General features: G+C 45.4%; 4 protein-coding genes across 5 annotated transcripts; 3 read left to right on the forward strand and 1 right to left on the reverse strand.

Moving 5' to 3' along the window:
* Nucleotides 1–724: 724 nt before the first annotated feature.
* LOC123181666 (uncharacterized) lies at nucleotides 725–3,475 on the reverse strand. 2 transcript variants are annotated; one of them, XM_044593987.1, is made up of 7 exons: nucleotides 3,178–3,475; nucleotides 2,656–2,744; nucleotides 2,483–2,558; nucleotides 2,017–2,066; nucleotides 1,676–1,930; nucleotides 1,407–1,445; nucleotides 725–1,112 (listed from the first exon to the last, which is right to left on the reverse strand). In XM_044593987.1, exons 1-7 carry the CDS (start codon nucleotides 3,320–3,322, stop codon nucleotides 924–926), a joined length of 843 nt encoding a protein of 280 aa, XP_044449922.1. In that variant the 5' UTR covers nucleotides 3,323–3,475; the 3' UTR covers nucleotides 725–923. The 2 variants fall into 2 exon arrangements, with proteins under 2 accessions (XP_044449922.1, XP_044449921.1); XM_044593986.1 differs by having other exon boundaries at nucleotides 1,610–1,930.
* Nucleotides 3,476–6,675: 3,200 nt separating this feature from the next.
* On the forward strand, nucleotides 6,676–10,538 carry LOC123181665 (uncharacterized). The gene is made up of 7 exons (XM_044593985.1): nucleotides 6,676–7,148; nucleotides 7,706–7,846; nucleotides 7,964–8,329; nucleotides 8,735–8,977; nucleotides 9,612–9,704; nucleotides 9,817–10,017; nucleotides 10,104–10,538. The coding sequence occupies exons 1-7, from the start codon at nucleotides 6,816–6,818 to the stop codon at nucleotides 10,314–10,316; spliced, it is 1,590 nt and encodes a 529-aa protein (XP_044449920.1). The 5' UTR covers nucleotides 6,676–6,815; the 3' UTR covers nucleotides 10,317–10,538.
* Nucleotides 10,539–10,907: 369 nt separating this feature from the next.
* Nucleotides 10,908–12,943, forward strand: LOC123168985 (12-oxophytodienoate reductase 1). The gene is made up of 4 exons (XM_044586849.1): nucleotides 10,908–11,037; nucleotides 11,405–11,676; nucleotides 11,753–11,926; nucleotides 12,207–12,943. The coding sequence occupies exons 1-4, from the start codon at nucleotides 10,970–10,972 to the stop codon at nucleotides 12,791–12,793; spliced, it is 1,101 nt and encodes a 366-aa protein (XP_044442784.1). The 5' UTR covers nucleotides 10,908–10,969; the 3' UTR covers nucleotides 12,794–12,943.
* Nucleotides 12,944–25,654: 12,711 nt separating this feature from the next.
* On the forward strand, nucleotides 25,655–30,320 carry LOC123181667 (WD repeat-containing protein WRAP73). The gene is made up of 6 exons (XM_044593988.1): nucleotides 25,655–25,825; nucleotides 26,966–27,454; nucleotides 28,075–28,296; nucleotides 28,425–28,509; nucleotides 29,320–29,430; nucleotides 29,709–30,320. Exons 1-6 carry the CDS (start codon nucleotides 25,709–25,711, stop codon nucleotides 30,095–30,097), a joined length of 1,413 nt encoding a protein of 470 aa, XP_044449923.1. The 5' UTR covers nucleotides 25,655–25,708; the 3' UTR covers nucleotides 30,098–30,320.
* The last annotated feature ends 41,588 nt before the right edge of the window (nucleotides 30,321–71,908 follow it).

Genomic DNA, 71,908 nt, shown 5'->3' on the forward strand with positions numbered 1-71,908 from the left:
GCGCGCTCCTCCTCGGGCCGGAGGCGAGCGGGGGAGGCGGCGGGGCCGGAGGCGCGCTCCTCCTCGCCCTGCGACCATCGAGGGAGGGGGCGGTGGTGAGCTCGGGCCGGCGGAGGCGAGCGGGGAAGGCAGAGGGGCCGGAGGCTAGCGCGGGGGAGGCGGTGGGGCCGGAGGCGAGCGCGGGGGAGGCGGTGGGGCCGGAGGCGAGCGCGGGGGAGGCGGTGGGGCCGGAAGCGAGCGCGAGCCGGCGGAGCAGGTGGGGCGGGCCAAGGCGGAGGAGGCGGGGCGGCGAGGAAGTGGAGCGGGGCGGAGGAGGCGGGGCTGAAGATTCTTTTAATGCACATGCACGCGGTGGGCCTAGCAGCAAAAGAAGGAGAGAGAGAGAGAGAAAAGAGACTGACTAGTGGGGTTTTGCCATGCAAAAAGTGACGCCGGCGGTCCCAAGTGCGCCCCGGCGGGCTGGGTTTCGCCTGTGGTCGCCGGGGCTAAATTTTCCTAAATCCGGCGCAAAACAGCATGTTGGGGGCCTGACTGGGGCCTTTTTTTCACGCCGGTGCTAAAAAAGGTGCTTCGGGAGGCATCTTGGGGGGCCTAGTGGAGATGCTCTAACATGTAAAAATGGTTTTAGCTCCTACAACATCATCTTTTGTTTACATGAAGAACATTTCAAACTTATATGTGTGATTGCAAGATAAGCCACACATCACTTGTTGTACCGAGTAGAGACATCAAGCTTCAAAATTTTCACCATCTACATGGAACATAACGTAGATCAGATAAAGTGTCTCAGCAAAAATAGCTGGCCTGGCCGTTGTTGTTGAGAATATCATGCAGAAAGCTATGACTATTGCTCTAGTGAAAGATTCGGCTAGTGGAAAAAATAGCAAAAACTTGGCTACAAATAACTAGAGTCAATGCCACTGCTATCTGTTTGATTTCCGACTTCGACGGCGGCAGTCAAAGCACTCCGAGCATGGATAGTAGGCCTTCACTCCACTTGTCCGATCCGGTTGTAATTTAGCTGGTGAAATCTTAAGTTCCTCTATGAGCACCTGACGCAGCTTTTCATTCTCGTCTCGTAATTCTTCGATAACTCTTTGGTGCTTCAGCACCTGGACAAGCAAGAAATGCAGAACTAGTTAGTAGTGAGCTATGAAATGAAAGACGGAAACTGTAAACCATTCCGTACAAGAAAATGATTTGCAACAATAACCGCCCTGGCAATACTGTCAGTTGAGCCGCGAGTAAAATTGTACTCGTTAAATAGGTAAGGCACATCATTTTAAGGCCACACTGGGTGCAAATGAGTAAAACCCATCTGACAGAAAGGACAAGGATAGAACTACCGAGCCATAGAGTAAAGTCAAGAAGTATGCATGAGGAGCATTAGATGTGATTGAACTCACCAACTGAAGTACATTATCCGTCCCATGCAAATTTACAGCCTGTAAAAATAATAAAGAAAAAGAGAGTGTTTATAATGTCCATTACACAACAATGTATGCACAAGCAAATTGAGCAGCAGAAGACATAGCTGCAAAATATAATAGTGCATCAATATGTATGATACATGTTAGCAAGAACATAGAGGTGAGATTTTAGCGCATACTGCATCCCTGATGTCCGTTTTTGTATCATTCTGGAACAGGGGACTCTGCAGAAAGTTGGCAATGACCTTTTCAGTTCGACCTCCTGTTATCATCTCTTGCTGCATCCCATTCTGGCCACGCAATTCATGAATCGGCTGTACTTGTGATATTTCATTGCTTGAAGTATGCTGGAAATTGCTTTTGAATGCCTTAGCCTCTAGATCCATGGACATACCATTGGGTCTTTGTCCACTGGTAGGCAACGAACCAGAGGTAAGATCTGATGTAGCTGTCTCCCCACTGGAATCCCTCAGCTTTGAAGTTAACTTGGACAAAACTTCCTAGAAAAAGTTGTTCTGTTAATGTTTATACAACAAGAAAGGAAACATAAAAAGAAATCAGGACAAATTAAAGTTAAGGTCTGTACTGCAATCGATGATTGAATTCCATGAATTGCTCGTGGTTTCAAGGCAATTCCTGAAAATTGAAGAGATACTTTATTGATTTAGCTTCAAGACCACGGCAAACAAGATGACATGCTTGTGCAGAAAGGCAGTTCACAATGTAACATTAATGGTTCTAAACTAATTTGCGGGGCACATGATGTATGTAAAGGAACACGGTAAGAATCATAAGTTGTGGTAAAAAGAAAACATTGAGCAGGAAGCACTGCAGGAATTTAAGAAATTGCCTAATCTTAGTCTTAGTCTGATTTCTATGCAGGCAACTAGACTCACTATTATGTGGCCATCAAGAGAAGAACAGATATACTGAGCGTGTAAGAGATTAAAGATGTTTTTACTTGATGAGCCACTATAATTGAAAATAACCACGACCTATAGATCAACAGAAAGTTTACATGGCTAAATAGATGGAATGGCTGCAATGTGTACCTATCCCAAAACCATGTCCTATACCAACTCCGCATCCAATGCCCGCTTCAATGTTCTTTAACCCTGCTTTCCTTAGCTAGAGCACAAGGAATTAAAACGCAAAATCAGATCCAGAAAATCACTAAATACAAAATCAATTTAATCGTGCATACGCTCATGGGAGAGTGACTTACAGCAGAATTAACATGTCTCGTGACACCAGAAAAAGAATCGGTTGCACCTCTTGTGGCACTCATAACTTGCTGAAGGCCCGGTATCATACCTGACCACCAGAACAACAGCCATTTGCTTAAACAACAGCCACTCACTGAAATTTAGTCGATTTCTTCTTGGCACGGAGCACAGTCAGTACAGCATGGATGTGCACGGTGCCACTGTCAGCAAGCTTGAACTAAGTAGCTGACACTACTTCCCTGTGCTTCCCAATCATCAAATTTTGATCTTGGTCTGGTGTGTGCCTTAATCGCTTTATTAAATTAAATGCCTTAATCGCTTTAAAATACAATCGTGCACGGTTACAACTACATACGGCAGCACGGCACTAACTGTTCGACAGGGTGCCCCGTTTCATCACCCATTTCAGCTGTTCGACAAAATGCCGAACCCGCCGACTCGTGACGGACTCGATCGATGTCCATCCTGATTATCCTAAGAATAGAAGGAACAGCAGCGCGTGGAAGGTTAATTCTTATTACCTAGGTAGATTGGGCGGCCGACGCCGATTCCGACGCCGCAGCCGACGCCGGCGCCGGTGAAGACCTGAAGAACCTTCACGCTGAAGGGGTTCTCCATCTGGAAAGCGGGTGCGGGCGGAAGCCTCCGTTCCCGCCGACTCGCCATCGGCGTCGGCCTCCGTCGACGGGAGAGGGAGGGGGTTGGTCGCGGACAACTACCTTTCAAGCTGCGTCGTCGCCGTCACAGCTATTGCAATGAAGAAACACAGGAGTGAGGTAGCACCGGCGGCTGGCCGTCGAGGAGTTGGGCCTACTCGTGGAAAGCACGGCGGCTGGGCTAAACTGAAGGGGCCTACACGGTTGTAATCCGTACGGGCCATGTGCGAGCAAGCCCATCACCCCTTGCAATTTCCAAACCCCAACTTCACACTTTAAAAGAAAAATCTTTGTTTTCGAACCTCTGTCCTTTTCTAGAACCGTTCAAAATGAGGAAAAATATAGGAAGTTTTTCTTTGCGGGGACTAGGAATTTTCTTTTTCCGGAAACTGTCGATCTATTCATCTCCAATCATGGCAGTACAACAAACACCAAAAATAATAAAAACTACATCCATATTAATAGACCACCTAGCAACGACTACAAGCATTGAAGACATTTCATCTTTTATTTGGTATAGTACTACCACTCGTTTCTTTTGTTTCAAATGGCACTAATATTAATCGCCGCCGTCATCGCCACTCCCTTGCCGGAGCTGGCACAAATTGTTGTAGTAAACAGTCAGGAAGTCGTCGTGCTAAGGCCCCATAGGACCAACGCACCAGAACAATAACCGTCCCGATGAAGAGAAGTTTATATTGGAATAATACAATCTGAATACGCATGAACAAAGACAAACAAAGACCGGATCCGAGCGGATCCACTAAAAACAACCACCGACCGAATCCCGCGAGATCCGCCGGAGACACACCTCCACACGCCCTCCGAGGATGCTAGACACAGCATCGGGACGGGGACTAGGTGGGGAGAACCTTATTCCATCTTCAAGAAGTCGTCGTCATCTCGTCTTCTTGAGCAGGACATAAACCCTAAAAAAACTTGAAGAAGCACGTGAAAACGGAGCCCTCCCGCCGGCAAGGGACAGGATCCACCGCACATCCATGGCCCTAAGGACACAGGAGATGTGGAAGATCGGCGGCACCGCCGCCGACGGGAGGTAGAAACCCTAGCCGCCTTTTCTTGGAGGAGGGACTAGGAATGTTAGATGATAGGATCTACATAGAAAAAAAATATTAGTGCCATTTGAAACAAAAGAATTGATATCTTACATTCCTTTGAAATATATATGGATTGGGATGCTTCATATAAAATTTGGAGAAAACCTAACATTAGGTCCCACCTCATATTTTCCTCTATTCGCGTCTATAATTCCTGCGCTTTTCTGCATGACATCCAAATGATAGTTTTGAAGTTTTTCCATATAAATTCAGAATAGACAAAATCTTTAATTCACGTGTTTTTTTTCTTTTCTATTCCTACATTTTAAGGTCCTACGTTTCTAACAGCACATATATACTACTATGTGTCCCACATATATCCTACTATATGTCCCATTGGGTACTGCTCTGCGATCTGTGTGTGGGTGTTTTATGAGCTAGTCCGAATAATGTTATAATATGTACTTTCTCAGTTCAAATATTTAGGGTCTAATATGTTTTTTGAAGTTGTCTTTCACCATTGATAATATTATTAAAATATGAGTTGCATGATATATATAAAACATACCGTTACAAACTCTTTTCACATACGAATTCAACGGTATATTGTTTTTACCAAAAAAAAAGTGTTATTAACTTGTTCTCAGGGTACATTATATAGTAGCAGAGGAATGAGCTCAAAGGGAGCATCGTCAAACCACTCTCTGGAAGAGCCTCTCCTAGCGAACTCATAGGCAACAACATTATGCTCTCTAAAACAATGCTGAAAAGGAATTAAGGGAATTCACATGCTAAGTGGTAGCAGTCGCTGAAGATTGCTATTTCCCTCCCTCCTTCGTAATCTCAATAACTTATACACTGTCAGAGTTGATAACTAATTCGCTACAACCTGTCGTCTGTGCGAAAGAAAGACCAAAGTGAAGCGCCACGCAGCTTCAGTTGTTAAAACATCGACACATATATAAATCTTGTTGTTTGTCGCCACGATAAAAATTCCCCGAAGAATCACAAAGTACTGCCCCAACAACAACCGTGAGGAGATCATGACCAAAGGGGGCATCGGATGTTTTATTTTAACATGTCGCCTGGGCAGTTTCTCCCATCCTCCCGACCTCAACATTGCTTTTGGAACTAACACAACTTTATAGTTTGCAGTTAGAGCACGTACAAATAAGACTATCTAACTTGCATCATGCATTTTTCTCACCGTGAACGAACTTACATCTCTCCCACCACAAATACCACGGTGTCGCTGCTATTAAATTAAGTACTTCCTCTGTTTCTTTTTAGTCTGCATATAAGATTTGGTCAAAGCCAAGCTTTGTAAAGTTTGACTAATTTTATAAAAAATATAAACATTCACAATATGAAATCAATATTATCAGATGCACCACGAAACGTATTTTCATACTCTATAGTTTTAGTATTGTAGATGTTCATACTTTTTTATATAAATTTGGTCAAACTTTGTGTAGTTTCACTTTGACCAAATCTTATATGCAAAGTAAAAAGAAACGGAGGGAGTATGTCATGTTGCCAGAGTAAGAAGAAGTGTTGTTCTGGGAGTTGCAGAAGAAAATCTGGGACCGACTGACCTCCACGATTAGTTTTGTAGGCCTGGCGTGTCGGTGGTTCGTTTTGGCAGTAGTAATGGTCGTTCGCTGGCCTTAAAATCTCGGTGTAATTTTTATTATGCTTGAGATGGTTTGTACGTTCGTTGAACTTTCATAATACATTTAATGAAATACTCCTTCGGTTTTTATTTAGACCGTATATTAGCTTTGGTCAAAGTCAAGCTTTATAAATTTTGACAAAGTTTACAAACAAAAATATTAACATATACGATAACAAATTAATACCATTAGATGTATTACTGAATGTACTTTCATATCATATAGATTTGTTATGCTAAATGTTTATAATATTTTTTATAAATTTGGCTAAATTTATGAAGTTTGATTTCAGTCAAATTTAATATGCAGACTAAATAAAAACAGAGGGAGTATATATATGGCAAAGCTACGACGGACGGTGGATCCATGCATGTGCATGGTAGGGAAAACCAGTCTCGTGAGTGCAAAGAACGTTGTCATTTTCACGAGGTCCGTTATAGCTGTGTCCTAGTCCGGACCCACTGCTCAGCGGGCCACAACAAGCTTGAGTTCTCGCCCTCCGCCGGCGGCGGTGCATGGATCAAACCTCGGGCGGTCCAAAATTCCCGTGCATCCGGTCTCCCTTTGTACGCTGGTGGCGGTGGAAAGAAAAAGGGAAGAAAAGAAAACGCTCGTCACGACGCGGCCATTCACGAGGCACAAGACCAAGCAAGCAAACAAACCACTGAGCCGAAAACTCGGCAGAGCAGCAAATGGCCTGACGCTCACGGAGCTCCAGTCACGGGCGCATAGATAAGTGGTGCCCCACCGCGGCCACCGCGGCACGCGGGCGATGGCGGCGTCGGCGCCCAGGCCGCGGCAGCGACGCCTCGCCGTGCCTATCCTCCTCGCCCTCCTCCACCTTTTCCTGGCTCCGCCGCGATGCCAGGCCGCGGCAATGGACCTTCTGCCGCGCCGGCTAGCGTGGTCGCTCATGGGCGACACCGTACACAGCGCCGTCGACCTCCTCCCGACCTTCGTCGCCTTCGCGGCGCCCGGCGGCCCCGCGGCCGCCTGGCGCGGCGCGTGCTTCGCGGAGAACGAGGCGGTCCTCAGCCTCACGCCTGGTCCCCGTGGAAGCAACAGCACGGCCGCCGGCCTTGGCGGCGCCGTCCTACGCCTCAAGGTGCCCTTACATTGACCTCCAAATTGCCTTTTGAATTTTTTTTGCGGGTTCAAATTGCCTTTTGATTAACTTCGACTTTGATGTTGCAAAAAAAAAAACAAGTTCTGTTTGATTTCACCGTACATGCATCTCAGCATCTTAATTTCGCATAGGATTCCCAGTATTTTGTTCTCATTGGTAAAAATATTAGCTAGGAAATTGTCTTCATGTGAATGTGATCCAGACCAGACATACGACAAAGGCTAAAAATAGAAAAGAAAGTTGATTCCCACGAAAACTAAAAGCAATAATTCTATAAGAAGACAGAAAAACTCGCACGTTAGGGAATGCTAATAGGATACCCACGGGTTATATCATTCGTTAGTGGCAAGTTGCAACCATTCCAATCAATAACAACGCCAAATTGCGAGCGAAAACCTTCATGCGAATCTGTCAATGTAATGGACGATTAGAGGCATGCATGATTCCTACTGTATGTTTTTGTTTTCATTTACTGAACCATAGTCCCTCATATAACGAGTTTTGCCTGACGAAATATTTCTTGTGGGTCTATATAGACTGCTTCGGCTCAGAGCTGGACATGCATGGACCTGTATGTATTTGCAACGCCGTACAGGATAGGATGGGATTACTACACCAGAGCACATCAACACACCTTCGAGATCAAATCATGGGAGGAAGCAGGAGAAATGGAATATGTACGTTCCGTCCCTCTACGTAGGTTGTTTTCAGATTTCTCCTCCTTCACATGGCCACTTGTTAGTTTTGCTTTACTAATTCTAACAATCGGCATCTCTGGATCGATCTGTGATTAGGTGAAGCTGCATGGGGTCGCCATTTTTCTCATGCCATCCGGAATGCTCGGCACACTGTTATCTCTGATCGATGTGATTCCGCTGTTTTCGAACACCATTTGGGGACAGGATGCGAATTTGGCATTTCTTCAGAAGCACATGGGGGCTTCATTTAACAAGCGTTCTCAGCCTTGGGCTGCCAACATACATAAAGAGGATGTGCACTCTGGTGATTTCTTGGCTCTTTCCAAGATTCGAGGGCGATGGGGTGGGTTTCAGACCTTGGAGAAATGGGTGACTGGTGCATTTGCTGGGCATACTGCGGTTTGCTTGAAAGATGAGAACGGCACACTATGGGTTGCAGAATCAGGTTACGAAAATAAAAAGGTACCACATGCAATCTCTTGTTTGAAAAACTAGTCACTAGATGTGATTACAAGATAAATTTAAAAGAGATAAAAAATTAGGAAAATAATACGACATGACCAAATACTTACTGCAAGATATGAACAAATTTTCTCGTTTTCATCATTTCCGTTTTTTGCAATAAGAGCATAGGCGAAAAGTCATATGCTATCCACTGGAACAAAGAACTACTTTTTCCTTTCGGTATATTTGCTATTTGTCATTTGGTTGCAGTAAGGTGCCTGTTATATATGATTTTTTTTATAATCCTAGGCCTCAGCAAGTTTGAGGTTGGTTCCTTTCAAAAAAGAAAGTTTGACGTTGGGTCAAATCTATGAATTGTTTTGTGAACATTGATAACGTTGGCTTTATGTGGTACAATTATAGGGTGAAGAAGTCATTGCTATAGTTCCATGGGATGAATGGTGGGGAGTGGCACTCAAAGATGACTCGAATCCACAGGTAGCATTGCTGCCCTTGCACCCTGACGTGAGGTCCAGATTCAATGAAAGTGCTGCATGGGAATTCGCCCGAAGCATGTATGGAAAACCCTATGGCTATCATAATATGATATTTAGTTGGATTGATACAATGTCGGAAAATTATCCCCCACCTCTTGATGCTAACCTGGTATAATCTCCATTGCTCCCTAGTCCTTTCGTATAATTGTTTCAATTTTTAAGTTTCTTATTAAGTTGAATTTTTTTTCTGCCTTTTGGAGCTTCATGCTGTTATCTTCATTCATGTGGGTACTTTGCACTAACAATTTCTCGAGGGACTTCACGATGTATAAGAGTAACTCTAAAAAGTAGGTATATTGAGTCTTGAAAGTGTATGTGCATTCTATGTTGATTCCAGTTTTATTATGCATAACAGTAATGCAGAATTAGATAATAAAAATTTCTAATCTTTTGAGTAAACTTTGCGGTGCTGTAAGCTACGGATGCACAGGTCCTCCTAAACTTGTTCAGGCTAGGCTGAAATTACCTTCATGACTTTAATTAAGTCAATAATTATCTGTATTTGTTTTTATATATTTATTATACTTTCCCTATTCTACTTGCTGATAATAGCTCTTTAGAACGCTTGATTCCATACGTCGTCTTCTGTCATGTTGGTTACATCTGTTCATACCCGTGGTTGTCTTTGTTTCGTACTCTGCCTAATAATTACTAATAAAGATGGTTGTGTGCATCACAATGATGCAGAAGCAAGGGGTTTTAACCTCCTTTAAAAAAAATCTTATATAGTATTCTGTTTTCAGGTAATGGCGGCTATGTCGATGTGGACCAGATTACAACCACACTATGCTTCAAACATGTGGAACGAGGCTCTTAATAAGCGACTTGGGACTGAGGTTGTTATAACCAACTGCCCTGCAATAAATTTCACTTCATATTGGAACAGAGGACTGAGAAATTGACAGTAAGTACTATATGATGATGATGTGCTCAATTCCGTTCGTGTAGCAACTTGACTTGCATGGCATCATCAGCGAGACGGAGCGACGGGGCATGTCTTTCAACCAGCTGCTGACCATACCGGAGCAGGACGAGTGGGAGTACAGCGACGGCAAGTCGACGACCTGCGTCGCCTTCATCCTCGCGATGTACAAGGCGGCTGGGGTGTTCGCTCCCTTCACGGAGTCCATCCAGGTCACGGAGTTCACCGTGAGTGCCGTGCCGGCCGCTTCAGTCAAGCTGCCTGCCATTTTATCTGCTCGGCTGATCAAGTGCTTTGCCTCTTCCTCCCCTAGATCCGGGACGCGTACATGCTGAGGATCTTCGAGGACAACCGGACGAGGCTGCCGGGGTGGTGCAACGGCGACGCGGACGGGCTGCCCTTCTGCCAGATCCTCGGGGAGTACAAGATGGAGCTCCCGGAGTACAACACCATCCAGCCCTACGCCAACATGAACGAGAACTGCCCCTCCTCGCCGCCCACCTACGACAGGCCGCTGCGCTGTTGATCATGGATCCATCATTCTTCCGTCGAAAGGAAAGATGATTTTACAGTATTGTGCCCTGTGCAATCAATTAGGACGTAAATAGACCACGTACGCTTTTACTCCACATCGTACGCTCTCATCCAGCAACATGTAAAGAAGTACTACTGTAATATGTTATACACCTGCCCTAATTGTGATGGTTTTCTTTATAATCTTTAACACGGATGGATGGTAGTTATATGATGACCTAACCCAAAATGTGATGTTTTGTTTGTAATTTTCTCCGCCCGGACTTGGGCGCTGCTGGTAGCCAGAGGCACGCAAAGCAGCCACCTCCATTCGTCTCCTTCCCCGTGAATCCGGCTCTCCTGCGTGGGTAGGTGCGTCATCGGCGTCATCTTGCACTGAGGATTTATGTAAGGGACGAGACAAAGTGCGCTTAGCAGCCGTCCGGGGCCCAGGCGCAGAAAGGAGCTTTCACCTAGCTTAATTAACACCCGGCCGGGTCCCTCCATGCACCATCGCATCGTATTCTTATCTTAATATATGTACCTCGTATGATCGCATCCGCTCTATAAAAACGAGTACCTCCACAGCACCCCCTCACTCACTCGAAACCAACCTGCCAATCACACATCACTCACTCGGCCACAGGAACCAGCATCCATCGATCCATGGAGTCCACGCCGGCGCCCCCTCTCCTCACGCCGCACAAGATGGGCCAGTTCGACCTCTCGCACAGGCATTGCAAACGACCAGCACAATTTCCATTCATGCCATCGTAGCTCAAGTTCTTTTTCTTGTTATTCTTTTTTTTTTGCGGGTCTTTTTCTTGTTATTCTGATGATAGGTCGATCATGCACATGCGTCTGGTTTTTTTTCCTGAAAATTTCATTGAGCTTCGACGAGGATTACCAAATTGTCTGTGTCTGCAAATTTCAGGCCAAATTTCCTAAATTGACTTTTTTTTATTTTGTTTTACCAAATCTGCCTGAAATAATATTGATATGTCAGCAAAAAAGAAGATTCGTCAACCGTGATAGGGACATGGTTTGGTGCACCCGGCCGAAAGTCGTGCAGCCTTGTTCATCCATGCCGCGTTCGTGCAGGGTTGTGCTGGCGCCACTGACGAGGCAACGGTCCTACGGCAACGTGCCGCAGCCGCACGCGGGGGTGTACTATGCGCAACGGGCGACCAAGGGTGGGCTACTCATTGCGGAGGCGACGGGAGTGTCAGACACGGCACAGGGGTACAAGGACGCCCCTGGCGTGTGGACGAAGGAGCAGATCGACGCGTGGAAACCCGTGGTCGACGCCGTGCACGCCAAGGGCGCGCTCTTCTTCTGCCAGATATGGCATGCCGGACGCGTCTCAAATTACAGTAATGACTCTGCCACCTCCTGTTTGGTTCTAGTAGTACGTTCGATTTTTTGTGTTGATTGTTCGAAAATATGTAGAGTTACAGCCCAATGGGCAGGCGCCGATATCGAGCACCGACAAGCAGGTGAGTCCTCAGATGAGCGCTGACGGCCGTCTCGAGGAGTTCTCGCCGCCGAGGAGGCTCGCAAAGGACGAGATACCCAATGTCGTCGATGACTTCAGAGAAGCCGCAAGGAACGCCATCGCAGCTGGTAGGTGTTACTCACCGATACTACTTTACTTTATCGGCCACTCATGTACTACTACTTACTCCATCCGTTTCTAAATATTTGTTTTTTAGATTTCAAATGGACTACCACATACGGATGTATATAGACATATTTTAAAGTGTAGATTCATTCATTTTGCTTCGTATGTAGTCACTTGTTGAAATCTCTAGAAAGACAAATATTTAGGAACGGATGGAGTACTAAAGTTCATCGATCATACTCTGTCAAAGCAACCATTGATGATATGTGTGCATGAATGTAGGGTTCGACGGTGTTGAGATCCACGGCGCCTACAGCTACATCATCGAGCAGTTCCTCAAGGATAGCGCCAATGACCGTACCGACGAGTACGGCGGCAGCCTCGAGAATCGATGCCGCTTCGCACTAGAGGTGGTGGACGCCGTCGTCAGGGAGGTGGGCGGCCATTGCGTGGGCATCCGTCTATCTCCCTTCACTGACTACATGGATTGCCATGACTCGGACCCTCAGGCTCTCGCCCTCCACCTTGTCAAGAAGCTCAATGACTATGGCATCCTCTACTGCCACATGATTGAGCCAAGGATGGCGCACGGCGATGGCCGGCGCCAGGTCCCGCACCGCCTGCTACCCTTCAAGGAGGCCTTCAACGGCACCTTCATCGCCAACGGGGGGTACGACCGGGAGGAAGGGAACAAGGTGGTCGGCGAGGGGTACACTGACCTCGTCGCTTATGGGCGGCTGTTCCTGGCAAACCCAGACCTACCAAGGAGGTTCGAGCTCAGTGCGCCGCTCAATGACTATGACAGGATGACATTCTATACCTCTGACCCTGTCGTGGGCTACACCGATTATCCATTCCTCGACAAATAAATCAGCTTCCTGCAAAGCTCGAATGATCGAAGAAACAAAAGAAAAAAAAGATCGACATCAATTATCTACTGTAGTTTTTCTGAAATTTGGTTGTGCCAAAAATAAAATAAAATGACTAATCTATGATGCTCGATTACCATCTTATTTCAATAAAAGAGTGACAAGAGAATTAAGACTTCATTTGTATGCGCGTATTTCATTTCGCTGAGAAGGGTGCTCATAGAAGTGGCACATAATCCATGAGTTAAAACTTGTGAAAGATTGTGGATGTCGCCTAGAGGGGGGGGTGAATAGGCGCTTTAAAATAATTACGGTTTAGGCTTGAACAAATGCGGAATAAACCTAGCGGTTAATTTGTCAAGCACAAAACCTACAACAACTAGGCTCACCTATGTGCACCAACAACTTATGCTAAGCAAGATAAACTACTAGGTGATAGCAAGATATATGACAAGAAGCAATATGGCTATCACAAAATAAAGTGCATAAGTAAAGAGCTCGGATAAGAGATAACCGAGGCACGCGGAGACGACGATGTATCACGAAGTTCACACCCTTGCGGATGCTAATCTCCGTTTGGAGCGGTGTGGAGGCACAATGCTCCCCAAGAAGCCACTAGGGCCACCGTAATCTCCTCACGCCCTCGCACAATGCAAGATGCCGTGATTCCACTAAGGGACCCTTGAGGGCGGTCACCGAACCCGTACAAATGGCAACCCTTAGGGGCGGTCACCGAACCCGTACACTTTGGCAACCCTTGGGGGCGGTCACCGGAACCCGTCAAATTGCTCGGGGCGATCTCCACAACCTAATTGAAGACCCCGACGCTTGTCCGGAGCTTTACACCACAATGATTGAGCTCCGAACACCACCAACCGTCTAGGGCGCCCAAGCACCCAAGAGGAACAAGCTCAAGGGCACCAAGCACCCAAGAGTAATAAGCTTCTCAACTTGTAACTTCCACGTATCACCGTGGAGAACTCAAACCGATGCACCAAATGCAATGGCAAGGGCACACGGAGTGCCCAAGTCCTTCTCTCTCAAATCCCACCGAAGCAACTAATGCTAGGGAGGAAAATGAGAGGAAGAACAAGAAGGAGAACACCAAGAACTCCAAGATCTAGATCCAAGGGGTTCCCCTCACATAGAGGAGAAAGTGATTGGTGGAAATGTGGATCTAGATCTCCTCTCTCTTTTCCCTCAAAAACTAGCAAGAATCCATGGAGGGATTGAGAGTTAGCAAGCTCGAAGAAGGTCAACAATGGGGGAAGAATTGTTGGGAATCGTAGCATAATTTAAAATTTTCCTACGCTCACCAAGATGCATCTATGGAGTATACTAGCAACGAGGGGAAAGGAGTGCATCTACATACCCTTGTAGATCGCGAGCGGAAGCGTTCCAATGAACGTGGATGACGGAGTCGTACTCGCCGTGATCCAAATCACCGATGACCGAGTGTCGAACGGACGGCACCTCCGCGTTCAACACACGTACGGTGCAGCGGCGTCTCCTCCTTCTTGATCCAGCAAGGGGGAAGGAAAGGTTGATGGAGATCCAGCAGCACGACGGCGTGGTGGTGGATGTAGCGGGTCTCGGCAGGGCTTTGCCAAGCTTCTGCGAGAGAGAGAGAGAGGTGTTGCAGGGGAGGAGGGAGGCGCCCAAGGCTGTTGTGTGCTGCCCTCCCTCCCCCCCTTTATATAGGCCCCCTGGGGGGGCGCCGGCCCCAAGAGATGAGATCTCAAGGGGGGGCGGCGGCCACAAGGGGGGAAGGGGTTGCCTTGCCCCCCAAGGCAAGGGGGAACTCCCCCCCAGGGTTCCCAACCCTAGGCGCATGGGGGGGAGGCCCAAGGGGGGCGCCCCAGCCCACTAAGGGCTGGTTCCCTTCCACTTTCAGCCCACGGGGCCCTCCGGGATAGGTGGCCCCACCCGGTGGACCCCCGGGACCCTTCCGGTGGTCCCGGTACAATACCGGTAACCCCCGAAACTTTCCCGGTGGCCGAAACTGGACTTCCTATATATAATTCTTCACCTCCGGACCATTCCGGAACCTCTCGTGACGTCCGGGATCTCATCCGGGACTCCGAACAACTTTCGGGTTTCCGCATACATATATCTCTACAACCCTAGCGTCACCGGACCTTAAGTGTGTAGACCCTACGGGTTCGGGAGACATGCAGACATGACCGAGACGCCTCTCCGGTCAATAACCAACAGCGGGATCTGGATACCCATGTTGGCTCCCACATGTTTCACGATGATCTCATCAGATGAACCACGATGTCGAGGATTCAGTCAATCCCGTATGCAATTCCCTTTGTCAAACGGTATGTTACTTGCCCGAGATTCGATCGTCGGTATCCCAATACCTTGTTTAATCTCGTTACCGGCAAGTCTCTTTACTCGTACCGCAATGCATGATCCCGTGACTAACGCCTTAGTCACATTGAGCTCATTATGATGATGCATTACCGAGTGGGCCCAGAGATACCTCTCCGTCACACGGAGTGACAAATCCCAGTCTCGATCCATGCCAACCCAACAGACACTTTCGGAGATACCCGTAGTGCACCTTTATAGTCACCCAGTTACGTTGTGACGTTTGGCACACCCAAAGCACTCCTACGGTATCCGGGAGTTGCACGATCTCATGGTCTAAGGAAAAGATACTTGACATTGGAAAAGCTCTAGCAAACGAAACTACACGATCTTTTATGATGTGCTTAGAATTGGGTCTTGTCCATCACATCATTCTCCTAATGATGTGATCCCGTTATCAATGACATCCAATGTCCATAGCCAGGAAACCATGACTATCTGTTGATCAACGAGCTAGTCAACTAGAGGCTTACTAGGGACACTTTGTGGTCTATGTATTCACACATGTATTACGATTTCCAGACAATACAATTATAGCATGAATAATAGACAATTATCATGAACAAAGAAATATAATAATAACCATTTATTATTGCCTCTAGGGCATATTTCCAACAGTCTCCCACTTGCACTAGAGTCAATAATCTAGTTACATTGTGATGAATCGAACACCCATTGCGTCCTGGTGTTGATCATGTTTTGCCCTAGGGAGAGGTTTAGTCAACGGATCTGCTACATTCAGGTCTGTGTGTACTTTACAAATATCTATGTCTCCATTTTTGAACACTTTCACGAATGGAGTTGAAGCAACGCTTGATATGCCTGGTCTTCCTGTGAAACCTGGGCTCCTTCGCAAGGGCAATAGCTCCAGTGTTGTCACAGAAGAGAGTCATTGGGCCCGACGCATTGGGAATCACCCCTAGGTCGGTAATGAACTCCTTCATCCAGACTGCTTCCTGTGCTGCCTCCGAGGCTGCCATGTACTCCGCTTCACATGTAGATCCCGCCACGACGCTTTGCTTGCAACTGCACCAACTTACTGCTCCTCCATTCAAAATATACACGTATCCGGTCTGTGACTTCGAGTCATCCAGATCTGTGTCGAAGCTAGCGTCGACGTAACCCTTTACGACGAGCTCTTCGTCACCTCCATAAACGAGAAACATATCCTTAGTCCTCTTCAGGTACTTCAGGATATTCTTGACCGCTGTCCAGTGTTCCTTGCCGGGATTACTTTGGTACCTTCCTACCAAACTTACGGCAAGGTTTACATCAGGTCTGGTACACAGCATGGCATACATAATAGACCCTATGGCCGAGGCATAGGGGATGTCACTCATCTCTTCTATATCTTCTGCCGTGGTCGGGCATTGAGCCGTGCTCAACTGCACACCTTGCAATACAGGCAAGAACCCCTTCTTGGACTGATCCATATTGAACTTCTTCAATATCTTGTCAAGGTATGTACTCTGTGAAAGACCAATGAGGCGTCTCGATCTATCTCTATAGATCTTGATGCCTAATATATAAGCAGCTTCTCCAAGGTCCTTCATTGAAAAACACTTATTCAAATAGGCCTTTATACTTTCCAAGAATTCTATATCATTTCCCATCAATAGTATGTCATCCACATATAATATGAGAAATGCTACAGAGCTCCCACTCACTTTCTTGTAAACACAGGCTTCTCCATAAGTCTGTGTAAACCCAAACGCTTTGATCATCTCATCAAAGCGAATGTTTCAACTCCGAGATGCTTGCACCAGCCCATAGATTGAGCGCTGGAGCTTGCATACTTTGTTAGCATTCTTAGGATCGACAAAACCTTCCGATCTGACCTTAAGTGTGTAGACCCTACGGGTTCGGGAGACATGCAGACATGACCGAGACGCCTCTCCGGTCAATAACCAACAGCGGGATCTGGATACCCATGTTGGCTCCCACATGTTTCACGATGATCTCATCGGATGAACCACGATGTCGAGGATTCAGTCAATCCCGTATGCAATTCCCTTTGTCAAACGGTATGTTACTTGCCCGAGATTCGATCGTCGGTATCCCAATACCTTGTTCAATCTCGTTACCGGCAAGTCTCTTTACTCGTACCGCAATGCATGATCCCGTGACTAACGCCTTAGTCACATTGAGCTCATTATGATGATGCATTACCGAGTGGGCCCAGAGATACCTCTCCGTCACACGGAGTGACAAATCCCAGTCTCGATCCGTGCCAACCCAACAGACACTTTCGGAGATACCCGTAGTGCACCTTTATAGTCACCCAGTTACGTTGTGACGTTTGGCACACCCAAAGCACTCCTACGGTATCCGGGAGTTGCACGATCTCATGGTCTAAGGAAAAGATACTTGACATTGGAAAAGCTCTAGCAAACGAAACTACACGATCTTTTATGATGTGCTTAGAATTGGGTCTTGTCCATCACATCATTCTCCTAATGATGTGATCCCGTTATCAATGACATCCAATGTCCATAGCCAGGAAACCATGACTATCTGTTGATCAACGAGCTAGTCAACTAGAGGCTTACTAGGGACACTTTGTGGTCTATGTATTCACACATGTATTACGATTTCCGGACAATACAATTATAGCATGAATAATAGACAATTATCATGAACAAAGAAATATAATAATAACCATTTATTATTGCCTCTAGGGCATATTTACAACAAGAATACGAGCTCAAAGGATAAGGTTCATTGGGGAAGAAGACCTCCTTATATAGTGGGGGGAACAAGCCAACCGTTACCCCCACTTCAGCCCCGCTTGCCCCTATAAGTGGTACTACCGCTCCCCCTCGCGGTACTGCCGCTGGGCCCAGAGCGGTACTACCGCGGTGGCAGGGCGGTACTACCGCATACGAGCGGTACAACGGCCCCCACTGCCGTGGCCAGTACCGTAAAACCCGACACGAAAAAAGACCCCTCGAATTGAGGCGGTACTAGCACGAGACCGCAGCAGTACTACGGCTGGGGGCTACCAGCGGTACTACCGCTCTGGAGCGGTACTACCGCTCTGGAGCGGTACTACCGCTTGGGTACAAGCGGTACTACCGCTCCGGCCCGCGGTACTACCGCTAGGAAACCAAAACTGCCATAACTTCTGCATATGAGCTCCGAATTGAGCAAACTCAAGCTTGTTGGATTGAGGAAGACAAGTAGCATCAAAACAGGGGAGGTATGACAACAAATAGAGGAGTGAAACCTCCAACCGAGAAGAACCGGCATAACCTCCAACATCGAAAACATCATAGAAGATGCGAGTGAACTCCGTTTTCGATGAACTCGAGCTTGTCATCAAGATGACCATAAGCTCCAAAACTCACAAAGAGAAGAACCAAACAAGAACCAATAAAGATGATGCAAGGATGCAATGGTTTGAGCTCTCTATGAACGATACGATCAAGCTACTCATCGAGAGCCCCCCTTGATAGTACGACAATCATCCTATAACCCGGTCTCCCACCTACCATCATGAGACCGGTAAAATAGAAAACCTATCAAGGGCAAACCTTTGCCTTGCACATGGTCCACTTGAGCTAGATGATGACGATCTTGACTCCCTCAAGTTGGACCACCTTTCTTGGTTGCGTTGGCTCGATGAAGACTAGTTGATTGCTCCCCCATGCTCCACTATGGGTGAGCCACTCTTCCGCACATCTTCACAAGTCCATTGTCACCACAATGGACGGCAAGCTTCAAGCATTTGATCTCTTCATGATGCTTCACTTGAACTTGCACACCGCAACATCTTCACAAGTCCATTGTCACCACAATGGACGGCAAGCTTCAAGCATTTGATCTCTTCATGATGCTTCACTTGAACTTGCACACCGCAACCTAACCCCACAAAGAACTCTCACGAAGATCATGGGTTAGTACACAAAGCGTAATTGCCAATGCTCACCACACCATGGGATCGCTTGATCCCTCTCGGTACATCTTCTACACTTTGTGAGTTGATCAAGTTGATTCACTCTTGACTTAGTCTTGACCAACCATGAATCTTTTCAACTCTCTTCATTTGGATGATGTCTTGAAGATATACATGAATGATCACACAATCTTCTTCTCCAAGACATGCTTGCAATAAGCTCAACTCTCACATGACCAATCTTTGGATAATTCCTTAATAACACCTTGGTCACCACATAAACTCCTTGAAACCAACACATGAACTTCAAGAAATGCCTATGGAAAAATCCTTCAAATATAACTCAAGGCAACCATTAGTCCATAGAGATTGTCATCAATTACCAAAACCAAACATGGGGGCACCGCATGTTCTTTCAATCTCCCCCATTTTGGTAATTGATGACAATCACTTTCAAGAGAGTTTATATAAGGAATTATGCATCACCATGTAATGCAACAACCAATAATGCATGCGTATGAGATGCAAATGCTTAGGAACAAAACCAAAGTAAGGAGAAAACTCTGAAGACTTCTCCACAAAACTCTTTGAAACTTCTCCCCCATTGGCATCGATTGCCAAAATGGGCGAAAAGCTTAGAAGGCCAATATAAAAAGTGTTCCTCCATAAATTGTGTATTTCTCAACAAGAGAGTGGAATGCAATACACATGTCCAACGGTAAATACATGGAGGAAGACAAACTATATTGAGGCCCAAAGATTGCACAAGATTGATATGCCACAAAGACATAACAAAGAGAGAAACAAGCAATCACGCAATCAAAAGATACCAATTGAAGCAAGCAATCAACGGATATCAATTGAGCCAACTAGACCAATGATCCTACATGCCACATGAATGAAATAAATTATGATATGAGCAAAGGAGTGTTCTAGAGAAACTAGAGAAGCTCCCCATGATTTGGGCACAATTTAGTTTTGTAATTGGATACAACGAGGGCAAAATAGGATCGTCACTCCCCCAAGATCAATAGAACCTCACGACAAGTGCAAGATAGCAACATAGTGTTCTAAAGACACTAGTGAAGCTCTCCATGATTTGTGCACTCCTTACAATATTTGCATTAGGATACCAAGTGCACAAAATCGGATCATCACTCCCCGAAAATCAATCGAAACTCACAACAAGTGCAAGTGAGCATGTAGGAAACAAAGCCTAGCACTTGCAACAAACAAATGGTTGAGCAACATATAAAAGAGGCAACTTAAGAGTAGGCTCAACCAAAATGATGTGTGTGAGTCATGGCAAAGTACTTGAGAAGACTAATGTACGAATGAGCATTAAGCATCAACATAGTCTTGGATAGTGGAGATACAAGGTGCATGACATGTCCTCCCCACACACACCAAACTAGCAAAAGGGTTCACAAGCATACTAAAAATGCAAAATAAATAACCAACACTTGTGGCAACCCATGGTGAAGATAAAAGATGAAAGCCTCATCAAGACGAGGGATACCAATTAAGATGGCAAAAGCCTCGTAGAGATAAGCATGAGGAAAATAATCTTCACCACACAGGAGTGCATCAAGATGCAACGAGATAAGACATGCACTCAAGGCAAAAGCTTTCACGGAGCCACCAAAGAAATAACAAGAAAGACAAGGTGGACGTGAAAGAAAGGATATCATCTAGAGATGTAATTTCCCTCAAGTGTATAAGGTTCTAGGTAGACGAGATCATGATGATATATATCTACAAAGAAGGATGTACACCCGAAATAGTTACAACACGAAGGAACAAGATATCCAAAAGGAAGTCATAGATATACCAATAAGATATTTGCTTGGAAGCATAGCACATGTCTAGATATGGTCTTATTGTACATAAATGAATTCCTACCACACAATCATCAAAGACATCACAACTAGCAACAAGAGATCATTGTCGGGATGCTTTGAGAAACGAAACAAGTATCACAAGAGAGAATGAATAACATGCCATGATGCAACCTACACAAGGTTGATACAAGAAATGTGTGCGTGAAGTATATGAAGATATTTGTTACCGAGTTAACATTGGAAGGATGTAGTAGATACCAATTGAAGGTACAAAGTAGTTCATTGATCATCCTAGCTTGACTCCAAAAAGCACATGGTGACAACACCTTCCTTGTGAGTGAGCCGAGCATCCAATGCATCTCCAATTGTTCCTAGAACAACAACACAAACAAAATGGTACCCAAACTCATTGGGACCAAAGAGTTAGAAACACCAACAATACATAGGACAAACTCCACATAATTATGTGCATATAGATATGGAAATGAAATTCATGCACATCTCATCCAATTTGAGACTTGGTGGAGTTTTCCCTATATATTGGGTAAAAGAGAGAAAGCATGCCAAGGAAACTACATGAAGTTAATATGCATGCTCAAGACTTTCAAGAACCGATACCAAAATACAAGGAAATATCAAGTGAAAAGAATACCAAATGGAGAAATCATCACTTGGAAGATATCAATAAAAGATACATCAAGGAATGAGATATCCATTGGAACCCACGAAATGATATCAAACTCCCAAAAGAGAGGATGGTTCCAAACAAACCAAGCTCTCTACAAAGTTTCATGATGGCACAAGTACCAAAAAGAAACGGCTTGCCGTCCACCAACACACACTTAAAATGGATCACAAGTTTAGTGTTTTATAGAAAATAGGATAGCTCCCCCACGAGTTGTGCATTATAGAGAATTTGCATTTGAATACAAAATGCACAAGGTAGGATCACCACGTTCACTATATCAAGGAAAACACTAGACAAGATCAAGAAAACAACAAGATCCTCAAGTGGCACGGAATGCAATGGGAGTTGACACAAACTTGGCAAGAGATAAGGCAAATAAAAAGCAAACGCCAACGTGAAGATGATCAATAATTTCTACCACACATAAGTGAGTACCAATTGTCAAAAGACAAGAAGTATTTGGAAATAATTCCCGTTGGTAGATGGCAATGATATCCAACATCATCTTCACACCAAACACAAGCAAATTGCAACTTGTAGAGCTAACATGCCACCTAGGAATAAGATAATTTACAATATCAACTCTAGGTGACAATATCTCAAATGTACACATTTTCTAGGCTGGTAATATACACATAGCATATTACTCCCCCATAATGTGATACCAATTAAGGATAAACAAGAGGCAAATAAAAGGATCCAACAAGAGATAATTAATGGACTATTTAGAATTTGAATTTCTCATGAGAAGACATACCACATAGCGACTAGATAATCTTGAAATATCAATACTAGATGGTATTACTCATGTACACACATTTATAGGATTGTGAGGTGCACAAAGCACATCACTCCCCCATAATGGGATATTTCATTAATCTCTCACAAGAGCCAACTAAGATACAAACAAGATGCACAACGGCTCAACGAACGACACACATGTACATGAAGTGCAAACCAACATACCTATACTTGATTACTCAAGATAAGCAATTTGGAGACACAATCATATACAACCACATGCAAGGAACAAAACCAAAACATGCAACGGGGGCAAGTAACTTTCAATGTGAGCAATTTAAGTACAAGTTACCGCAAGGAGGCACATTGGATATAAGATATAAACTTGATGATTCAATTGACTTGGCTTGAGACAATAAGAATGATGAAGTCCCCTTAATTCTTCATAATGTAGCCAAGTCTCCAATGACCTCCAACAACACCTATTGATCAAGTTTGAGCTAGTTAGTCCCCAACCAAGTTGGGTCCTAAGAGGTTAGTCACAATAGGCTTGGCTACCCAAATGGTTCTTTGCTTCAAACCACTTTGAGTACCAACAAACTTGGCAACCACATTGCCAACCTTATCCTTCCCAAGAGAATAGACATCATCAATAATAATTGGGTTGGATAAGTTACCACTAGTGCATGAAGAAGCGACGTGACCTTTTTCACGACATAGGTAGCAACGCCTACTCTTTACTTTCTTCTCACTTGATTTCTCAACTTGAGAAGCATTAGCTTGAGTTTTCTTGGGAAGAGGCCTTTCTTCAACTTGAGGTTGAGAATGAGAGTGAACTTGTGGCCGCTTCCCTTGTTGCTTATCACTAATGGCCTTCTTCTTCAATGGGCAAGATCTAACATGATGCCCTTCTACTTTGCACTTGAAGCAAACAATCTTGGCCGAATTCTTGACTTGTTCTTGGCCCTTATTTTTGTTCATCTTGGACTTCTTCTTCTTGTTGGAGTTGAATCCAAGTCCACCTTTGTCATTGGGGGATTTTTGCACTCTCAAGATGTTGTTGAGTGTAAATTTCCCTTCATGACTCTTTTCCAAGTCTTTCTTCAAAGAGGTGACTTGCACCATCAATCGTGAACACCATCGAAACCCATCGTCGGGGTCTCCAAGGTGACACTTCCAAGGAGGAAACGATGTTGAGGACACCGCCATCACTCAATCTGGCATTGCTTGATCTTACGTTTTCACACGAAGATCTCACGCTATTGGGTAGGAAGGGCAAACGACTCCACAACGATACCTCCAAGGAGCAAGACGATAGCCGTGGATGCCATTACCGCCAGCAACGACAGAGTCGATGCATGATTTTGAGCCGGAGCCGAGCCTTCCACCACAAATCCCAGGATCCGAGGCCACCGGCGCCACGTAGCACCACGAGCCCAAGCAAAACACCACCAGAAACACATTGGTCGAAGCCGCGCAGGAACTTGGCAAGCACACGCAACCTGACTGGTCCGCACCGCCGCTCACAGCCCTTGGGCGAGCCAAGCCGGATCTGGCCCTCCTCTACCTCCGTTCGCAGAGCTATGCGATCCCCTGCAGCACAGTGCACATGAAAGGCCAAGGGAGAGCCGGACATAGCCGGTCTGCACCACCGCGCGCAGGAACTGGGAGGGATCCAAGCCAAACTGTGCAGCTCGCACCGCCGCGCGCAAGAACAAGACCGTGTTGGATCGGGTCTGCCCGAGCCTTTGGTGGAACACAACAAACTAGACGGCGCCATAGCTCCAGGAGCCGGGCGTGGACGCGCTTGAAGGAGAGAGACCACCGGCCATCCCGACACCACCGCTGCAACCACCACACAGCAACCGCAGCTGAAACCAGGCGCGTAATGCAGCCACATTCCTCCAGCGCCTGAGGCCTTCTCGCGCCAAGCCCTCCAGCCACAAGAGAGGCCAGAGCCCGCCCGCCCGCAGCGCCCCCCGCACCCCCGCGGATGCCAGCCTAAGCCAGTCGCACCGTGCCCTTGCGCCAGGCCCATCCGCTCGCACGCGCCATGCCCGACGCGCCACGCTAGCTTGCCGTGCCCGTTACGCACCACGGTGCCATCTCGCCCACCGGCACCGGTTCGCCACGCCCGCCGCGCACCATGGCGCCATCTTGTCGTGTCCGTCGCGTCCACCGGCACCGGCTCACCGCGCCCCCGCGCCTCTCCTCGGTCGAGTGGCCCCGCGCTACCCAGACCTCGCCAGAGGGGAAAAAAGAAATGCCCCGCCAGCGCCTGCTAGAGGCGGCGAGGGGAGGGAGGAGATCGGGGACGAGGAGTTCCTGGCGGCTAGGGTTTCACCCGGGTCACCCGCGGGAGGGGGACGACACGGACGCTCGGGGTTGGTACTTCACTCCATTGCTATTGTCATCACCAATCTCTCTAATTTTACTGTACTTTACAACAAGTAATTCCAGCCGACGTATCGTGCGTTGCGTAGTCTGTAGAAAGAATTCCTTATTTAACATCGTATCTAAATTTTATGCCCTATTTGACATTGACATTTCTTCTCTATCTAATAACGAGTCTAAATTTTATGCCTTTTATAACACTTCTGTCCATTTTAAACCTAAGTGACATCTGAAAAGACCCTTTTGCCCTGGTATGGTATATTTGTGTGCGCGCGTATGTGATGTTGCGTGTGTATGCGCGCGCGTATACATGTGTGCTACTGCTGCGTGTGTGTTCGCTACTGCGGGTGTACGTGCAGGCGTCCGCATTGGCTTACTGTGTGTGCTGCGTGGGTGTGTGTGCGCTGATGCACGTGCCAGTGTGCTGTGTGTGCGCGCGCTGCTGCTGCTGCGTGTGTGCTGTTGCGTGTGACTGTGCTGCGTGCGTGTGCTGCTGCCTGTGAGTGTGCTGCGTGTGTACGTGCTACTGCCCTCGCACTGAAGCTGCGTGTGTGCTACTGCCGCGCATACACACATACTACCACATAAAGAGCAAAAGAGGTTTTTTAGGTGTCATTTAGACTTAAAATAGATAAAAGTATTATGAAAGGCATAAAATTTAGATTCGTTGTTATATAGGGAAGAAAAAGTTTTTCAGTATTATATTTTGGAACGAATGAAGTATTAAATAAGGAATTGTTTCTGGTCTGTACTACAGCACACTACGCTACGCGCACTTCCGACTTTACGTCTCCACCCTCCGAACGAATTCAAATCCCAAACACGAACCCTTCAAAAGCCTCTAGGAAAATCGACATTCCAACGCAGCCCCAACCCCCACCTCGCCTGAGCAGGTCGCCGGCGACCGACAGGCTTCAGCCCCCCCCCCCCCCCCCCCCCCCCCTCCCGCGACCCGGGGGAGGCGCTGAGCGAGCAAGGGGATGGAGTTCACGGAGGCGTACAAGCAGACGGGCCCGTGCTGCTTCTCTCCCGACGCCCGCTTCCTCGCCGTCGCCTGCGACTACCGCCTCGTGGTCCGCGACGTCGTCACCCTCAAGGTATACACACTGCCATTTGCCCGGCCCGTTTCGCCCTCTTAGAATTGGGTTGCGAGTCTGGGGTTCATCCCTTTGGGGTAGTTGCTGGCGAATCTGGGATTTGAGGTTCGTGCCAACTGGCGTGCTTCAGATTTGAGCGCCTTGATGCGTGGAAGGCGCCCAATTTCGACTGATCCGCATCTTAGTTAAGTTCTGACTGAAATCAGATCGACCTGCCATAGCATATGAATCGACATAGCACTTCAAAGTCGTATCTAAACTCTCGCTTTAACAAACATTTAGGTCAGGTCTGTACTTGCTATAACTAAGTAATGTGATTCGACCTGATTACTGCTGAGTAGCCACTTGTCTTGCTGTGGTCATGAATGGTTCAACATTTACTTTTTGCGGGGATTCAACATTGGCTTCTGTCTCCTACATCATCCGTAGTGTACAAGACTTCACATTATTTAAGGGGTCAATTTGGGGCTGTGACCCGAGAAATCATGGTACCAAGTGGTATGGGAGTGGATAATACGAGGTTTTGTTTTTCATGTGCAGGTTTAGATGGATGCATCTGGTCTGCACATATGAATTCTAGCTGTTGTATTAGCTTAGAATGCACCTTTTTATCTGTGTTATCATTATTATTGGTCTAATGTATTGTGCAACCTCTAGATTACTCTTTACTATCTTTTTGGGTTCATGGAAGTTCCATGAGCTCTTCACGTTTCATATCTCTTATGTGAATGCCGCTTGCTGTATTATTGCGTTATCATTTCAACTTTGAAGAATGGTTATGTATGTATGATATCTTGCATGTTGCATCCATCACCCAAGAAATGGTATTAATTCCTTACAACTTTCTACTCCCTCTGTTCCTAAATATTTATCTTTCTAGAGATTTCAACAAGTGACTACATACGGAGCAAAATGAGTGAATCTACATTCTAAAATATGTCTATATACATCCGTATGTGGTAGTCCATTTGATATCTCTAAAAAGACAAATATTTAGGAACAGAGGGAGTAATTTACTGCAGGCATGCCCATAAGAGTTACATGAACTTTAAGTTTACGTGATCTCCTTGTCATTATAAGAATGTTAGTCACATCTAGAAACTAAAAATTGTAAACACGTGCTTTAACTTGCTTGTGCAGGTGGTGCAGTTGTTTTCATGTGTGGACAAGATAAACTTTTTGGAGTGGGCACCGGATTCAGAATATATTCTATGTGGACTTTACAAGCGGCCAATGGTGCAGGCTTGGTCGCTGAGCCAGCCTGACTGGACCTGTAAGATTGATGAAGGATCTGCAGGGATTGCTTATGCTCGCTGGAGTCCTGACAGTCGTCATATACTCACTACATCAGAGTTTCAACTTCGTTTGACTGTATGGTCTCTTGTAAATACTGCCTGTGTTCATGTACAGTGGCCAAAGCATGCAGCCAGAGGTGTTTCTTTCACTAAGGATGGGAAGTTTGCTGCGATCTGCACCAGGCGGGACTGCAAAGATTACATAAATTTGCTCTCATGTCATTCCTGGGAGATAATGGGTGTATTCGCTGTTGACACACTAGACTTAGCAGGTGTGGAGTGGTCGCCTGATGACAGTGCTATTGTGGCCTGGGATTCACTTCTTGAATACAAGGTGCATGTGCTATCTCTTCAGAAACTTCCTGGTGATTTATGTGTTGTGGCTTGTGACTGTAGCCAATTCTTATGCATATCTCTATGCAGCAGTTTTAGTTACCCCCTTTGCTATATTATGCTACTCTTCCATAATTATCTTCATTTACAGCATCTCATGATCTTACTTCACACCTTTCTAGCTTGCTAAAGACAGCTTAGTTTTTGAGATTGAGATGACGTTGCTTGAGTTACCTTGTTCGTTGCATGGTTGACAGGCCACACCGTGTTATCTTTTTCGAAGGGCAGCACAGCTTTTACCTTATTTTGGTTTATTACTCTTGTTGCCAAACTGGTACTTGATGACATAACTGAATTTGGTTCATGCCATGTACCTATATGTTTAATTTGGGTTTTAATGATTGATCATTTGGAACACTGGGTTACGGTTTCCCTCAAAACATATTGGGCCATGGCTTAAAAAATAATCCCTTGCATGATTCTTCAAAAGCTCACCCTCACATTTTTATAGCTTAACCAATCTTTTATTCAACTCTTAAAGTTCTTTTTTGTTTCCTAGACGAAAAATTAGGTGAGATAGTGAAATGTAAACTGACCATTCAAAGAACATGTCTTGTGCAGGTTCTAATATATTCACCGGATGGGCGATGCCTGTTCAAGTATTCAGCATATGAAAGTGGGTTAGGTGTCAAAACTGTTGGTTGGTCACCATGCGGGCAGTTTTTAGCAGTGGGCAGCTATGATCAATCAGTGCGAATATTGAACCATTTGACATGGAAAACCTTTGCCGAGTTCACTCATGCAGCCTCGATTCGAAGTCCCTATAATGCTGCTGTATTTAAGGTAAATCTGTCTATTCCTATCATCAATTCCCATCTTAGCAGATTTACTGTTGTTTTGGTGTTTGAACTCAGCATATTTACACTTTTATTGTCCATGCCATTTGATTATAACAACAAAATATGTCACAGGAAGTGGATGACCCATTTCAGCTTGATATGTCAGAGTTATGTCTAAGCGAAGGCTTGTCTCGTAACATGCGAGACAATGGCACTGGTAAGATTACGCAAATGGATTTGTACTCATCATTGCTTGTTTCCCTATGTTCACCCATTCATCATACCTTTTTCTTAGCATTTCTTGCTTGGCAGTTCCCTTATAAACTGAAATAGGTTGTGCACGGTCTATGGAATTAACCAAAGAAATCATCAAGATGTTACCCTGTCTAACAAAATTGAACAAGAGCATATTCTGGGACATCCTTTTTTGTGTGTACATAGTCTTATCAGACTTGTAAGCTTAACCTTACTGATTTTGGCAGTTAATGTGATACTCCCTCTGTCCGGAAAAACTTGTCCCAAGCTTGTCCCCCTCAAATGGATGTATCTAGCACTAACTTGGTGCTAGATACATCCATTTAAGGGACAAGTTTTTTCGGACGGAGGGAGTACGTCTGAACTCTGAACATGTATTTACTTTACTTTAGTTATTATGTCTTGAGTCTTGACATTAGTAACATTGTACCCTATAGTGTGGGTCACCTTGGTATGTTTCCTTTCATAGTCAGCAAAATAAGTGTCAGTTCTATTTATGTTGACTTTTTCTTTGAGTGTTGACTTGGTGTAGAGAATACATTACTTTGCAACACCACATATAAGTAAAAACTTGATCGATTGTAGCTTAAGGCCATCTCGGTGTTAAGATGGGCGGTCTCCTCTAGTATTTTCTAGATTTGTGGAGACTATGTACACAATAGCTCAAGAACATACATAACCAAATTGACACGTTGTATGCTGCCTTTTGTGTACTTTTGTCAATTATCTCATTGTATTGTTCTGTAATGAATTTTCCTATTTTGTTTATCAGAAAATGGCTCAGAAGGAGGTTCTAGAGTAAAATATGCGGTGATGGATGTTCCAATCACCGTGCCAGCACAAAAACCAGCTAGTGACAAGCCCAACCCCAAACAAGGAATCGGTTAGCTGTTTTTACTTGTCTTTTCCTACTCCAATTCATGCCTCTTGCAAGGCCATTTTAAGTAATATCAGTACAGATGTGATGAATAACACTTACCAACAGTCCCTTAGGTGATTTGTCTTGCTGATTCTCAAAATTCTAGCAGAAAATTGTTGAAGAATCAGTGTGTTGTATTATGGAGAAACCCCCATTGCTAAGATTGCAATTGCATCCAGAGTTTCTTTCTGTGCCGAAACCTTGAAACACCTCTCACCTTTCAAGTTACAAACGTTGTGCAGGTATGCTGTCGTGGAGCAGCGATAGCCACTATTTCTTCACCCGGAATGACAACATGCCCACTGTTCTTTGGATATGGGACATCTGTCGCCTGGAGCTCGCAGCCGTTCTTGTGCAGAAAGATCCGATCCGCGCTGCTGCCTGGGACCCTACATGCCCGCGCCTCGTCTTGTGCACGGAGAGCCCGCACCTGTACATGTGGACGCTATCCGGTGCTTGCTGCGTCAACATTCCCTTGCCGAACTTCCGGATAGTTGACTTGAAATGGAACTCAGCAGGAAGCTGCCTCCTCCTGAAGGACCGTGATTCGTTCTGCTGTGCCGCAATCGTATCCGCTCTGCCAGAGGAAGAACCTGATGAGCAAACCGACGAGACCTCCGAAGACGAATGACGTCCTGTGTCTTGCTTGCTGTCAGTTTGAATCGTAGCCATTATCAGTGAAGTTATTATGTTGTAACATAGCAGTAGATCGATTTGGGTACAGCGACTGTTCTGATCTGGAAGGATGAGGAACACGGAAGGTGTTTGTTTCTTCTGTTATACAACTGCTGTTGGATTCCTTGAAGTTGGATAGATTTTGTAGAGTGCACAAAATCAAATGGAGGATTCTGGTCTGTCCATGTGCAATTCTTTTTTCTCCTTGTGCTGAAATGGTAAGCAGTTTGCGAGCAAGATAAGCTGTATGCTGTGAGTGAACAGCAAAGGAATCCATTCGTTTTCAAGCTGGAAAAACAAATATGGCTTGCTTCGACGGGCGCGGCGACTGATCCAGCAAGTGGCTAACTTTGTCCGGCTGTTAATGAAATGGGAAAATTATCTTTCTTATTATGTAAACTAGCAGCGTGACGTGCAGACTAGTAGTGTGCCAACCATGACAAAAGCGACGCGTAGAGGCATTTGGATGGGTCTTCGCATCGCGTGAACCCGGGATGTCGACCGTGTGGCGCGTGCGACTACACTGATCGGAGGATCTTCCTCGTGCCATCAACACATGTGTCAAGCACTCAAGCGTCCACAAATCCTATCGAGGCAACAAAATTATTTATGCATTCAGAAGAATATTGTCTGATTAATTATGAGAAACCCGGATAAATCATAAATTCAGGCGTCCACAAACCTGATATATCAGAATAAGAACAATAACAAGAAGAACAACAACAAGAAGAAGAATATAACCCATACACGTCAAGCCTTACCCACCTTTGGCATGCATTTGGTGATAGGCAACTCTGATTTTGACGATGAGCTTCGAAGACGAGACAAGCAAAAGTTGCGCCAATCCACCCACCACAACCTATCCGCTTGTCGCATGATCATCGTCGCCGATCGGATGATGCCAAAGCTCTGACTCCACCGTGATACAAAGAATAGAGTACGAGAATCCACGTCGCGGAGCCAACCATGTAGCCCTTGTCGTGACCCAAACGTCATAGGTCATCATCTTTGCCACACAAGTCGTCACACCACCAGTCAACATTATCTGTCGATTTCTTGCCGGTTTGTGATGACGCATGAGTCCAATCCATATGGAATGTTAAAAGGGATGGAGGTCTTCAAGGACGACGCTCCAATGAGGTAACGATGTCAGACACAACATCATCGTTAGATCCGACAAATCTGGATCCTAGGTTTCCACCCGAAGACCAAACATCTGGTTTTGGGTGGAGGATGTAGGTCTCCACAACAACGCCTCCAAATGAGGAGAACAACGCCCATGAGCGCCAGCACATATGGTCAACAAAATGCCGCACAGAGCAACACAACCCACAACTACACACAACCCAAACACTGTCTCTTACACCCCGTTGGTCCGCACACCCCCAACGCTGCAAAATGCACCAACTTCACATGGGAGCCGCTACAAACCTCGTCACCAGCCGCCGGTGAGTCAAATCTATCCGAGCACACCCAAATCTGTCAGGGCGCGGTGCGAGTAGGGGTATGCCACTGGCACAAAAGCAATGCACATCCATCGAAGTGTGTAGAGCGGGACCACCATCAACATACCGAAGTCCACAAAGGCCGCCAACGCTGCAACGAGAAAGACATACAAATGCGTCATAACATTGGAGTAGCAGCGCATAGAGAGTTGTCAAAGGTGGTAGTGTTGTATAAACCCCATGAGGTCGAGCCTCCCCACAACGAGCGCACACGCCAACGCATGACACACGAGGAAGCTGCCTCGCCACCGCCATCGACTATGCGAGCTTAGCCCATCCTCTGACGGCAATAAGGAGGGGGGAAGGGTTAAGGTTCCTATAAACAGCCCATGGAGCAACGCGGTCATGTCATGAACAATCACAACAAGTCTAACCATGTGTGATTTTGAAGAGGCACTAGCTAGTTGTCCGCGCGTTGCAACCGGGACATTCATATTCTAGTGGTTCAACATCGATCATGCCCCCACATATACCTTACACTCCATATTCTAGAGTTTGATAAGATTTGATTTGAGTGTGGATAGAAAACTCAAGGATTTTTTTTTGATTTAGTTGAGGTTTGAAGGAGGGGGTGATGTTGGGGAACATAGTATTTCAAAAAAATTCCTACGATCACGCAAGATCTATCTAGGAGAAGCATAGCAACGAGCGGGGAGAGTGTGTCCACATACCCTCGTAGACCGAAAGCGGAAGTGTTTAGTAACGCGGTTGATGTAGTCGAACGTCTTCGCGGTTCAACCGATCCAAGTACCGAATGCACGGCACCTCCGTGATCTGCACACGTTCAACTCGGTGACGTCCCTCGAACTCTAGATCTAGCTGAGGCCGAGGGAGAGTTCCATCAGCATGACGGCGTGGTGACGGTGATGATGAAGTTACCGGCGCAGGGCTTCGCCTAAGCACTACGACGATATGACCAAGGTGTAAAACTGTGGAGGGGGGCACCGCACACGGCTAAAGATCAACTTGTGTGTCTATGGGGTGCCCCCTCCCCCGTATATAAAGGAGGGAGGAGGGGAGGGCCGGCCGGCCCCTAGGGCGTGCCCCAAGAGGGGAATCCTACTAGGACTCCAAGTCCTAGTAGGAATCCACCAAGAGGGAGAGAGGGGGAAGGAAGGAAGACGGGGAAGGGAAGGAAAGGGGGGCGCCGCCACCTTCCCCTAGTCCAATTCGGACCCAAGGGGGGGGCAGCCCCTCCTGGCCCTTCCTCTCTTCCCACTAAGGCCCATAGAGGCCCATTAGTTCTCCCGGGGGTTCCGGTAACCCCTTCCGGCACTCCGGTTTTATCCGAAACTCTCCGGAACACTTCCGGTGTCCGAACAACATGGTCCAACATATCAATCTTTATGTCTCGACCATTTTGAGACTCCTCGTCATGTCCGTGATCTCATCCGGGACTCCGAACAACCTTCGGTACATCAAATCACATAAACTCATAATATCAATCGTCATCGAACGTTAAGCGTGCGGACCCTACGGGTTCGAGAACTATGTAGACATGACCGAGACACATCTCCGGTCAATAACCAATAGCGGAACCTGGATGCTCATATTGGTTCCTACATTACGAAGATCTTTATCGGTCAAACCGCATAACGACATACATTGTTCCCTTTGTCATCGGTATGTTACTTGCCCGAGATTCGATCGTCGGTATCACCATACCTAGTTCAATCTCGTTACCGGCAAGTCTCTTTACTCGTTCCGTAATGCATCATCCCGCAACTAACTCATTAGTCACATTGCTTGCAAGGCTTATTGTGATGTGCATTACCGAGAGGGCCCGGAGATACCTCTCCGACAATCGGAGTGACAAATCCTAATCTCGATCTATGCCAACTCAACAAACACCATCGGAGACACCTGTAGAGCATCTTTATAATCACCCAGTTATGTTGTGATGTTTGATAGCACACTAAGTGTTCCTCCGGTATTCGGGAGTTGCATAATCTCATAGTCAGAGGAACATGTATAAGTCATGAAGAAAGCAATAGCAATAAACTAAACGATCATAGTGCTAAGCTAGCGGATGGGTCTTGTCCATCACATCATTCTCTAATGATGTGATCCCATTCATCAAATGACAACACATGTCTATGGCTAGGAAACATAACCATCTTTGATAAACAAGCTAGTCAAGTAGAGGCATACTAGGGACACTCTGTTTGTCTATGTATTCACACATGTATTAAGTTTCCGGTTAATACAATTCTAGCATGAATAATAAACATTTATCATGATATAAGGAAATATAAATAACAACTATATTATTGCCTCTAGGGCATATTTCCTTCAGTCTCCCACTTGCACTAGAGTCAATAATCTAGATTACATAGTAATGATTCTAACACCCATGGAGTCTTGGTGCTGATCATGTTTTGCTCGTGAGAGAGGCTTAGTCAATGGGTTTGCAACATTCAGACCCATGTGTATCTTGCAAATCTCTATGTCCCCTTCCAACACTTGATGGCGGATGGAATTGAAGCGTCTCTTGATGTGCTTGGTCTTCTTGTGAAATCTGGATTCCTTTGCCAAGGCAATTGCACCAGTATTGTCACAAAAGATTTTCATTGGACCCGATGCACTAGTGAAAGGATCGAGAAGAGGTGTCTCGAGGGGGTGAATAGACTCTTAGCAAAGAAAAATAGCAGTTTTTTAATTTCTTCAAGTTAAGGTAGAGTTTTAGCACAAGTTTAAACATTCGCAATACATATCAAGCAAGCATGACAAGAGTATATGAGCAGCAGAAAGTAAAGCATGCAATTTGCAAGAATGTAAAGGGATGGGATTGGAGTGTGCAAACGCAATTGCAGACACGGAGATTTTTGGCATGGTTCCGATAGGTGGTGCTATCGTACATCCACGTTGATGGAGACTTCAACCCATGAAGGGTAACGGTTGCGCAAGTCCACAGAGGGCTCCACCCACGAAGGGTCCACGAAGAAGCAACCTTGTCTATCCCACCATGGCCATCACCCACGAAGGACTTGCCTCACTAGGGTAGATCTTCACGAAGTAGGCGATCTCCTTGCCCATACAAACTCCTTGGTTCAACTCCACAATCTTGACGGAGGCTCCCAAGTGACACCTAACCAATCTAGGAGACACCACTCTCCAAAAGGTAATAGATGGTGTGTTGATGGTGAACTCCTTGCTCCTGTGCTTCAAATGATAGTCTCCCCAACACTCAACTCTCTCTCACGGATTTGGATGTGGTGGAAAGATGATTTGAGTGGAAAGCAACTTGGAGAATGCTAGAGATCAAGATTTATGTGGTTGGAATGGAATATCTTGATCTCAACACATGAGTAGGTGGTTCTCTCTCAGAAAATGTATGCTGGAAGTGTAGGCACGTTCCGATGGCTCTCCTCACGAATGAAGGAAGGGTGGAGGGGTATATATAGCCTCCACACAAAATCTAACTGTTACACACAATTCACCAAACTCGGTGGGACCGAATCAGAAAACTCGGTCAGACCGATTCTGTTCATAATGTGACCGTTAGGCTTTTCGGTGGGACCGATGTGCTAGGGTTAGGGCATAACGTAATCTCGGTGAGACCAATTACACAAACTCGGTGGGACCGACTTTGGTAATAAGCTAACCAGAGAGTTGGTCAGGCAAACTCGGTGGGACCGATTCGCTCATTTCGGTGAGACCAAAACGTTACGAAGGGGAAACAGAGAGTTTGCATTGCGAACTCGGTGGGACCGATCGCTCATCTCGGTTGGACTGAAATGTTACGAAGGGAAACAGAGAGTTTGCAATCCCATCTCGGTGAGACCGAGATCCCTATTGGTGAAACCGAAGTGACTAGGGTTTCTGGCAGTGGCTATGTCAAATAAACTCGGTGGCGCCGGATAGATCAAATCGGTAGGGCCGAGTTTGACATTTGGTTTGGGACATATGTGGATATGAGAAAGTGGTTGAGGGTTTGTGAAGCATATCACTAAGCATTTTGAGCAAGCAAGCCATTAAGCAACACCTCATCCCCTTTTAATAGTATTGGCTTTCCTAAGGACTCAATGTGATCTTGGATCACTAAAATGAAAATGTAGAGTCTTGAGCTTTTTAGCTTTTGCCAATCTTCTGTCCTTAGCATCTTGAAGGGGTTCCACATCCTCTTGTCCGCGCCACTCCACTGTTGAACTTATCTGAAATATACTAGATAAAAATATTAGTCCAACAAGATATATGTTGACATTAGTTACCAAAACCACCCAGGGAGCACTTGTGCTTTCAATCTCCCCCTTTTTGGTAATTGATGACAACATACATCAAAGCTTTAGATAAAGATATAAAGAGTAGCAAGTAAAGCTTTGGAAAGACATGTAACATGCATTGGCTCCCCCTACATGTATGCAATCATGTAAATATAGAATATAAGAGCATGTGAATGCATAAGCATGACAGAGCAAGCAATGAGTTACATGAATCTTGGCTATATGCATCAGAGCAAATGATGTGAATATAGGAATTGTACCTTCATGTTCATGAGTCCTTCTTGCAAACAATATGTACATCAGCGAGAGATCATCATGCACATGAATGTGATGCATATACTTACCTTGTGGTCTTGAGCTGGCTTAGGAAGAGATGAACCTGAGTGAACAATGTTAGATAACACAAATACATCTACTAGGCAGAGCAAAAACGGCAAACCACAAGAGTACCAAGACTGGATAACATGTAGAGAGTGAGTACTAGGTACTCCTATTGGATATAGACATGTCCCCAAGGGTAAAGATATGCAATGAATTCAAAGATTTCCTTCCCTTAGAAGTCATTCTCCCCCTGAATCTTATATTGGATAATGGGAGAAGGTGGAGAAAAGAAAATCGGAGCAAAACAAGTCAGAGCACACAAACATAACACAAATTAACATGTCTTTCCCCTCTAAAGACATGTGAGTTCTCTCCTCTTGAAAACCAAGCATCTGTGGTCTCTCTCTCCGTTTGATGTGATTAGGCATTCTCCCCCTTTGAAGTACTCTCCCCCTTTTTGAAGTAATTAAGCTTTGATGTGATCTCTCTCTCCCCCTTTGACATCAATTTCCAAGAAGGGATCTTCTGGATTATGAGTCAGAATAGGTTTGGTCCTTGAGTCACAGAGCAAAGCAACATATTGAATGTGATGCTGGTAGAGGACAAGAATCATTGAGTGGAGCTGGAACAAATATGCAGGATGCAAATGGCAAAGTGTCTTCTCAGCACTGAAATCGGTAACAGCGAGTTGTTTACTTCGGTAGCACCGAAATGGTTCGACTTGACCGAAAGTGGCAATCCGGTGTGTGACGCCCCCGTTTCAATCGTACACTAATCATGCACGCAAATGTGTACGATCAAGATCAGGGACTCACGGGAAGATGTCACAACACAACTCTACAACATAAACAAGTCATACAAGCATCATAATACAAGCCAGGGGCCTCGAGGGCTCGAATACAATTGATCGATCATAGATGAGTCAGCGGAAGCAACAATATCTGAGTACAGACATAAGTTAAACAAGTTTGCCTTAAGAAGGCTAGCACAAAAGTAGCAACGATCGAAAAGGCAAGGCCTCCTGCCTGGGACCTCCTAACTACTCCTCGAAGCCGAACTCCATGTAGAATCATCCTCGGGATCTCTAGCTCCTGGACTCCAGCATCTGGTTGCGACAACCAGGTATAGAAAGGGGAAAAGAGGGAGAAAAGCAACCGTGAGTACTCATCCAAAGTACTCGCAAGCAAGGAGCTACACAACATATGCATGGGTATATGTGTAAAGGGCCATATCGGTGGACTGAACTGCAGAATGCCAGAATAAGAGGGGGATAGCTAATCCTGTCGAAGACTACGCTTCTGGCCACCTCCATCTTGCAGCATGTAGAAGAGAGTAGATGGTAAGTTCACCAAGTAGCATCGCATAGCATAATCCTACCCGGCGATCCCCTCCTCGTCGCCCTGTTAGAGAGCGATCACCGGGTTGTATCTGGCACTTGGAAGGGTGTGTTTTATTAAGTATCCAGTTCTAGTTGTCATAAGGTCAAGGTACAACTCCGGGTCGTCCTTTTACCGAGGGACACGGCTATTCGAATAGATAAACTTCCCTGCAGGGGTGCACCACATAACCCAACACGCTCGATCCCATTTGGCCGGACACACTTTTCTGGGTCATGCCCGGCCGCGGAAGATCAACACGTCGCAGCCCCACCTAGGCTCAACAGAGAGGTCAACACGCCGGTCTAAATCCTATGCGCGCAGGGGTCTGGGCCCATCGCCCATTGCACACCTGCACGTTGCGTACGCGGCCGGAAGCAGACCTAGCCTAGCAGGCGTTCCAGTCCAATCCGGCGCGCGCCGCTCCGTCGCTGACGTCAAGAAGAGCTTCGGCTGATACCACGACGTCGAGTGCCCATAACTGTTCCCGCGTAGTTGGTTAGTGCGTATAGACCAAATGGCCAGACTCAGATCAAATACCAAGATCTCGTTAAGCGTGTTAAGTATCCGCGAACGCCGACCAGGGCCAGGCCCACCTCTCTCCTAGGTGGTCTCAACCTGCCCTGTCGCTCCGCCACAAAGTAACAGTCGGGGGCCGTCAGGAACCCAGGCCCACCTCTACCGGGATGGAGCCACCTGTCCTTTCAGCCCCCTCATCAGAATCACTTGCGGGTACTCAACGAGCCGACCCGACTTTAGTCACCACATGTGTCATGTATGTAAAGTATATAATATATACCCGTGATCACCTCCCGAAGTGATCACGGCCCAGTAGTATAGCATGGCAGACGGACAAGAGTGTAGGGCCACTGATGGAACACTAGCATCCTATACTAAGCAGTAGGATAGCAGGTAAGGGTAACAACTGTAGCAACAATGACAGGCTATGCATCAGTATAGGATTAACCGAAAGCAGTAACATGCTACACTACTCTAATGCAAGCAGTATAGAGAAGAATAGGCGATATCTGGTGATCAAGGGGGGGGGCTTGCCTGGAAGCTCAGCCGAGAAGGAGGGGTTGTCAACACCGTAGTCGTACTGGGTAGTAGCGGCGTCGGTCTCGGTGTCTAACGAGAGAAGAGGGGGAAGAAACAATAAATATAATGCAAACATAAGCATGACGGTGCATGACAAGACAAAGCGTGATGCTAGGTGTGCCCAAACGCGGTAGTAGGTGATACCGGCGAAGGGGGGAAACATCCGGGAAAGTATTCCCGGTGTTTCGCGTTTTCGGACAGATGAACCGGAGGGGGAAAGTTGCGAGTTCGATATGTTAGGGATGTGTGGCAGACGAACGGGCTGCGTATCCGGATTCGTCTCGTCGTTCTGAGCAACTTTCATGTACAAAGTATTTTCATCCGAGCTACGGTTTATTTTATATTAATTTTAAAAGATTTAAATCATTATTAGGATTAGCAGAATTAATTAAATCAAAAGGCATTTATGACGTCATCATGACATCAGCGTGATGCAAGCGGTCAAAGTTGACCGTTGACCAGTCAACTAAATGGGTGGGTCCCGCATGTCATAGGCTGTTATCTAATTGACAGTAGTTAGATTTATTAGCAGGTTAATTAGGTTTAATTAACTAGATTAATTAAGTTAATTAATTAATATTTAGTTATTATTATTATTATTATTATTTTAAATTCCTTTTTTTAACGTTCAGGGGCTGGGCCCCTCGTGTCATTGGCCCTAGGGGCCATAGTGGGTTCGGGCGCTGGGTGCGGGCGTGGTGCCCGTGCCCGAGACCGAACGGGGCTGGCCCCGGACGCAGCCCGCGGCGTGGGCGCCGGCAGCCAGAACGCCGGCCAGTGGGGGGGGGCGATCCGCGGTGGACGGGGCGAGGCCAGGGACGGCGACGGGGCGGCGGTGCCGGAGCTAGTGACAGAGGCGGGCGACGGCGGGCGAGCCACGGCAATCAGTGGCGAGGCGCGGGGAGCAAGGGCGACGGAGCGTGCAGAGGAGGGCGAGGCCGTGGCGAGGCGGGGCAGTCGCCGGTGGGGGACGCCGGGGCCCTAGCCGTGGAGGGCGCGCCGGCGGGGAATGCGGTTGCCGCGGGCGAGCGGCTTGGCGAAGGCCGGCGCTGGCCAGGGGCAGCGCGCGCGGGCCGTCGTCAAGCAGGGGTGCGCGGGCGCGGCCAGGGCGGCCGACGCGTGCGGGCGTCGGTGAGCGAGGCCATGGCCGATGCGGTGAGCACGTTCGGGCCCCGGTCGGCGAGTGTGCACGGCGACGGAGGGGAAGAGGTGGAGGGGGGAGAGGCCCGGGGCCTCACCGGGGTTCGCAGGGTCAAGGGCCGCGGTGCTCGAGGTGGGGGGACGGGGACGACGTGGACGGAGTGGAGGCAGACCGGTGGGGAGGAGGAAGCAGGCCGGCGAGGGAGAGGACGGGGCGGACGACGGCGAGCTCCGCGCGGCGGTGGCGTCAGGGCCGAGCCCGAGTTCCAGATCGGGGGCGGAGGGGATGGGGCGGTGCGGACGGGCGTCGGGGCCGGCTCGGGGCTGCCGAGGTGCAGAGGGGGGAGACGAGGCGGCGTCGCCGGCGTCGGGGCCAACCGCCCCGATCCAGATCCGATCGGGGGGCAGAGAGGAGAGGTGGGGGTCGGGGGGTGGGGGGTTGTGCGGTCGTGGGTTAGGGTTACGGAGTAGTGGGGGGGGTAGTAGTGGGTTAGGTGGACCGGGGTGGGCCGGCCTGTTGGGTCGTGGCCCAGTGGGCCAGGGGGTTTGTTTGTTTTTTTGACTTTGTTTTATTTCCTTTATTTTTATTTATTCTTTCCTATTTTATTTTAGTTACATTTTATTTTAGTTTTAGTAAAAATTATCACTAACACCTAAATTGGTACTTCTAAATAAACTACTGCCACATTAATTCTTATCCCAACTAAAATAGTTTAACATTTTATAAAATTTAAAAGGCATTTATTTTATTATTTAACCTACAGTTTTAATTATTTTGAACACTTAATCATTTTATTAAATTTAGGTTTCTTCACCACTATTACCCAGGATTTATTTAACACATTTACAACATTTTAGTTTTCACTTTTGAAAACTTTAACTGTTCGACTTGATCTTAAATTTGAATTTGGATCGGTTCTAAACTAGCACGAGATTAGCAACAGTAATCGTGGTGACGTGGCATCATTACCAGAGGGTTACTGTAGCTTGATTACCCGGGCGTCACAATTCTCCTCCACTACAAGAAATCTCGTCCCGAGATTTAAGCGGTGGAGTAAGGGGGAAAAAGTGCTGGTAGCGAAAACCTAACGAGTCTTGTCGGTCTTGGCTGCCCCTTTCAAAGAGGTTGATCCCTTTTGTTGATGTCTTCATTACTCTGCTTCAAGTCACCATGATCAAGTCGTCATCCTTTCTTCGGGATTTTCATTGTACATATGAAGGACAAGGGGTAACTTCGGAAAAACGGACCTCTGAAAGGTTGACTATCTGGTTGATAACATCGGGGATGGTGGCGGAAAGTAACTCTTGAATGGAAACTTAAGACAATATCGAGAGCAAGGTAAGTAGGTACCATGAGAAGTTTCGAGCGGGTGAATCGTTCGATGCCTGAAACAAAGTGTGAAAGGGGTTCAAGCAGCGAGAGTAAGTATTGCGTCTGATACCAGAATAGATCAGTAGGACGGTGGTCCGTGAATTACATACGAGGCCACGCGCGATGAATAAATTTGGGAACAGGGGGTGCACAGGAGAGTCAGGTTTTGATCCTGTGGAACTGTGGGTTATGGGCCCACCATGTGGTTAAAGTAGGAAGGGCGGTGACATCTTGCACGATCATGATAGCAAGGCATGTCAGAGGGTAGCCTGTCAGTTATATGTCAGCAACATCGTCGGTACCAAGGGCGAGGGACGAAGAGAACCATTTTCCTGCTCGTTGAAACGAGGCGGACCAATAGGCAAAGTTCTCGTCCATCGGTGGTTACCGGAATGTCACCAACAATAGTAACAGGGTCTTACTGACAGAGTTGTACACCGAGGTGTTTGCACAAGCAGGGAATTAATACTGCTTAGATCATAATGATCACCAGAAACGTTAAACCAACCAATGGAAAGGAAAATATGATTATCAGATTAAACAGAACAATGGAAAGGAAAATGTGTTTAAACACATATTTCAGGGGGTATATCCTTCCCAAGGACAATGGTTAGAAGAGAACCATTTAGGTTAGGGAAGAGGAAGTTCATGACATTACCCAAAGAACGGTGTTTGAATAATTGATAACGAAAATTTAGCATTGTGCTTCAAATGTTTTTATTGAAGATCGGAGTACCTTAGATATGCTTCGAGATAGCATTGACATGGTCATCAGGTGAAGATCAGACTTTGAAAACACACAGGATCCATCAGGAATAACTTGTAGAATAAGTCTTACAATTTCCTCATGGAAGAATGGATAACCTTGCTGAAAAGGAATCTATAACAATAGGGCCAACCGGCCAGGTGTGCTAGGCACGACATCACCTTACCGGGTCACATAAGACCAATGTTATAACTCTTGGAAATATGTTCCAACCATCATATCTGTCCGAGATTCAGATCTGATTGGTGTCAGGATAACTCAGACTCAGGATGCCTGAGAAGAAAGGTGCAACACAAATTGTCGAGATGACATTGTAAGATTCTCGAGAATTGAACTATGGAAGCGAGTTCCGAAGAGTTCATCATTAAATCAAGGAGAGTGTGAGGGGGTGGCTGATGGACTCAGCGACAATTCCTCCAGATTTCCAAAAGATGGATTTCCACAAGTATGTCAACAAGGAGATAACATTTGTCAATTCAAATGGTATAATGATGTATGCTCGAGGAAAACATACACAATTAAACATTGGTTGAAAGGTGCACCCGAAATATGGGCTGGGTTGCACGACCAACGTCGGAATGGTGATTCAATAATCAATAGTCTAAGAATGAGCGTCCGACCATTAACTTCAAAGGAATAGGGTTGCTAGAAGGGCAGAATCCAAACAGCACCGCTCACTTGTTGGTACCCCGGTTGGAATCAACACGAGGACCCCAGAAAGAATGGTGATGGTGAGAAGTATCACCATACCAAGAATTCTTAAGAGGTGGTGAAATTCTCACAACATAGATGACATAAGAGATGTTAATGTTCCAAGGTAAAGAAGAACAATTGCTGGATAGCAAGGAACTCAAGGTATAACACCAAACACGAACAAGCTTGTGTTGGTGGGAAGGCAATAAGGTGGTCGATGATAACACAGATCATCGAGGGCAAGGATGGTATTTCTCATCATGCACTCAATTGATATCCTGGAAGAGCTCATAAGGTTGATGATGATCACGACACATTTGCTGAGAGGTTTCATGAAGATGTAATCGAACAGCGCCTGCTCAAGCAGAAGGACTGATGCAGCAAAAGATTATTGGAACTATGGATACAACACCAACTAGGAATCAAGCTTGCCATTCGAGGTGAAACGATAAGACAAGGGAGATCGACATAAGCTTAGCTCATCGTTGAAAGTTGTGTTCCGGGAAGGACCGGGTAGCACAGTTAAAAAGTTTGCACGATAATGATATAGCCGATAAGGCTAGAAATGACTTGAAGGATTATTAAACTCGTAAGCAACAAGAATTACTTAGAGTTATTGAATCGGAGTGCGGAATTGATTCACTTATCGGTGTTCTCGAGTGACTAATAACTCAGAGCCCGTGGAAAATTGGAATCAGTGAGAATGTAGCACTTGATGAAGAACTCATAAGAAGTTATGCAGTTCCATGATAATCTTGAGATACCAGGGGGTAATACTTGACGACAGATCAAGGTAGAGGTTGGACTAGGGTATTGCTCTGCAGAAGACAAGTGCTCAAACTTGCACGAGAAACGGAATCAAGGAGAAACATGGTCGGAACCACGTCCACGGATACCAGATGAACTTATAACAAGGGGATAATTATTTTAAGAGAAGCTTCCATGATAAGGTATACATCGTGTCCATGGGCATGAACTCAGGGTTCAAGGTCGACTCCCACTTGTTCAACGCATAACCTTTCATTCACCTCTCGTATTTCGAAAATGACATTAGTTGTTGAAAGTTTTTACCTGGTGCAATACCAGATAAGTATGACCCGTGTAATCTTTCGGGTTCACACGGATTAGGGAAGGCGTAGGTTCAACCCGTCAGGGTATCGTGGAAACATATACCACAAGCTTCAATAGTAAATATTACAAGCTCGAAAGTAGAGCATTGTTCAAAAGCAGATGATACAATTTACCAAAGGCATTATATACCCATGGAAAGGCTCACAAGGATATTCAATATGAAGGACACTATCGGATAAAATCCAACAAAGGAACCGATGGTCCACAAGGGATCTGATGTGAGCATCGGTACTCAACCAGAGGAAGAAGAATGCAAGGAGATCTGATTATAGAAACAACTGACTAATTCAAAGTTCAAATGCAAAAGAATTATGATTTCCAAATCAGGGGATCAGGAGCAACGCTCTGATCAAGGATGGATAAGTTGAGTAGGCTTAGGGGTACAATCGATGGCAAATTGATTGGTCGAGATCCAGCTCACGTTTAAAATGACGTCTGAGCCGAAAGGATGAATTCTAGGATCTGATTGAGGATTGCGAGCATTCGCAACAAATTGAATCAACGGACTCAAAATGATAATGACAAGAGATGCCAATAAGATTATAGACTTATGGGATTAACCATAATGCAAGCAAGTAAGAATTTCAAGAGCAATAGGCTATTCAGGATTTCGAAAGTTCAAATAGTATGTTGAAGACTTTTGTGAAATACATGAATCAACTGGGGATGAGCAAATATCCGGTGAGTGCTAGAAATTATCCATAGTGGTATTCATGTGGCAAAGAACAGCAAGGCAGTAAGCTCAAAGGATTCTCGGAGCAACAAAGAGAATTTCGAGGTATCTTGTAATAACAAGATCAACTGGGAAGCATTGTATGAATGGCGAGTATACGTGGTTATCCACAGGGTTTATCGATGGAAGGGAATTGCAAAAGCGACATCATAAAGTCTCAAGAGAACATCGGAGAGTATCTTCGGATCCTTCTGGTGCAGTAGACGATCATCTGTAATAAGGGGCTCTCCGGGAGAAAGTATTATCGAGAACCTAGAGTCAGAGTTAGTAAAATCGTTTAATCCGAATAGAAGAGATGTCAGAGTCCTAGAGTATAGGTTGAGGAATAAAAGATCCTACTACCACCCAATGGCGACGTGGGCCCGTAAGCCACACAGCCATGTTAGTAAAACAGTTTTCACTGACTAGACTCAACTTCGGCCAAGGAGTGTGGAAGGGGGATTCCTATAGGGAGTTGGCTCTGATACCAACTTGTGACGGCCCCGTTTCAATCGTACACTAATCATGCATGCAAATGTGTACGATCAAGATCAGGGACTCACGGGAAGATATCACAACACAACTCTACAACATAAATAAGTCATACAAGCATCATAATACAAGCCAGGGGCCTCGAGGGCTCGAATACAATTGCTCGATCAAAGACGAGTCAGCGGAAGCAACAATATCTGAGTACAGACATAAGTTAAACAAGTTTGCCTTAAGAAGGCTAGCACAAAAGTAGCAACGATCGAAAAGGCAAGGCCTCCTGCCTGGGACCTCCTAACTACTCCTCGAAGCCGAACTCCATGTAGAATCATCCTCGGGATCTCTAGCTCCTGGACTCCAGCATCTGGTTGCGACAACCAGGTATAGAAAGGGGAAAAGAGGGAGAAAAGCAACCGTGAGTACTCATCCAAAGTACTCGCAAGCAAGGAGCTACACTACATATGCATGGGTATATGTGTAAAGGGCCATATCGGTGGACTGAACTGCAGAATGCCAGAATAAGAGGGGGATAGCTAATCCTGTCGAAGACTACGCTTCTGGCCACCTCCATCTTGCAGCATGTAGAAGAGAGTAGATGGTAAGTTCACCAAGTAGCATCGCATAGCATAATCCTACCCGGCGATCCCCTCCTCGTCGCCCTGTTAGAGAGCGATCACCGGGTTGTATCTGGCACTTGGAAGGGTGTGTTTTATTAAGTATCCAGTTCTAGTTGTCATAAGGTCAAGGTACAACTCCGGGTCGTCCTTTTACCGAGGGACACGGCTATTCGAATAGATAAACTTCCCTGCAGGGGTGCACCACATAACCCAACACGCTCGATCCCATTTGGCCGGACACACTTTCTGGGTCATGCCCGGCCGCGGAAGATCAACACGTCGCAGCCCCACCTAGGCTCAACAGAGAGGTCAGCACGCCGGTCTAAATCCTATGCGCGCAGGGGTCTGGGCCCATCGCCCATTGCACACCTGCACGTTGCGTACGCGGCCGGAAGCAGACCTAGCCTAGCAGGCGTTCCAGTCCAATCCGGCGCGCGCCGCTCCGTCGCTGACGTCAAGAAGAGCTTCGGCTGATACCACGACGTCGAGTGCCCATAACTGTTCCCGCGTAGTTGGTTAGTGCGTATAGACCAAATGGCCAGACTCAGATCAAATACCAAGATCTCGTTAAGCGTGTTAAGTATCCGCGAACGCCGACCAGGGCCAGGCCCACCTCTCTCCTAGGTGGTCTCAACCTGCCCTGTCGCTCCGCCATAAAGTAACAGTCGGGGGCCGTCAGGAACCCAGGCCCACCTCTACCGGGATGGAGCCACCTGTCCTTTCAGCCCCCTCATCAGAATCACTTGCGGGTACTCAACGAGCCGACCCGACTTTAGTCACCACATGTGTCATGTATATAAAGTATATAGTATATACCCGTGATCACCTCCCGAAGTGATCACGGCCCAGTAGTATAGCATGGCAGACGGACAAGAGTGTAGGGCCACTGATGGAACACTAGCATCCTATACTAAGCAGTAGGATAGCAGGTAAGGGTAACAACTGTAGCAACAATGACAGGCTATGCATCAGAATAGGATTAACCGAAAGCAGTAACATGCTACACTACTCTAATGCAAGCAGTATAGAGAAGAATAGGCGATATCTGGTGATCAAGGGGGGGGCTTGCCTGGAAGCTCAGCCGAGAAGGAGGGGTTGTCAACACCGTAGTCGTACTGGGTAGTAGCGGCGTCGGTCTCGGTGTCTAACGAGAGAAGAGGGGGAAGAAACAATAAATATAATGCAAACATAAGCATGACGGTGCATGACAAGACAAAGCGTGATGCTAGGTGTGCCCAAACGCGGTAGTAGGTGATACCGGCGAAGGGGGGAAACATCCGGGAAAGTATTCCCGGTGTTTCGCGTTTTCGGACAGATGAACCGGAGGGGGAAAGTTGCGAGTTCGATATGTTAGGGATGTGTGGCGGACGAACGGGCTGCGTATCCGGATTCGTCTCGTCGTTCTGAGCAACTTTCATGTACAAAGTATTTTCATCCGAGCTACGGTTTATTTTATATTAATTTTAAAAGATTTAAATCATTATTAGGATTAGCAGAATTAATTAAATCAAAAGGCATTTATGACGTCATCATGACATCAGCGTGATGCAAGCGGTCAAAGTTGACCGTTGACCAGTCAACTAAATGGGTGGGTCCCGCATGTCATAGGCTGTTATCTAATTGACAGTAGTTAGATTTATTAGCAGGTTAATTAGGTTTAATTAAATAGATTAATTAAGTTAATTAATTAATATTTAGTTATTATTATTATTATTATTTTAAATTCCTTTTTTTAACGTTCAGGGGCTGGGCCCCTCCTGTCATTGGCCCTAGGGGCCATAGTGGGTTCGGGCGCTGGGTGCGAGCGTGGTGCCCGTGCCCGAGACCGAACGGGGCTGGCCCCGGACGCAGCCCGCGGCGTGGGCGCGAGCAGCCAGAACATCGGCAAGTGGGGGGGCGATCCGCGGTGGACAGGGCGAGGCCTGGGACGGCGACGGGGCGGCGGTGCCGGAGCTAGTGACAGAGGCGGGCGACGGCGGGCGAGCCACGGCAATCAGTGGCGAGGCGCGGGGAGCAAGGGCGACGGAGCGTGCAGAGGAGGGCGAGGCCGTGGCGAGGCGGGCAGTCGCCGGTGGGGGACGCCGGGGCCCTAGCCGTGGAGGGCGCGCCGGCGGGGAATGCGGTCGCCGCGGGCGAGCGGCTTGGCGAAGGCCGGCGCTGGCCAGGGGGCAGCGCGCGCGGGCCGTCGTCAAGCAGGGGTGCGCGGGCGCGGCCAGGGCGGCCGGCGCGTGCGGGCGTCGGTGAGCGAGGCCATGGCCGATGCGGTGAGCACGTTCGGGGCCCGATCGGCGAGTGTGCACGGCGACGGAGGGGAAGAGGTGGAGGGGGAGAGGCCCGGGGCGTCACCGGGGTTCGCAGGGTCAAGGGCCGCGGTGCTCGAGGTGGGGGGACGGGGACGACGTGGACGGAGTGGAGGCAGACCGGTGGGGAGGAGGAAGCAGGCCGGCGAGGGAGAGGACGGGGCGGACGACGGCGAGCTCCGCGCGGCGGTGGCGTCAGGGCCGAGCCCGAGTTCCAGATCGGGGGCGGAGGGGATGGGGCGGTGCGGACGGGCGTCGGGGCCGGCTCGGGGCTGCCGAGGTGCAGAGGGGGGAGACGAGGCGGCGTCGCCGGCGTCGGGGCCAACCGCCCCGATCCAGATCCGATCGGGGGGGGGGCAGAGAGGAGAGGTGGGGGTCGGGGGAGAGGGGATCGGGGGGTGGGGGGTTGTGCGGTCGTGGGTTAGGGTTACGGAGTAGTGGGGGGGTAGTAGTGGGTTAGGTGGACCGGGGTGGGCCGGCCTGTTGGGTCGTGGCCCAGTGGGCTAGGGGTTTTTTTTACTTTGTTTTATTTTCTTTATTTTTATTTTTTCTTTCCTATTTTATTTTAGTTACATTTTTTTTAGTTTTAGTAAAAATTATCACTAACACCTAAATTGGTACTTCTAAATAAACTACTGCCACATTAATTCTTATCCCAACTAAAATAGTTTAACATTTTATAAAATTTAAAAGGCATTTATTTTATTATTTAACCTACAGTTTTAATTATTTTGAACACTTAATCATTTTATTAAATTTAGGTTTCTTCACCACTATTACCCAGGATTTATTTAACACATTTACAACATTTTAGTTTTCACTTTTGAAAACTTTAACTGTTCGACTTAATCTTAAATTTGAATTTGGATCGGTTCTAAACTAGCACGAGATTAGCAACAGTAATCGTGGTGACGTGGCATCATTACCAGTGGGTTATTGTAGCTTGATTACCCGGGCGTCACACGGTGTGTCCGAGTTCAACACAGAGATAACATTTTGTCACCTCAGCTCACTAGGCAAATAGGATCTCACAAGGATTTGCAATGAATTTACTGAAGGATTTGCAATGAATTAGATGCAGGAAATGCAGAACAAAGAAAAAATAATCTAGATGAAGTTTTTTTTAAAGAAGGGAAACAAGGTATGCAAGAGACAAATGAAAAAACACACGGAGACACTAGAGAACTTCATCTAGAATTGGGCGGCGACAAAGTCACCTATGTTAGAGTATATTGACCGAGGAGTCAAGTGAAAACACTTGGTCGTAAGTCATACTCATCGTTTAAGCTCAAAATGGGGTTACCATTTTTCGTTTAAGCATTTTGATGTATTCACATCTTGTTGAGCTGCTTTGACCCATGACCTGGGGTAAAGCTTCTCTAAGATGGAATAACATACCTTGGGTGGTGGTGTTGTATTTGATCATGTAGTCGAACTTGTGTGGGATGCTCAAGGTTGATGTAGCTCATCAAGGATTTGGAGCACCACTTGGATTTGAGTTCATCTACCCTACATGGGTTAGTCTTGCAAGGAAGAGCACTTGTGTATCCAAAATGACAATAATGAAATTTGATATATAGAATTTGTCAAAGGATATGTTGAAGGGTTTCAAGCTTCCTTGTCTTCAACCACCATGTTGTAGAGACTTGGTGATGTAGAGATTGCTCAAGTTGTGAGTGAGTTGCAATCTCATAGATTTAGATTCACCCAAGTACCTACAATGCTTACATAGCATGCAAGGGTACAAGTATATCCAAGACACATGATCATCATTATAAGAGAAAAGTCAAGGATTAGTCATAGGGTCATGCCTTGCATGTATCCAAATGGAGTTTCTACTCCAAGTTTGAAGCATCAATGATGTTCAATTCTCCTCTCAAACGGAAAAATACTTTCTCATCAAGCGGTTTGGTGAATATATCCGCTAATTGCTTATTGGTACGAACATGCTTAAGATCAATGTCTCCTTTAGCAACATGATCTCGAATGAAATGATGACAAACTTCTATATGCTTAGTTCGAGAATGTTGCACGGGATTGTGAGCAATCTTAATAGCACTTTCATTGTCACAAAGTAATGGAACATGTTTCACATTGATCCCATAATCCTTAAGAGTTTGGGTCATCCAAAGTAACTGAGCACAACATGAACCGGTGGCAATGTATTCCGCTTCGGCGGTGGATAAGGATACCGCGTTCTGTTCCTTGGAGGACCAAGACACAAGAGATCTACCAAGAAATTGACAAGTAACTGAAGTGGATTTTCTATCAACCTTGTCTCCGACATAGTCCGAATCGGAGTAGCCGACAAGATCAAGAGAAGACCCCTTAGGATACCAAATGCCAAAATTTGGTGTGTGAATTAAGTATCTCACTATCCTTTTCACAGCCTTAAGATGACATTCTTTGGGGGCCGCTTGATATCGTGCACACATGCACACACTTAGCATAATATCGGGATGGGAGGCACATAGATATAACAATGAACCAATCATAGAACGGTAAACCTTTTGGTCAACCGTTTTGCCATCCTTGGTCAAGTCAAGATGTCCACTAGTAGGCATGGGAGTTTTCATACCTTTGCTTTCTTGCATGTTGAACTTCTTGAATAAGTCCTTGGTGTACTTTGTTTGAGAAACAAAGGTGCCTTCCTTAGTTTGCTTGATTTGCAAACCAAGAAAGAACTTGAGTTCACTCATCATAGACATCTCAAACTTCTTCGACATTAGCTTCCCAAACTTTGCACTAAAATGAGGGTTAGTCGAACCAAATATGATAACATCAACATAGATTTGGCACACAAATAATTCACCATTAACCCTTTTAGTAAAAAGAGTAGAATCTATTTTTCCAATCTCAAAGCCTTTTTCAATAAGGAACTTGGTCAAGCATTTATACCACGCTCTAGGAGCTTGTTTAAGACCATAAAGAGCTTTGTGAAGTTTGTAACATGGTCGGGTTTCTTAGGATTAACAAATCCGGGATGTTGTTTAACATAAACTTCCTCCTCAATTTCACCATTTAGAAAAGCACTTTTAATGTCCATTTGGTACAAGGTAATATCATGATGATTAGCATAGGCAAGTAAGATGCGGATGGACTCAAGTCTAGCAACAGGGGCGTATGTCTCACCATAGTCCATACCTTTTACTTGAGTGTAGCCTTGGGCGACGAGACGTGCCTTGTTGTGAACGACTTGTCCATCTTCGTCTTGCTTGTTGAGAAACACCCATTTGGTACTGATGATGTTGTGGTTGTTGTCGGGCTTCTCGACCAATGTCCACACTTGGTTTCTCTCAAAGTTGTGTAGCTCTTCATGCATGGCATTTATCCAATCCGGATCTTCTAGTGCTTCTTCAACTTTCATAGGTTCAATTCTAGAGATGAATGAATAATGTTCACAAAAATTAGCCAAACGAGTTTTAGAGCGAGTGATTCTCCCGGTTTGGATATAATTGAAGATTTGTTCGACGGGATGGTCTCTTGAGACTCTTGCTCGAACTCGTGAGAGCTTTTGCTTGGGTCAGGGTGGAACATCTTCTTCATCATCTTGTCCTTCTTCTTGGCCTTCTTCATTGTTGACGTTGTCGTTCTCTTGTCGTGTTGGAGAAGGAGGTTGATGAGGTTCATCTTGATGCACTTCCTCGTTTTCTTCATCTTGGCGTGTCCCACTTGTGGATGCTTCCATGTCAACTCTTGGTTCACCTTGTTGTGAGGTAGAAGCTTCCACTTGGACGGACGAGGTACTCTCCTTCACCTCTGTTGGACGAATCTTGCCAATAGACAAGTCTTGGATTGCTTCCGAAGGGTCTTTGTCTCCTACATCAATTGGCAATTGCTCTACTTGCGAGCCGTTAGATTCATCAAACTTCACATCTACAGTCTCTTCAACCTTTCGGGTGAAATTGTTGTAGACACGGTAAGTGTGAGAGTTTGAGCCATAACCAAGTAGGAAACCTACATGAGATTTAGGAGCAAATTTAGAACGACGATGCTTATCAAGAATGTAACACTTTGAGCCGAATACTCGAAAGTATCCAACTTGGGGTTTGTTACCGGTGAGAAGCTCCTATGCCGTCTTGCCGAGTAGCTTGTGAAGATACAGGCGATTTGTTGCATGACAAGCTGTCTCAACCGCTAACATCCAAAAGTGTTTTGGCGTCTTGTACTCATCAAGCATCGTACTCGCCATCTCAATAAGAGTCCGGTTCTTCCTCTCAACAACTCCATTTTGTTGAGGTGTGTACGTAGCCGAGAACTCGTGTGAAATCCCTTCTTCGTCAAGAAAGGTATCCATATTTGCGTTCTTGAACTCTGTTTCGTTGTCGCTGTGAACCTTCTTCATCATAAAATGCGGCAATTGCTAACATGATTCGGACAGACTTAAGCATCGCTACGGGTGAGAAAGTCTCATCGTAGTCAACCCCTTGAATTTGTCGAAAACCTTTTGCAACAAGTCGAGCTTTGTAGACAGTAACATTACCGTCAGCCTCGGTCTTCTTCTTGAAGATCCATTTATTTCCTATGGCTTGCCGATCATCGGGCAAGTCAACCAAAGTCCACACTTTGTTCTCATACATGGATCCCATCTCAGATTTCATGGCCTCAAGCCATTTCGCGGAATCTGGGCTCACCATCACTTCATCATAGTTCGTAGGTTCGTCATGGTCAAGTAACATGACGTCCAGAACAGTATTACCATACCACTCTGGTGCGGATCTTACTCTGGTTGACCTACGAGGTTCGGTAGTAACTTGATCAGAAGCTTCATGATATCATCATTAGTTTCCTCACTAATTGGTGTAGGAATCACTCGAACTGATTTCTGTGATGAACTACTTTCCAATAAGGGAGTAGGTACAATTACCTCATCAAGTTCTACTTTCCTCCCACTCACTTCTTTCGAGAGAAACTCCTTCTCTACAAAGGATCCATTCTTAGCAACGAATATTTTGCCTTCGGATCTGTGATAGAAGGTGTACCCAATAGTCTCCTTTGGGTATCCTATGAAGACACATTTCTCCGATTTGGGTTCGAGCTTATCAGGTTGAAGCTTTTTCACATAAGCATCGCAGCCCCAAACTTTAAGAAACGACAACTTGGGTTTCTTGCCAAACCATAATTCATATGGTGTCGTCTCAACGGATTTAGATGGTGCCCTATTTAACGTGAATGCAGCCGTCTCTAAAGCATAACCCCAAAATGATAGAGGTAAATCAGTAAGAGACATCATAGATCGCACCATATCTAATAAAGTGCGGTTACGACGTTCGGACACACCATTACGCTGGGGTGTTCCGGGTGGCGTGAGTTGCGAAACTATTCCGTATTGTTTCAAATGAAGACCAAACTCGTAACTCAAATATTCACGTCCACGATCAGATCGTAGAAACTTTATTTTCTTGTTACGATGATTTTACACTTCACTCTGAAATTCTTTGAACTTTTCAAATGTTTCAGACTTATGTTTCATCAAGTAGATATACCCATATCTGCTCAAATCATCTGTGAAGGTAAGAAAATAACGATACCCGCCGCGAGCCTTAGTACTCGTCGTACCGCATACATCAGTGTGTATTATTTCCAACAAGTCTGTTGCTCGCTCCATTGTTCCGGAGAACGGAGTCTTAGTCATCTTGCCCATGACGCATGGTTCGCAAGCATCAAGTGATTCACAATCAAGTGATTCCAAAAGCCCATCAGCATGGAGTTTCTTCATGCGCTTTACACCAATATGACCTAAATGGCAGTGCCACAAATAAGTTGCACTATCATTATTAAACTTATATCTTTTGGCTTCAACACTATGAATATGTGTATCACTACTATCGAGATTCAGTAAAAATAGACCACTCATCAAGGGTGCATGACCATAAAAGATATTACTCATATAAATAAAACAACCATTATTCTCTGATTTAAATGAATAACCGTCTCGCATCAAACGAGATCCAGATATAATGTTCATGCTTAACGCTGGCACCAAATACAATTATTCAAGTCTAAAACTAATCCCGAAGGTAGATGTAGAGGTAGTTGATGATGTTTGCTAAGACTACGTCGGTGTTTCCCCCAAGAGGAGAGGATGATGTAGCACAGCAACGGTAGGTATTTCCCTCAGTAATGAAACCAAGGTATTGAACCAATAGGAGAACCAAGAAACAAAACGTAAACAGCCCCTGCACACAAATAACAGCCACTCGCAACCCGACGTGTTAAAGGGGTTGTCAATCCCTTTCGGGTAACGGGCGCCAGAAGGCACTATGATGGGAGAAAATTATAATAGATTGAAATAATAGATCGCAAATAAAATAAAGTGCAGCAAGATATTTTGTATTTTAGTTTAATAGATCTAAATAAAAACGCAAAGGAAAAATAGATCGCAAGGCAAATATATGAGAAAGAAGACCCGGGGGCCGTAGGTTTCACTAGTGGCTTCTCTCGAGAAAAATAGCAAATGGTGGGTAAACAAATTACTGTTGGGCAATTGATAGAACTTCAAATAATCATGACTATATTCAGGCAATGATCATTACATAGGCATGACGTCCAAGATTAGTAGGCCTGCATCTACTACTATTACTCCACACATCGACCGCTATCCAGCATGCATCTAGTGTATTAAGTTCATGGAAAAACAGAGTAATGCAATAAGAACGATGACATGATGTAGACACAAGATCCGTTTATCTATATGGTGGTAGATACAGATCTCGTCTTTTTATCCTTTGTAGCAACGATACATACGTGTCAGTTCCCTTTCTGTCACTGGGATCAAGCACCGTAAGATCGAACCCACTACCGGGCACCTCTTCCCATTGCAAGATAAATTGATCAAGTTGGCCATACAAAACCCAAATATCGGAGAAGAAATATGAGGCTATAAGAGACCATGCATATAAGAGATCAAAGAAACTCAAATAACTTTCATGGATATAAAAAGATATAACTGATCATAAACTCGAAGTTCATCAGATCCCAACAAACACATCGCAAAAGACTTACATCATATGGATCTCCAAGAGACCATTGTATTGAGAATCCAAAGAGAGAGAGGAAGCCATCTAGCTACTAACTACGGACCCGAAGGTCTACAAAGAACTACTCACGCATCATCGGAGAGCCACCAATGGAAGTGGTGAACCCCTCTGTGACGGTGTCTAGATTGGATCTGGTGGTTCTAGACTCTGCGGTGACTGGATGAATATTTTTTTGTATCCCCTAGGGTTTGTGGATTTTTGGGGTATTTATAGAGAAAAGAGGCGGTCCGAGGGGCACCCGAGGTGGGCACAACCCACCAGGGCGCGCCCTGGTGGGTTGTGCCCCCTCGGGGCACCCCCCCAGGTGCAACCAGGGCCCATTGCCTTCCTTCTGGCCCATAAAAAATCATCGTGGAGTTTCGTGGCATTTGGACTCCGTTTGATATTGATTTCCTGCGATGTAAAAAACATGGAAAAAACAGCAACTGGCACGCGGCACTATGTCAATAGGTTAGTCCCAAAAAATGGTATAAAATGACTATAAAATGATTATAAAACATCCAAGATTGATAATAAAATAGCATGTAACAATAAAAAATTATAGATACGTTGGAGACGTATCAGCATCCCCAAGCTTAACTCCTACTCGTCCTCGAGTAGGTAAGTGATAAAAGCAGAATTTTTGATGTGGAGTGTTGTTCATCAAGTCATATCATATTCTTTTCTTTATAGCATGGACATTTGGACTTTTATGTGATTCAAAGCAATAGTCTAGTTTTGACATAATAATTTAGATACTCAAGCATATCAACAAGCAACCATGTCTTTCAAAATATCAATGCTAAAACAAGTTATCCCTAGCCCATCATGCTCAAACATTGATCCATTCATGAAACACACTCGAATATTAGCTACACCCAATACTTAAGTGTGATCATATTGCCTCCTAGTTGGTGCTTTTGTAAGAGAAGATGGAGACTCAAATTCAAAAATGAAAATTGCATAAAGTAAAAGAAAGGCCCTTCGTAGAGGGAAGTAGGGATTTGTAGAGGTGCCAGAGCTCAAAGCGAAAAAAATGAGATAAAACATTTTGGGAGGTGTATCCATCCCACCAACAAAAATGACGTAGAGCTACGAACACTTTCCATGCTAGATATGCCATAGGCGGTTCCCAAACAGAAAATAAAGTTTATTCCTTTTTCCACCATACTTTCACTTTTCATGGCTAGCCGTATCCACGGGTGCCTTCCGTACCAACACTTTCCAAGGAATTTATTATTTGACAACATAAAGTAAATTCATTTTTGCATTTCGGGACTGGGAATCCCTAAAACCTTTGCCTTACTCTCGTGCAATGATAAGTGAATAGACACCCATCGTGAGAATAATACATCCAGCATGGAAAATATTAGCCACCCGTTACTGTTCCGCGAGCGAAACAAATACACAAAAGAGAAGTTTATTTTGAAAATTAGAGATGGCACATGCAAATTTGCTTAGAACGGCAAAAGAATACCGCATATAGGTAGATATAGTGGACTCATGTGGAAAAAAATGTTTTAAGGGATTTTGGATGCACAAGTAGAGACCATACTTAGTGCAAAATGAGGGCTAGCAAAAAGATTGAGAAGCAACCAACCAAGAAATGAATAATCTCATAAGCAAGCATTAAGCATAATTAACACTGAATAATGCACCACAAGTAGGATATAATTTTCATTGCATGATTATTGACTTTCATGCATGCATAGGGAATCACAAACCTTAACACCAATATTCTTACTAAAGCACAATTACTCATCAACATAACTCACATATCACATCACCATATCTCAAAACTATTACTAAGAATCAAGTTTATTTTGTCCAATGATCTTCATGACATTTCTTTTTTCTTTATCCTTCTTGGATATCTATCACTTTGGGACTAATTTTCATGTGTTGCTTTTCATAAGCTGAAACAAATATAAGTGAAGATCATGAGCATAACAAATTTTCTTTCTCTCAAAATAATTTAAGTGAAGCAAGAGAGAATTTCTTCAAAATTTTACTAACTCTCAAACAAATCTGAGTGAAGCAAGAGATCATTTCTTCAAAAATAACAAAGCACACCGTGCTCAAAAAGATATAAGTGAAGCACTAGAGCAAGTCCTAGCTCATAAAAGATTGAAGTGAAGCATAGAGAGAAATTCTAGCAAGTCATGGTATAATTTTGGCTCTCTCAAATAAGTGTGTCCAGCAAGGGTTGATGACTTAAAACACAAAATAATACAAGAAAAGACACATATCATACAAGATGCTCCAAGCAAAACACATATCATGTGACGAATAAAAATATAGCCTCGAATAAAATACCGATAGTTGTTGGAAGAAAGCGGGGATGCCACTCGGGGGCATCCCGAAGCTTAGTTGGTTGCTCAGTTTTGGATAATATCTTGGGATGCCGGGGAATCCCCAAGCTTAGGCTCTTACATCCTTCCTTCATCCATCGTAAGAAAACCCAAAACTTGAAAACTTCAATCACACAAAACTCAACAAAACCTTCGTGAGATCCGTTAGTATAAGAAAGCAAACCACTACTATAAGTGTTGTATTAAACCAATTCATATTTTGTTTTTGTATTACATCTACTGTATTTCAACCTTTCTATGGCAAAAACTCATCAAATAAAACTATAGAGCCATCAAAATAAGCACACAACACAAAGAAAACAGAATCTGTCAAAACAGAACAGTCTGTAGTAATCTGACTTTGGCGAATACTTATGGAAATCCATAAATTCTACCAAAATAGGACGACCAGGGTAATTTTTATATTAATCTTCTGCAAAAATAATCAGGGCAAAAGCTCTTTTCTGTGATTTATGAAAATTATTTTCGTGAGCGCAAAGTTTCTGTCCTTTTCAGCAAGATCAAACAACTATCACCCAAGAAGATCCTATATGCTTTACTTGGCACAAACACTAACTAAAACATAAAAAGCACAATCATACCAGTAGCATAATTGTGTAAACACTCAAGAACATAAAGCAAAAGCGAAAATAAATTTTATTCATTGGGTTGCCTCCCAACAAGCGCTATAGTTTTACGCCCTTAGTTAGGCATAAGGCAAGGATCTAAGTTTTGTCATCTTTGGTTCGAGATCCATAAGATGCCCTCATGATTGATTCATAAGGTGGCCTGACTTTTGTTCTAGGAAAGTGTTCCATACCTTTCCTCAAGGGAAATTGGAACTTAATATTGCCTTCTTTCATATCAATCACGGCACCAATAGTGCGTAAAAACGGTCTATCAAGAATAATTGGACAAGACGGATTGCAATCAATATAAAGAACAATAAAATCTATGGGCACATAGTTTCTATTTGCAAGAATAAGAACATCATTAATTCTTCCCATATGCTTTTTAATAGTAGAATCTGCCAAGTGCAAATTCAAGGAACACTCTTCAAGATTGGTAAGACCAAGCACATCACATAAAGATTTCGGAATTGTATAAACACTAGCACCCAAGTCACACAAAGCAAAGCACTCATAATTTTTAATCTTGACTTTGATAGTAGTTTCCCACTCATCATGCAATTTTCTAGGAATTGAAACTTCTAATTCCAACTTTTCTTCCAAAGCTTTCATCATAGCATCAACAATATGTTTAGTAAAAGCTTTATTTTGTTCATAAGCATGGGGTGAATTTATCATGGATTGCAAAAAATAAATACAATCAATCAAAGAGCAACTATCATAATTAAAGTCTTTGTAATCCGAAATAGTGGGTGCATCACTAGCTAAAGTTTTGACCTCTCCAAACCCACTTTTATCAATTTTCTCAACAGGATTTTCACCCTTCGAAATATTGGGACGCCTTCTACCTAAAGTTGACTCTTCTCCAGTCCCTTTTTTATCATTCTTAATTTTACTAAATAAGGAATCAATAGAAGAAACACCAATCATTTTAAGATCTTCATCATTTTTGCAAGAATAATCACTGGAAAAGGCTTTTTCTAAAAATTCTCTTTTAGCTCTAAGCATAGCAGTTCTTTTCTTACTTTCATCCATAGAAACATAAATAGATTTAATTGATTCATGAACTTTAGGCACAAAAAATTTCATCTTGAGATTTTCATGAGCAATTCTATCAACACTTCTAGACAAATCATCAATCTTGTTCAACTTTTCTTCTATGGAAGTGTTGAAAACTTTTTGTGTGTTCATAAATTATTTAATATTATTCTCAAGATCAGAGGTGTTCCTATTATTATTGTAAGGTTGATTTCCATAGGAATTATCATAATTATTAGAGGAATTACTAGGAAAAGGCCTAGGATTAAAATTACCTCTATAAGCATTGTTGTTGAAATTATTGCAAGAGATAAAATTCACATCAATGGCATCACTATTTTGCTCAATCAAAGTAGACGAAGGCATATCATTAAAATCAATAGGAGCACTTTTACTAGCAACCAATTTCATAAGAGCATCAACTTTATCACTGAAAGAAGAAATTTCTTCAACCGAATTAACTTTTTTACTAGTAGGAGCTCTTTCGGTATGCCATTGTGAATAATTTGCCATGATATTATCAAGCAATTTGGTGGCTTCACCCAAAGTAATTTCCATAAAAGTTCCACCCACGGCGGAATCTAAAAGATTACGAGAAATAAAGTTCAACCCTGCATAAAAATTTTGTATGATCATCCAAAGATTCAACCCATGAGTTGGGCAGTTCCTTGGCATCATTTTCATCCTTTCCCAAGATTGTGCAGCATGCTCATGTTCAGGTTGCTTGAAATTCATGATCTGGGTTCTAAGGGAAATAATTTTTGCGGGCGGAAAATAATTAGTGATAGAAGCATCTTTGCACTTGCTCCAAGAATCGATACTATTGCGAGGCAAAGAAGAGAACCAAATTTTTGCGGAATCACGCAAAGAAAACGGAAATAATTTCATCTTGACCACGTCATTTTCCACATCTTTTTTCTTTTGCATATCGCATAATTCCGCGAAGATATTAAGATGGGAGGCGACATCCTCATTAGGAGTACCGGAAAATTGGTCTTCCATAACAAGATTCAGGAAAGCAGTATTAATATCACAAGTCTCTGCACTAGTGGCGGGAGGAGCAAGCGGAGTGCCAATAAAATCATTGTTGTTGGTATTTGAGAAATCACATAACTTGGTGTTCTCTTGAGTCATGATGACCACACAACAAGATCGCACTCAAAAAACAGATCCGGCAAGGAAACGGCGAACGGAAAAAGAGAGGTGAATGGGAAATTTTTGTGAAGTGGGGGAGAGGAAAACGAGAGGCGAATGGCAAATAATGTAAATTGCAAGGAGATGAGATTTGTGATTAGGAACCTGGTTATGCTGAATATCCTCCCCGACAACGGCGCCAAAAATTCCCTTGATGATGTTTGCTAAGTCTACGTCGGTTTTTCCCCCAAGAGGAGAGGATGATGTAGCACAGTAACGGCAAGTATTTCCCTCAGTAATGACACCAAGGTATCAAACCAGTAGGAGAACCAAGCAACAAAACATAAACATCCCCTGCACACAAATAACAACCACTCGCAACCCGACGTGTTAAAGGGGTTGTCAATCCCTTTCAGGTAACGGCGCCAGAAGGCACGATGACGGGAGAAAATTATAATAGATTGAAATAATAGATCGCACATAAAATAAAGTGCAGCAAGATATTTTTGTATTTTTAGTTTAATAGATCTGAATAAAAAAACAAAGGAAAAATGGATCGCAAGGCAAATATATGAGAAAGAAGACCCGGGGGCCGTAGGTTTCACTAGTGTCTTCTCTCGAGAAAAATAGCAAACGGTGGGTAAACAAATTACTGTTGGGAAATTGATAGAACTTCAAATAATCATGACGATATCCAGGCAATGATCATTACATAGGCATCACGTCCAAGATTAGTAGACCGACTCCTGCCTGCATCTACTACTATTACTCCACACATCGACCGCTATCCAGCATGCATCTAGTGTATTAAGTTCATTGAAAACAGAGTAATGCAATAAGAACGATGACATGATGTAGACAAGATCCGTTTATCTATATGGCGGTAGATATAGATCTCGTCTTTTTATCCTTAGTAGCAACGATACATACGTGTCGGTTCCCTTTCTGTCACTGGGATCAAGCACCGTAAGATCGAAATCACAACCAGGCACCTCTTCCCATTGCAAGATAAATAGATCAAGTTGGCCAAACAAAACCCCAAATATCGGAGAAGAAATACGAGGCTATAACAGATCATGCATATAAGAGATCAAAGAAACTCAAATAACTTTCATGGATATAAAAAGATATAACTGATCATAAGCTCGAAGTTCATCAGATCCCAACAAACACACCGCAAAAGACTTACATCATATGGATCTCCAAGAGACCATTGGATTGAGAATCAAAAGATTGAGAGGAAGCCATCTAGCTACTAACTACGGACCTGAAGGTCTACAAAGAACTACTCACGCATCATCAGAGAGGCACCAATGGATGTGGTGAACCCCTCTGTGACGGTGTCTAGATTGGATTTGGTGGTTCTGGACTCTGCGGCGGCTGGATGAATATTTCGTCGACTCCCCTAGGGTTTGTAGATTTTTGGGGTATTTATAGAGCAAAGAGGCGGTCCGGGGGGCACCTGAGGTGGGCACAACCCACCAGGGTGCGGCTGGGCCTCCTGGCGCGCCCTGGTGGGTTGTGCCCCCCTCGGGGCACCCCCAGGTGCAACGAGGGCCCATTGCCTTCCTTCTGGCCCATAAAAAAATCATCGTGGAGTTTCGTGGCATTTGGACTCCGTTTGATATTAATTTCCCGCGATGTAAAAAGCATGGAAAAAACAGCAACTGGCACTTGGCACTATGTCAATAGGTTAGTGCCAAAAAATGATATAAAATGACTATAAAATGATTATAAAACATCCAAGATTGATAATAAAATAGCATGGAACAATAAAAAATTATAGATACGTTGGAGACGTATCAGTAGCGTGCCGACGGCGATCACATCGACTTTGGAACCATTTCCCACGCGCATCGTCGCCTCGTCCTTAGCCAATCTTCGCTTAATCCGTAGCCCCTATTTAGAGATGCTAATATGAGCAACAGAACCAGTATCAAATACCCAGGCACTACTACGAGCATTAGTAAGGTACACATCAATAACATGTATATCAAATATACCTTTCACTTTGCCATCCTTCTTATCTGCCAAATACTTGGGGCAGTTCCGCTTCCAGTGACAAGTCCCTTTGCAGTAGAAGCACTCATTCTCAGGCTTAGGTCCAGACTTGGGCTTCTTCGCTTGGGCAGCAACTTGCTTGCCGTTCTTCTTGAAGTTCCCCTTCTTCCCTTTGCCCTTCTTCTTGAAACTAGTGGTCTTGTTGACCATCAACACTTGATGCTCCTTCTTGATTTCTACCTCTGCAGCCTTTAGCATCACGAAGAGCTCGGGAATTGTCTTATCCATCCCTTGCATATTATAGTTCATCACGAAGCTTTTGTAGCTTGGTGGCGGTGATCGAAGAACTCTGTCAATGACACTATCAACCGGAAGATTAACTCCCAGTTGAGTCAAGTGATTATGATACCCAGACATTTTGAATATATGTTCATTGACAGAACTATTCTCCTCCATTTTGCATGTGTAGAATGAAGGAAATATGCCCTAGAGGCAATAATAAAGTTGTTATTTATATTTCCTTATATCATGATAAATGTTTATTATTCATGCTAGAATTGTATTAACCGGAAACTTAGTACATGTGTGAATACATAGACAAACACAGTGTCACTAGTATGCCTCTACTTTGACTAGCTTGTTAATCAAAGATGGTTAAGTTTCCTAGCCATAGACATGTGTTGTCATTTGATGAACAGGATCACATCATTAGAGAATGATGTGATTGACTTGACCCATCCGTTAGCTTAGCACTATGATCGTTTAGTTTATTGCTATTACTTTCTTCATGTGTTATACATGTTCCTATGACTATGAGATTATGCAAATCCCGTATACCGGAGGAACACTTAGTGTGCTATCAAACGTCAAAACGTAACTGGATGATTATAAAGATGCTCTACAGGTGTCTCCGATGGTGTTTGTTGGGTTGGCATAGATCGAGATTAGGATTTGTCACTCCGTGTTTCAGAGAGGTATCTCTGGGCCCTCTCGGTAATGCACATCACTATAAGCCTTGCAAGCAATGTGACTAATGAGTTAGTTGCAGGATGATGCATTACGGAACGAGTAAAGAGACTTGCCGGTAACGAGATTGAACTAGGTATTGAGATACTGACAATCAAATCTCGGGCAAGTAACATACCGATGACAAAGGGAACAACGTATGTTGTTATGCGGTTTGACCGCTAAAGATCTTCGTAGAATATGTAGGAACCAATATGAGCATCCAGGTTCCGCTATTTGTTATTAGCTGGAAGTGAGTCTCGGTCATGTCTACATAGTTCTTGAACCCGTAGGGTCTGCACGCTTAACGTTTGGTGACGATCGGTATTATGAGCTTATGTGTTTTGATGTACCGAAGTTAGTTCGGAGTCCCTTATGTGATCACGTACATGGCGAGGAGTCTCGAAATGGTTGAGACATAAAGATTGATATATTGGACGACTATATTCGGACACCGGAAATGTTCCGGAGAAGTTTAGGATAAAACCGGAGTGCCGGAGGGTTATCGGAAACCCCGGGGGAACTAATGGGCCTTGATGGGCCTTAGTGGAGAGAGAGAGGGGCGGCCAGGGCAGGCCGCACGCCCCTCCCCCTTGAGTTCGAACTGGATTAGGAAGGGGGGCGGTGCCCCCCTTTCCCTCTCCCTCTCCCCCTCCCTCTCCTTCCTTCCCCCTCTCTCCCTTTTGGTGGAAACCTACTAGGACTTGGAGTCCCAGTAGGATTCCCCTCTTGGGGGCACGCCAAGGAGGGCCGGCCGGCCTCCCCCTTGCTCCTATATATACGGGGCAGGGGCACCCTAGAACACACAAGTTGACAATTGTCTTAGCCGTGTGCGGTGCCCCCCTCCACAGATTTCCACCTCGGTCATATCGTTGTAGTGCTTAGGCGAAGCCCTGCGTCGGTAACTTCATCATCACCGTCATCACGCCGTCGTGCTGACGAAACTCTCCCTCGACCTCAGCTGGATCTAGAGTTCATGGGACGTCACCGAGCTGAATGTGTGCACATCGCGGAGGTGCCGTACCTTCGGTGCTAGGATCGGTCGGATCGTGAAGACGTACGACTACATCAACCACGTTGTCATAACGCTTCCGCTTTCGGTCTACGAGGGTACGTAGACAACACTCTCCCCTCTCGTTGCTATGCATCACCTAGATAGATCTTGCGTGATCGTAGGATTTTTTTTGAAATTACTGCGTTCCCCACCAGTGGCATCCGAGCCAGGTCTATGCGTAGATGTTATATGCACGAGTAGAACACAAAGAGTTGTGGGCGATAATAGTCATACTGCTTACCAGCATGCCATACTTTGATTCGGCAGTATTGTTGGATGAAGCGGCCCGGACCGACATTACGCGTACGCTTATGCGAGACTGGTTCTACCGACGTGCTTTGCACACAGGTGGATGGCGTGTGTCCGTTTCTCCAACTTTAGTTGAATCAAGTGTGGCTACGCCCAGTCCTTGTTGAAGGTTAAAACAACACACTTGAATAAAATTGTTGTGGTTTTTGATGTGTAGGTAAGAACGATTCTTGCTAAGCCCGTAGCAGCCACTTAAAACTTGCAACAACAAAGTAGAGGACGTCTAACTTGTTTTTTGCAGGGCATGTTGTGATGTGATATGGTGAAGACATGATGCTATATTTTATTCTATGAGATGACCATGTTTTGTAACAGACTTATCGGCAACTGGCAGGAGCCATATGGTTGTCGCTTTATTGTATGCGATGCAATCGCCCTGTAATTGTTTTTACTTTATCACTAAGCGGTAGCGATAGTCGTAGAAGTGGCGAGACGACAACGATGCTACGATGGAGATCAAGGTTTCACGCCGGTGACGATGGTGATCATAACGGTGCTTTGGAGATAGAGATCAAAGGCACAAGATGATGATGGCCATACCATATCACTTATATTGATTGCATGTGATGTTTATCCTTTATGCATCTTATTTTGCTTAGTTCGGCGGTAGCATTATAAGATGATCTCTCACTAAATTTCAAGGTACAAGTGTTCTCCCTGAGTATGCACCGTTGCGAAAGTTCATCGTGCCGAGACACCACGTGATGATTGGGTGTGATAAGCTCTGCGTTCACATACAACGGGTGCAAGCCAGTTTTGCACACGCAGAATACTCGGGTTAAACTTGACGAGCCTAGCATATGCAGATATGGCCTCGGAACACTGAGACCAAAAGGTCGAGCGTGAATCATATAGTAGATATGATCAACATAGTGATGTTCACCATTGAAAACTACTCCATCTCACGTGATGATCGGACATGGTTTAGTTGATTTGGATCACGTGATCACTTAGATGATTAGAGGGATGTCTATCTAAGTGGGAGTTCTTAAGTAATATGATTAATTGAACTTTAATTTATCATGAACTTAGTACCTGATAGTATTTTGCATGTCTATGTTGTTGTCGATAAATGGCCCGTGCTACTATTCCGTTGAATTTTAATGCGTTCCTAGAGAAAGCTAAGTTGAAAGATGATGGTAGCAACTACACGGACTGGGTCCGTAACTTGAGGATTATCCTCATTGCTGCATAGAAGAATTATGTCCTGGAAGCACCGCTGGGTGCTAGCACTACAAAAAAAGACACATCCGTGACATTTTGGGCCGAACGAATTTTTTCTGTCATACTTATGACACTTCTATGACGATAATTATGACAAAACCCGGTATCATCATAGATGTGGTGGAGTCCTACTTCTATGACAAAAAATCATGACAGAAAATGGGCTTTTTGTTCTGGGCGGGCCGAAGACGCAGCTGCATGACATTCTTTGGGCCGTCCATGACGGAAAAAACCATGGTAGAAGCGAGGGCGAGCAAAATATCGGGGAGTTCCCGGTTACAGCAGGTGGTCGGGGCCGAGCGATGCGCGTTTCTCTCATACGTACGCGCGTGTGTGCAAGGCGTTGGGCTCTAACTGAACCCGAGCGAGGCGTTGGGCTCTAACTGAACCCGGGCGATTGCACTGCAGGCTACGCGTTACTGAACCCAAGCGATCGATTGATCCCTTGCTGTTAACTGAACCCAAGTGATTCCTTCGCTACCGCTGCTAACTGAAGCCGATCGAGCACTGCTGCCTCCTTCCCTGGATGAGCAGTGAGCGTTGTTGAGGGGGTTTGGATGAACAGTTCCCGATGGGGGGTTGGATGAACAGGACCCCGTGGTAGTAGAGGCCATTGCCGCTAGATGAACAGTACCCCGATCGATCGAGCCGGTGGATGAACAGGACTCGTGGAGGGCTGGATGAACAGGACCCCGTGGAGGGCTGGTTGAACAGTAGCCGGTGGAGGGCTGGTTGAACAGTAGCCGGTGGAGTGCTGGATGAATAGTAGCCCATGGAGGGGTGGTTGAACAGGACCCCGTGGAGAGGGCTGGTTGAACAGTAGCCGGTGGAGGCTGGATGAACAGCAGCCCATGGATGAACAGTCGTAGGTGGAGGCTGGAGGAGGTCGACGGTGGATGAACAGTAGCCCGTGGAGGCAGTCGACGGTGGAGGTGAACAGTATCCCATGGAGTCCCGTTTTGCGGTACGCCACACCCCTCCCAATCAACAGGACCCCGTTTCCACCGTAGGAGGTCCGTTTCCTCCGTTTTGCGGTATGCCAGACCCCTCTCAATGAACAGGATCCCGTTTCCACCGTGGTCGGTCGAACACAAGGCCGTTTCCTCCATTCTGCGGTACGCCAGGCCTCGTTTCCATTGCCTGTTCCGTCCAAGCCGGTTCGCTCCCGATGAACAGCACGCGTTCCGTTGCCTCCCGATGAACACGAGCATTCCGTTGCCTCCCCATGAACACAATGACGACGCAGTTTCTCCGTTCCGACCCAGCCACAGCCATGTACACGAGCCCTGGCCGTACGTATGCGTGAGTAGGCGTTCGAGACCCTGCCCGTATGTACGTACGTGGCCGTATTTACTTTCTTACACCCTGGCCGCTGTACATACGTGTACATGCTACATGCGCGCCTCTACTACGACACGGGCGCACCTCTACTACGACACGTGCGCGCCTCTACATCGACCAGTATGTACGTACACATTCGCGAGCAGAATGACATCGCTACGTACGCTTCGACCAGGTGGGTCCCGACTGTCAGGCACTTCCTTGCGTGCGAAGATGTAGCTGGTGGGTCCCAGCAGTCAGGGAAGGAAACATTTTTTTCGCGAAATACGGTGGCCCGTCCATTGGGTCCCTACTGTCAGGTGGAGGAATAATTATTTTGCGCGTAATAAGGAGGCACTTCCTTGCTGCGGCCGTGGACCCAGCTGTCAGGCTCTCCACGTACAGTACTCTTCCGATGGAAGTCGTTCCTTGACCACGTTGACCACGCCGCGCCGAGAGCACCAAGGCGGTGGACGGCGGCGAGGCCTAGGAAGGGGACGACGCGGAGCCGGGGTAGACGCGACAGTGGAAGCCCACACGGAGAGGAGTAGGACGGTTCACTGGTTCGGCTGTGGTGTGAGGCTGCCGTCGCCGCAGAATAACAGGGGGTGTGGGTGAGTAGAGGCGGATGGCCTGGCCAGCGGTGGGAGTAGTAGGGGCGGTGAGGCCTCCGTGGCATCACAGCCGGCCACGGGAGGCAGGAGCACGCGGCACGACCGACGCTGGTTTGGGCGGCTGGAGCAAGAAGACCAGAGGTTGAAGAAGCACTACGGCCATTGGATGGACATCATACGGTCACTGGAGCTAGAATCGTTCATATTGACTAAGTTGACAAAGCCCTCCGTCCCCGTCAACTTAGTAGGCCCACAAGTCAGCCTCCCACGCAGGGGGTATTCATTTTTTTTGTGCGTAATAAGGAGGCACCTTCCTTGCGTGCAAAGATATAGCTGGTGGGTCCGAGCTGTCAGCGGGGGGAACGTTTTTTTCATGAAATACAGAGTCCCTTCTGGTGGGTCCCAGATGTCAGGTGGAGGAATCATTATTTTGCGCGTAATAAGGAGGGATTTCCTTGTGTGCGGCCGTGGACCCAGCTGTCAGCCTCTCCACGTACAGACCACTTCTGATGGATGTCGTTCGTTGACCACGCCGCGCCGAGAGCACCTGGGCGGTGGACGACAGTGAGGCCTACGAAGGGAACGACACGGAGCCGGGGAAGACACGGCAGTGGCTGCCCACGCGGTGGGGAGTACGAGGGTTGACTGGTTTGGCTGCCGTCACCGGAAAATAACAGAAGGTGTGGGTGAGTAGAGGGATAGACAGGCCAAGGATGCGAGTATGTGGGGCCGTGAGGCCTGCCCGGTACCACAGCCGGCCACGGGCGGTTCCGCCCGCGCTGGTTTGGGCGGCTGGAGCAGGAAGATCAGAGACTGAAGAAGCACGATTACCGTTAGATTGACATCTAAGGGTCTGACGCTAGTAGAGTCGATTGTTGACTAAGTTTCTTTTTTTGAGAAACCTTGTGCACGCATGAACTTAGTAGGCCCACAAGTCAGCCTCCAAATCTGTGGCAAACAACATAGAGCCCATTTGCTAAAAAAAATTTGCAGCCCATTTGCTAATTCTTAAGTAATTTATTACAACCCATTTTCTGCCCAGGACCACGGTCAAAAAGTTCAACCTTATTTTGCATATTTCGGTGGAGTCTGAACTGTTGTAATCCCAAAATGATAAACATTTTTTAAGAACTTATTGATTTGCCAAAAAATCGTTTTGTTTTTGTAAGCAAATAAGACGTGGGACAATTGAGTTGGTTTAAGGGAAAACCAGTGGTAAAGAAATCAATGCTGGGAGGGAAAACAACAACAAAAATAAGGATGTAAATATGAAAAGGGAACTTTATGTATTTCAATATAATTATACGTGTATATGAACTAGTAAAATTATAGGTAGAGATTAGAAAATGGATGTAGGACATGGCGTTTCAAGAGGAAAATAGAATTGGGCTGTGTGTTTGATTCAGTAAAAAAACTGCCTGCGGATGTTGTAAGACAAAATATAACTAACGCTGGCGGGCCAGAGGCCAGTAGATACCTGCTGGATCTTTGTGCCCCGTTGTCGTTATGGGCTGGGCCTGTTAAAAACAAAACCAAGCCTGGGCAGTCTACAGCCCAGTTGAAACTTGCTCGACCTGAAAAAACAATATACCTGCTCAACAAACGAGAGAATTCTGCAAGTACAGACTGATAACTGGGATGCAACAGGTATATTTTTTTTCATCGTGATAATAAGTGCATGCACTTGTTTCGAAAAATTTGGAGAACTGGGAATTCGAACGGTAGGTGCTTATGCTACCCATCAAATAAAAATCAGGTGCCTGAAAATTCGTTTCGAAACAAATGATTCAGCTTTATATCCACGTCGACCCTCGGCATGATGGTTGGAAGCAAATGCCAAGTTCATACCGAAAGATCGTTAACAACAATACCAACTTGCGGACGACAAGGTAGTACAAGTACCAATACCAAACTAACTTATAATCTTTTTACTCCTGGCCCTAGTGTTCGTCTGGTAGAAAATCTTGCAGAGGACCATCTCCCGCTCCTTCTCTTGCTCCAGATCCCCGTGGTGGTACTGGTGCATCACCCAATTGGTCCTTTGCTGGTCGAAGTTCTTGTTGGTGTGCAGCACCAGAACCTTTTTGCTGCCCGTCTGCCGGTCGTTGACCACCACCGGCAAGGTATTGCTAGTCTTGTGCCACATCGCGTGCATGCCGCACTCCGACTGTATCTTGCGACACGTCCACGTGCCCCTTTTGAACACCCTGGAATTGTGCTGGAATAAATGCTTGCTTAGGCCACTCAGTGTGATACCTGCAGTATTGTCGAATACAGGTTTTAGTGTACGTGGTTGGCATTTTCATAACATCTTTGGCATGTTGCAGTCACTTGTTTCACTTTTTATTAACTGTCAAATTGTAATTGCTTCACTAGGTTTGCGTCTAAAAAGAAAAATAGAGTTATAAACAAAGGAATATGTTTGTGCAAGTAGACGGCCGATCGGTGTCTTACCTGGAAGTTTCTCAGGATGGGTGTAGCATATGCCGTGCTCGCTGTCGATGGTTGGTATGAACAAATCGATGAGAGGGTGAGATCTCGCGCTGTCAGCAGTCACTTTGGCCTCAAGGTGCTCGATCAGCTCCTGATCCATGGGATCGAACTTGACGCCAGCCGGCAGCACCGGCCAATCCTTCTTGGACTTGCATCGGTTAATTCCAGTTATATGGTACTCAATGTATGATCAATCGACTGTTTTAAGTGAATGATGAAAGATTTCGACAGATAAGTGGTACTCCAAATCTGAAGTCCACAATACCCGAAGACGCCGCTGGGATTCTTGTGTTACCTCACGCGCGACGTGTTGTCATGTCAATTCAATGTGTGGACATGATGAATAATTTGACCGACATATACTAGTACTGCTACTGTACTATACTTACTAGTCGTATTTAGTGTCACATTTTAACCATACGTTTAACTAACAAAATGTCAATGCATGTCACCGAAAATTATTCCATTGGAAACTATGTTCACATACGAATAAAACGATATAATTTTTTGTGACATGCATTAACATTTAGTTAGTGAAATTTATGGTCAAAATTTGACACAAATTACGAAGGGGACTAGTAAACCAGGAGGGAGGTAGTAGTACGAGTAGTGCAATATACGGTATAGAGGACTAGTACAAATTTAGAAATGGGGTAAGAAGTTACAAGGCTGTGTAATAGACTTTGTAGGCTACATGAGTAATACAAAATATAATTCCCATTGGACAACACTTTCACCAACAAGTACACACTTGAAGCCTAATTGATATATATATGGCTTCTGCATGGCATCTCCATCATCATTATCAGTACATCCTACGCAGGTGAGTTAGGATGCACTTGATCCCAGAAAGGTATCTATCCTTCTAACCAGACGAGTGCGTCAAACTAACAACAGTACATAATATCCAACAAAAGAGGGTCATGCTACAGCAGCAGGACACATGGCTCAGTCTAGATATCAGTACGAATCAAGTTGTGCATATTTTCTGTTGGCATGAACCACATCGCCGCATGTCGGGTTTGCAAAAGCCATCCATCGCATGGAAGCTTGATGCCTTTCACACATTGAAGATTATCTGGCAACAAGTTGTGTCGACGGATCTCTGGATATGGTGATTCATGAAACCCATGGTATGATCTGTAAACACAGTTCCCCCTGGCGAATGGAAGTTGCATAGCACGGTAATCATCACCAGTGATATGATCGATGATTGGTTGGATGATCGGATAATTGAGCCCGAGGAACATGGAGTGGTTGCCGAGGCTGTAAACCCGCCTCCAGTTGAATACGCCTGGCCCAACGAAGCTGGGATCTTTCTCGAACACGAAGCAGCCATAGCCATCAATGTCACGAACGCCCCAGGCATTGTACTGCATGTGGTTTGATGAAATGGTTTGGTCAATTTGGTACGTGCAAATGAGCATCAAATGACCGCCGTCAGCTGAACGAGCGATAAACCACCACGCATCGGCTGGTATGATTCCAGGTCCTGGAATCATGAAGGCCAGCGCATTTGCGTCTGCTGCAACAATTCAAATTGGAGACCAAAAGGACAAAAATAAACAATCATGTTCAGAGTATGTGTGGAATTAAGATTATTATAACAGTGACACATATCATAGACAGAGAATTGCAATGCCGTGGTCATAATCATACCCCAAGTTAAAAAAATAAGCCAATGGCTTTCATATTCTAGCAATATATCATGGTTCAAACATCATGTAACAATGAGAGGAAAACAGATATGACAGGGCCTACTCATATTCTACCATAGCACTTACTACAATTATCATATCAACGCTAAGCAATAACATGCGTTGTTATAAAAAT

Source organism: Triticum aestivum, chromosome 1D (assembly GCF_018294505.1).
Source record: "Triticum aestivum cultivar Chinese Spring chromosome 1D, IWGSC CS RefSeq v2.1, whole genome shotgun sequence".
Classification (NCBI taxonomy): Eukaryota; Viridiplantae; Streptophyta; class Magnoliopsida; order Poales; family Poaceae; genus Triticum; species Triticum aestivum.

Coding starts and splice junctions, on each gene's coding strand:
- LOC123181666 (XM_044593986.1), bottom strand. CDS start 3,322: ATGGCGAGTCGGCGGGAACGGAGGCTTCCGCCCGCACCCGCTTTCCAG. Junction 2,067..2,482: donor AGGACATGGTTTTGGGATAG/GTACACATTGCA, acceptor TTCAATTTTCAG/GAATTGCCTTGAAACCACGA. Junction 1,931..2,016: donor GAATTCAATCATCGATTGCA/GTACAGACCTTA, acceptor AACTTTTTCTAG/GAAGTTTTGTCCAAGTTAAC.
- LOC123181665 (XM_044593985.1), top strand. CDS start 6,816: ATGGCGGCGTCGGCGCCCAGGCCGCGGCAGCGACGCCTCGCCGTGCCT. Junction 7,149..7,705: donor GCGCCGTCCTACGCCTCAAG/GTGCCCTTACAT, acceptor GGGTCTATATAG/ACTGCTTCGGCTCAGAGCTG. Junction 7,847..7,963: donor AAGCAGGAGAAATGGAATAT/GTACGTTCCGTC, acceptor ATCTGTGATTAG/GTGAAGCTGCATGGGGTCGC.
- LOC123168985 (XM_044586849.1), top strand. CDS start 10,970: ATGGAGTCCACGCCGGCGCCCCCTCTCCTCACGCCGCACAAGATGGGC. Junction 11,038..11,404: donor CAGTTCGACCTCTCGCACAG/GCATTGCAAACG, acceptor GCGTTCGTGCAG/GGTTGTGCTGGCGCCACTGA. Junction 11,677..11,752: donor CGGACGCGTCTCAAATTACA/GTAATGACTCTG, acceptor GAAAATATGTAG/AGTTACAGCCCAATGGGCAG.
- LOC123181667 (XM_044593988.1), top strand. CDS start 25,709: ATGGAGTTCACGGAGGCGTACAAGCAGACGGGCCCGTGCTGCTTCTCT. Junction 27,455..28,074: donor ATTCACTTCTTGAATACAAG/GTGCATGTGCTA, acceptor TGTCTTGTGCAG/GTTCTAATATATTCACCGGA. Junction 28,297..28,424: donor ATAATGCTGCTGTATTTAAG/GTAAATCTGTCT, acceptor AATATGTCACAG/GAAGTGGATGACCCATTTCA.